Source organism: Mytilus edulis, chromosome 9, assembly GCF_963676685.1.
Source record: "Mytilus edulis chromosome 9, xbMytEdul2.2, whole genome shotgun sequence".
Lineage (NCBI taxonomy): Eukaryota > Metazoa > Mollusca > Bivalvia > Mytilida > Mytilidae > Mytilus > Mytilus edulis.
The window spans coordinates 61,720,171-61,792,259 of NC_092352.1; the positions used below are offsets into that span (position 1 = coordinate 61,720,171).

Genomic DNA, 72,089 nt, shown 5'->3' on the forward strand with positions numbered 1-72,089 from the left:
AACAACCCGACCATAGGGCTGACAACAGCCGAAGGCCACCAATGGGTCTTCAATGTAGCGAGAAACTCCCGCAAACTCCCGCACCCGTAGGTGTCCTTCAGCTGGCCCCTTCAAAATTTGTATACTAGTACAGTGATAATGGACGTCATACTAAACTCCGAATTATGTATACACAAGAAACTAAAATTAAAAATCATACAAGACTAACAAAGGCCAGATCACAGGCTCCTGACTTGGGACAGGCGCAAAATTGCAGCTAGGTTAAACATGTGTATGAGATCAGAATGCATCAAAAAGCAAAGTGCTCATGGTTTTGTAATACTCGACAAAAAAATGAGGTTTTTGAATGTTACTTTTTATTTCAAAACTAATAGGATATTTTAATTTAAAGTTTTAATAAGAATGTCGATTTTTTTTTTTGTGTATGGGTTATGCATATTTGAGCCCCCCCCCCCCCCCCCCCCTCATATTTTGCTAGTGTGTATTATATAGATAGGTCTATAGATATTTTTAATATTTATAAATGCTTTGTAAGGTGTTTGGGGGACCATCTTTAAAAGACTTTTTATTAAGTAGATGATATCTTTAGACCACTTTCGAGTTCATCCGTCACCGGAAAAAACTCGTCAATTATACGCGCTTTTATCACCGTCATTTGTGCGTTTTGGGGCGTCGTCACTTCCCTTCCAATGTTGAGCGAGTGGTTGGAAAACTATAATTCTATATTATACGAATTATTCGGCAAATTGAATTCTCAAAATTGACAATCAACACTGCTGTCATTAGGGAATTGTCAGTAAGTACCTACAGAGCAACCATTATTTCTAGTTTATCCTGCACAAAGACGATCACTAAGACGCTTGATGAACGTAAATAGTGCAGGGATACAGGCGACCCCCTCTATCTGGTAAATGACGTCATAAAGGCGTGCATAATTGACGAGTTTTTGCCGGTGACGGATGAACTCGAAAGTGGTCTATTAGATGATGCATGTATTGTATAAATGTTTTAAAGAAGACATGTTTGTTTCGAGATATTCTTATCAAAGTGTATTTTTATATTTTTTCTATTCTTTATTTATACAGAAAATCTTATTTAGAACGACAAAATAGCAAAACTCTATAGAAATCGCTATTTTGCTGGTGCCTTTTTAAAATGGTTCCTGCAAATAGATATTTTGAATGAGAGAGTAAATCCAGTGCATATTCAAACTAGAGGCTCTAAAGAGCCTGTGTCGCTCTCTTGGTCCATGTATAATGAAACTTTAAGAAACAATTATAATGTCAATATATGAACTGTGTAATTGATGGCTCAACTTATAATGTTATATATATTATAACATATTTTTTGTAACATAAGCATAATATTTTAATTGATAATTTTAAAGAGGAGGCATGCTGTCAAAAATAGTATTATAATTAATACTAATAATCTATGTTTTTGTTTTTCTTTCAATGCTACATGTTTGTAGTGTTTAATGACTATCGTTTTGTATTTAATATGCCACTGTCTGTTTGTTTGTTTTTGTTGTATATTTTAGTAACAATCCTATTGTTTGGATTTTATACTAATAAAATTCTTATTCTTATTCTTATTCTTATTCTTGGTCTATGTGCATATTAACTTGACAAAGGACACAGATTGATTCATGACAAAATAGTGTTTTGGTGATTGTGATGTGTTTGTAGATATTACTTTACTGAACACTCGTGCTGTTAAAAATATATCTATCTATTAAAGTATTATGCACTGTGCCCAGTAGTTAAAGAGAAAAACATTTTGTAAAAATTTACCAAAATTCACAAAATTTATGAAAACTGTTTAAATTGACTATAAAGGACAATAACTCCTTAAGGGGTCAACTGAACATTTTGGTCATGGAAACTTATTTCTAGATCTTACTTTGCTGAACATTTTGCTGTTTTAAGTTTATCTCTATCTATAATATTATTCAAGATAATAACCAAAAACGGCAAAATTTCCTTAAAATTCCCAATTCAGGGGCAGCAACCCATCAACCGGTTGTCCTATTCATCTGAAAATTTCAGGGCAGATAGATTTTGACTTGCTAAACAATATTATCCCTGTCATATTTGCTCTAAATGCTTTGGTTTCAGAGTTATAAGCCAAAATCTACATTGACCCCTATGTCCAATTTGCGAGATTCACTCATATACGCATATATAAGTACGATGCAGAAATTAAATCTCATTTAAAGTAAAACAAATCAATTTGGAAAATTTTCATCTTGCACTTCATTTTAAATATATTGAACTGATAAATGTGGCTTTAAGTTTATTATAATCATGATTCGAAGTTATTCGAAAATAATATGTACGTATCCTGGGACTATCATAATACTAATAGTCCCAGATGTATCTACAATCTGAATCAACATTATATAATCTTAATGGACACAAAAGACTTCAAGTCGTCCATTTGTTTGTGCATATATTAATTAGTTATTATATAAACTTTCTATCATTTTTTTAACGCTTAGTTTCATTGAAAACAAAAAGAAATCTGCATGATAATGATAAAAAAAAACAAAAAAAAAAACAGCTTACATGTCTCCCGTGCAAGGCTGCCAAACTTCTCTGAAGGAATTTTAACACAACACTTAATGCAGCCAATTTAAATAACTTTAGTACACATGACCCTATTCTTTTTATTATTCTTGGACGGATATAGACATGTCATATAAAAGAATTAATGACCCAGTCAAACAAAAACTATAATCTCATAACCATTTCGAAATAAACCCAAGTTTTGTCTTGCGTCAATTTACTTATGTTTGTGTTACGTCACGTCGCAACAAGAAATGTCTTTAGATCTATATGACGTATTAATTTCTTAAAATAACCAGTCTTATTGTTAAAGAAGTTTAAAACAATTTATTAAAGAGGGTATAGGGGGAAGTTATAACTTTAAGTAGGGGCCCAAAAAGAAGGATTTTAATTGAAAAATTCAATCACAATTAAGTTGGACTAAGAATGAAAAACTCAAACGTTTTTCTTATAGGCATGCACTTGTCTCTATTCAGTGGATTTCTCTCCTCAGTTTTGACATTTATTTGGTTCTGTAACTTTCCGTTTAAGACCAAGACGTATATTTTATTTTTCATGCCCCACCTACGATAGTAGAGGGGCATTATGTTTTCTGGAATGTGCGTCCGTTCGTCTGTTCGTTCGTCCGTTCCTTCGTCCGTATGTCCCACTTCAGGTTAAAGTTTTTGGTCAAGGTAGTTTTTGATGAAGTTAAAGTCTGAACGACTTGAAACTAAGTACACATATTCACTATGACATGATCTTTCTAATTTCAATGCCAAAAAAGATTTTTATCCCAATTTCACGGCTTAACCTTTCAGAATGTTGGGTTCCGATGCTCTTCAGCTCCGAATTTCATTAGCAATTGACATTTTTAACTCTTTTATTCCGAATGTCTCTGATTTCTTATGCTATTAACAAAGGACTTCTGCTACACTTTCATCAACAAACTTTTAAAATACATTATATAATATTTCAAATATGAAATGCATGTATAAATAGCATCCAGTATATGTGCTGTAAAAATATAGGGTATATTTGAACAAGGACGTATAACTAACATCCTATATACGTCCTTGATTTGAATTAGAATTAGTTATATATATTTGCCAAGGATTTACAACACTGTACAAATCCTTGTATTTACCAAGGTAGAATTTTTCTTCATATAAATAATAATTCCTATCAAAATACTTTTGATATCGCCCCTCAAAAGACATTGTAGGTTTTGAGTCCGCCTTTACCCAGCTGTTTGACCCTAAATCTGGTTCACTTGGACGCTTTAATTTAGACCGACTTGAAGAACTGTGTGGCAACATTTTCCAACAAAAGGTAATTTTCCCAAATCTCAGGAAATCAACAATTTTTCCTGCGTGTCTTATAGATTGATATTAATTCTGCTATCATTGCACATAAAAGGCACAATAAAAGAGCCTAAAGTCTTAGGCTACCAGTATACATTTCAGCGTGTTGCTAAGGACTCTCTACACCGAAGACAAGTGCTTCCAACTTATTTTTGTTAAGGTTTATAACCTCTTTTGTAGCAATACCAATTGGAAACTTCATGCAAAAGCAATATAGATTATAGTTTCATTGCATTCAATAAGAAAGGGGATTTTGTGGCGAATGAAACGAATTTAACAAAATCCAGACTTTCAAAAAGAAATTTTGTTATAAAATTTTTAACAGATTACTCAATCAATGCTTTTCTATCATCTAATGATCTATTTAATTTTCATACTTATATTTGTTTTAACCAATATCTTAATTTACAAACTTGGGATCTCCTGTAGTTGGTGATCACAATACTGGTATACTAGTATTGTGCTGACTCAATACTGGTATAAAAATTTTGTACCAGTATCATGAGTATTGTATTCCAGTATTGCTATTGCACACACATTTGTAAAATAATAAATGAAAATGTAAGTGTTTTATTTACATTGTAGGTTCTTAATGTGTGTCAGAAATTATTGACGAGTCGATCTGTTTCAAATTCTTACCAATCATCAGTGGTACAAACATAATATAACTTTTAAGTCAACATTAAACATTGAATTATTTGATAATTTTTATTTTTTAGAATTAGCAAGATGATGGCTTATCCCCCTCCAGGTGGTGGTGTAAGTATTTATATTAAGACAGTGCAGGGTTTTCACTATGACTAAGATGAGTGCAACTGCATGAGTACTGGACTCATGAAAGTCTGTCTGGACTCTCCAATTTTGTATAAACTGAACACACACATACATTTGTACAATGACATACAATGTATCATCATTTTATAGCAAAAGTTTAAAAGTAATCTGAATTTAATGTGATTTCATTGCTCTATAATGTCTGCAATAAAATATCTTTTTCTTACTGTTGGACTCACCATGGCTAAAAATGATGAGTTCCTGGACTCGCCTTGGAAAATCCTAAGTTAGAACCTTATAGTCAGTAATCAATGGTAATAAAGAATAGTGAATGATTTTATACTTGTAAATTGTAACCTGCAGTATACCCTACATCATGGCTACATGTACATGCCCTAAATGTGCATTTATTAAATTTACTAAAAATTACATTTTCTTAGATATTTGATTTCATGGTTTTGAGAACTATACATCACAATTATTATCCTCACATGCAATATACATATATAGTTTGTTAAACACTTGATGCAACTGTACCTCAAGGGTATTAGATCTTTATGTCATAAAAACCAAAACTTTTCATGCTTCAAACTTTATAGCATTAGGGTATCAAATTGTTTCAACATCATATTAAAACTAAACCTGTTAAATATTAAATAAATGAAACATTTTATCAATTACCAAAAAAACCCAACAAATTATAAATCCAATGATACTCTGTGTCTGACATTCTGCACCTTGGGCAAAAACTTTAATGCAATTGAACCACCTTAAACTTATGGTTCACCCGTGGCCACTCCAATGAACCAAGTAAAATGGTCTGATCAGAATACAGATAATTTGTCCAAGATTGATGTGGCCGCTGAAAGTTTTACTTTATGATTTATAAATATTTTGGCATATATAAATGTATCCTCTAGTTGTATTAATTTATTGCAGTGATTTACACTTTCAAATACTGGCAAGAACTTTACTTGTGTGATGCTGTAAATAGGCAAACAAAAAGTAAAATGAAGTATTGACATATTCTTGTAAGTAACGAATGTGATTTGTATTTTGAATATTTCAGGGTTATGGGTATGGAAATCAGTATCAACAGCCCTATGGTGGTGGTGGTGGTTATACATACAATAACTCAGCTTACAATGTCAACTACGGTAAGATTTTATAAGCTATTCATACACATATACCACATCCTGGACGTGTGAATTTAATTACTATAACCTGACTTTTTTTAGTTGACCACATGATTTTTGATAAAAAAAATCCAACAGTCTTGAGCTGTGACATCAAATGATATATATATTCTATTCAAATGAAAAAATGTGACACATGAAAGTCAAATTTTTAAGGGTGAAAACGAGAAACGAATTTTGGTGAAACATGGGAAATATTTTATCATAACAATGATAAGGATGATACAGGAATCGGACAAAACAGTTTTTGTGATTAAAAAAGTTAATGGAAGATTACTTCATTTCAATGAAACAAAAATTTATGTATCAACAACAACATACAAATTTTTTTAGAGAAATCTAGGATCTGGTTTTAGAAGATTCATTATTTAAAAATAGTTTTCTAAAGGCTTTTCAGCAATTTTTTAAGTGCTAAATCTAAAATTACTTCTCTACAAATACTGTTATAAATAAGTTTTGAGAAAATGAAAAATCTATGATAATTATAAAATTTTATTAATGCATTTTTTTAAGCAAAAACAAATTGTGTTAATCACAAGGAAAGATTGTTGATATTATATACATTTTTTATCGTAACACATAAATATATATATAGTATACAAGTCCAAATAACAATCTATTGTGGGTCTAAGTGTGAAGCGGGATTGCTGATTTTTTGTAAGCATGACAAGTGAAAATCAAATTATTGTGCCGTGAAAACCCGAATTGAATTCTAGCGTGACACACAAAATTACTAAAAAATGAGAATTGTTTAAGTACATAGTGTAAGCGGGATACAGGAATCTGACAAACCATTAAGTGGGATCTGGGTTCAGAACCCCCCAATGAGACCCCCTCTGTTGTGAGTACTGATTAAAATGTGTATATATATTTTGTAGCTCAGCCAGCAGCGCCAATGATGGGAATGATGGGTAATATGATGGGAGGTATGATGGGAGGTATGATGGGGGTAAGTTGTTATGCCCATTGATGGGCATTATCTTTTCTGGTCTGTGTGTCCATCCATTCATTCCTCAGTCTGTCCTGCTTCAGGTTAAAGTGTTTGGTCAAGGTCGTATTTGATGAAGTTGGAAGTCCAATCAATTTGAAACTCAGTACACAATTGTTCCCTATGATATGATCTTTCTAATTTTAAAGACAAATTAAAGATTTTGTTTACATTTTCACGGTCCTTTGAACATAGAAAATGATAGTGTGGAGGGGCATCTGTGTACTTTGGACACATTCTTGATTTTAATTATTGCAGAAGTATAATAAATATTAATACTGTGGATTCTTTGCTATTTGTCGAATAACATTTTTGTGGATCTTGTCAGTACAGGTGAACCATAAAATTAAATGTTCAATAAATGACAAATTTTCTATAGGCTTGTATCAAGACTTTGGCAGAACCAAGAAATTAAATATGTACGATTTCCTTAATCCTCAAAAATTGATACTAGTGAAAATAAATTAATCATTAGTAAGAAGATGGGGTATGTGTGCTAATGAATCAACTCCATCCAAGTCACAGTGTATAAAAAGTTAACAATTATAGGTCATAGTTTGGTCAAATGGCTCTTACCAAACAGCAAGCTACAAGGGGCCCCAAAATGACTAGTTTAAAACAATCTAAACAGGAAAATCAAAGGGTAATCTATATAAAAAAACATGAGAAAAGGGAAATACTTATGAACCACACCAACAAACTACAACCTGAACCACAGAACAAAAAGCTCCTGACTGAGGACAGGTGCATAAAATGATTTGTAAAATAATATTATTTCACAGTTTTAAAATTAAACCTTTTAAGAAAACTTAACATAGTCGCATGGTTTGTATTCTGTATTTCAGATGATGATGCAACAAGCGCCACCATCTCAACAGACAAATATTACATATAATATGATGTTTAGTAGTGATACTGCTTTCCAGGATTCTGCTGTAAGTATTGAAACTATTTATTTCAGCAAGAATTATCTCCCTTCGTGTACAAAATCTTTCTGATTTTAGTTGTCTCCCCTGATGTTAGTGATCATTATGAATTGCCTCCCTTATTGTTGCTTTTTAACTGTTGATTATACTCTTCTGGTTTGAGCTTTTCATCTTAGTTTGATAATTTCTATCTTTTCTTTTTATTCAGTTATCTTCCCTTTTATTTATAATTCAAAAATAAAGAGACCACAGCAGAAGGACAAGAATATAAATAAGTGTTCTTTCTTTATATTATGACATTCTTTATATTATGACAAATAACCTTTCATGTCTTAACTTAATGAGTATTTATTCCTCTGCTCTATGGTTGTATCATTAATGAAACATAATCCAAAATCGTCAATAATTAAGAATTAGCTCTGGATTTACCTATCTTGATCAGCTTTTAGCTCTGTCACCCCGAGTGCAACAATTAAAATTCCTTGATTCACGATGGGTTTTTTTCTTTTCATATTTAACAGTTTTAAGAGTTCAGGTCCTCAAGAGTTTTAAAAAGTCAATCACAGGGAGGGACTCATGAATTTTTCTGGCTATAAAATGTACCTGAGCTTATAAGATTTCCATTTTAATTCTCAGTAGTTGTTGATGGATTTCAGTGTTCTCCCTAGGGTATTTTAGCATCATGGTTATGTGATGCTATCTGATTGATTGATTGTTGGTTGCTTTATGTCCAGTGGTAAATTGATACTATCTGAAGTGGTTTTTGCCTCGCTTGACTGGAGTCGAAAAGCGAGACATAGGTATGCTGTTTCTGGAGATGACGGCAGCGGCGTCAACAATGTATTAGTTTTTGATAAGGTCTAGTTTATGGTGAACCACAAGTGGTAGGTCAATTATAATTTGTATGCATTTGAATAAGCATTAGCACATCTCATTTCCATGGAGACTATTAGGCCCCCTTGTCATGCTCTTATGACTTTGAAACTTTTGCTAAGTTTACAAGTATTAGTTTGAGATTAGGTCAGTTGTTGGGGAATAACTAGTGGAAGGTCAATAATATTTGGTATGCAGTTGTTTAAGCGTTTGAATATTTTCTTTTGATTTTAAAGCGTTGTAATATTTTTCAGGCTTCAGCTTTAGGAATGGAAGCTGAAGATATGGAGGTGTCTGATGACGATTATGAAGAAGAGGAAGAGGAGGAGGAGGAAGAGGTCAAGGAAAAAAAGAAGAAGTTCAAGAAGAAATGCAAGAGGCGCCAGGTATTTTATCTATCTTGCATATACAGGAATCAAAACAAATTGAATAATTTAATTGAAAAATGTGCAAACAGAAAGTGTATAATTTCCAGTTTACTTATTATTAAGTATTTAGAGGCAAATTTGAAAAAGCTTTGTTCTTTATCATTATTTCGTTACAATTCATTAAGAAGGACAAATTTGTATAATTTCAAGTTTAATAATGAAAATACAATTAAGGAAAAAGAATAACATTACAATTTTTTTTATTTTTCATATCTTAATGTGCATATCAAAATTGTAATTGGATTGTTTATTTTAAACGTACAGAAACTGGCCCAGAAAGTTGCTGAGAAATGTCAAGAAGATGATAGTTTCTTGGAAAAAGTACGCCAAAACTACATTGCTCGTCTAAGAACACATTTGTTAAAGGATGGTACAATTGATCCAACTGAAGGCACCATTAAATATTATGCTAAATACAAAGCTGATGATCCACTGGTACCCTTCATGGCTGAATATGATGGAACTGAATTAGTGGGAGAAAAATGGGATGCAGAATGGGACTGCATGTACCTGAAAGAAGCATGTGATGGCGCAGGTAGGTTTCTTAATTATGAATAGATAAATTTGATTTAAAAAATATTCATATTTAACGCCACATTTTTAAGTGCCAAGGTACGGTAGTTAAAAAAAAAATATTTTTATGAGTGCATGCTTTTGCCTTCTTCATACAAGAACTCAAATATTTATTATCTTTACATTTAAATATTTGTGCACTTTTGGTTGACATTTTTGGCTAATAGCTATTTATCTTTTTTTAATAATCTCCATAAAGGCAAGGAAATTCTTTGATTCTTAAAAATATTAAATCATATGATAAATGGTTAACCTTTGACTTGGCTTGCTATACCAAATCCGCCGTGCTTTTTTTAAAAGCTAAAAATATATGATTATACGCCCGGGACGGGACGTATTATGGTATACCTCTGTCCGTCCGTCCGTCCGTCGTCCACACTTCGGACAATAACTCAAAAACACTTTCACCAATTTCCAAGAAACTTTGGTGAATTGTTTATATCTATTGACGTAAGCTCCCTTTCGTTTTTTTTTAATTTCAGATTTTAAGTTTTGGATTTATGGGGCTTTATTCATAAAAAAGGGGGGATTTTCAACACTTCGGACAATAACTCAAAAAGGCTTTCACCAATGTCCATGAAACTTTGGTGAATTGTTTATATCTATTGACGTAAGCTCCCTTTCGTTTTTTTTTAATTTCAGATTTTAAGTTTTGGATTTATGGGGCTTTATTCATAAAAAAGGGGGGATTTTCAACACTTCAGACAATAACTCAAAAAGGCTTTCACCAATGTCCATGAAACTTTGGTGAATTGTTTATATCTATTGATGTAAGCTCCCTTTCGGTTTTTTTTAATTTCAGATTTTAAGTTTTGGATTTATGGGGCTTTATTAATAAAAAAAGGGGGATTTTTAACACATCGGACAATAACTCAAAAAGGCTTTCACCAATGTCCATGAAACTTTGGTGAATTGTTTATATCTATTGATGTAAGCTCCCTTTCAATTTTTATTAATTTCAGATTTTAAGTTTTGGATTTATGGGGCTTTATTCATAAAAAAAGGGGGATTTTTAACACTTCGGACAATAACTCAAAAAGGCTTTCACCAATGTCCATGAAACTTTGGTGAATTGTTTATATCTATTGATATAAGCTCCCTTTCAATTTTTATTAATTTCAGATTTTAAGTTTTGGATTTATGGGGCTTTATTCATAAAAAAAGGGGGATTTTTAACACTTCGGACAATAACTCAAAAAGGCTTTCACCAATGTCCATGAAACTTTGGTGAATTGTTTATATCTATTGATGTAAGCTCCCTTTCAATTTTTATTAATTTCAGATTTTAAGTTTTGGATTTATGGGGCTTTATTCATAAAAAAAGGGGGATTTTTAACACTTCGGACAATAACTCAAAAAGGCTTTCACCAATGTCCATGAAACTTTGGTGAATTGTTTATATCTATTGATGTAAGCTCCCTTTCAACTTTTATAAATTTCAGATTTTACATTTCCGTGTTATGAATTTTTATGCTTAAAAAAGGGGGGATTTTCCAATTTTGGGACAATACATTTAAAGCATAAAAGACAAGTTAATAGAGCAACGGGCGTATCATGCGCTAAAGCGCAGCCCTTTATTTTTTAATGCATTGGTTTTATTTAATTTTTTGTAAATTTGTAATGTCTGAATGTATTGGACCAACTCTTGATGGTGTTGCAATATATATGGGTAAATTTCTGTTTTTGGTTATTATAAATGGACAAAATAAAATTGAGAATGGAAATGGGGAATGTGTCAAAGAGACAACAGCCAAAGGTCACCAATAGGTCTTCAATGCAGCGAGAAACTCCCTTCTCAGAGGCGTTCTTCAGCTGGCCCCTAAACAAATATATATATACTAGTTCAGTGATAATGGACGTCATATTAAACTCTGAATCATACACAAGAAACTAAAATTAAAAACAAGTTGCTTTCTTTAAAAAAAGAAAAGCAATACATGAACCTAAGACCGCTGACAGCCGGATCACCAAAAGATTGTTGCTGAATTTGTGTTTGCTTTTGAATTGAAATAATTGACTGTGAATAGAAGAAGCCAGTTGAAAGTATACATTTCCGGCTTCTATTTGAATAGTTATTTCAAAGATCAACAATTTTATTTATTACTTGGGAATGTACATTATATAATGTTTCCGATTACTGTGGATTCATTTATTTTCGTGGGTATCAATTTTCGTGGATAGAGAAAAAAAGACATTTCGTGGTATACGTAAATTCGTGGATCGCTGATAACAAAAAAAAAATCAGATACGTAATTCGTGGATTTGTTTTTGATTTAGGAGATCATATAACCTCCTTGGTTTAATCAATAATAAAACAAACAAGAAAGAAGGAATTCATTGAAAAAGTTTTGAATTGTCAAAATCCTCGCTTGGTCATTTTAGGTTAAAGGGTTCATTATAAACTTATATTACAATAATGGACAGAGACAACTAATTATTTGTTTGTTTTACAATTTATAAATGCTTAATTGTCGGAATTCTATAAGGCAATCAAAACTTTATGATTGAAAGCTCATTTCCCTAATCAGGATATAATAAACAGTCATATAAGTAAAAGGTGTGAAAATAAATGTTCCTGTCATAAACAATATTACCTACGGGCAATATCCCCTGTACTTAATCCTATTGATTTTCAATCACTAGTAAACCAAACTATGACACGGTAATTAACAACTTATTTTCCATGAACAGTTTTAATCAATTTTAAAAATTAAATTATCACTGATATTCGATATATTTATTATTGATTTAATTAAACTACTTGTATTTTCTTTCAATAAAAAACACGTGTTATGTTACAATGTTTATCGCTAGTCAACACTATACTAAAACTGCATAACATAACCGGAAATAAACATCCGACTCCATACACATTTATCGGGATTATTCTTCGTTGAATTCTTAAATTCGTGGTTCGCTGTGACCCACGAAACCCACGAAAATTGGTATACCACGAATAAAAATGAATCCACAGTATAACTCTTTGGCAAATCCTAATTTCTACTAACCGGATGATTTATGCGATTTGCACAAACCTATCGCAATTTAAATTTATGCACTCGGTTTGCTTTATAATCTAGACTTCTGGATGCATTTATTTTATATATCATGTCTTTATATTGTTTTTCTCATGGTTGATATTGTATGCAGTGAAACTTATTTTTCAAAGAGACTTTTTTGGTCTCATAAAACATCTCAAATTTTAAGGATTACCTGATTTTACTTTAATCAATTCAAACATTATACAGGGAAACTTAGTTTTGCCGAAGAATTTCTTAATTCAGATGTTTTCTTATATATTTACACACTACGAAATAACCAATTTATATAAAAAGGTATGTAGATATAAAAAGATACCAGAATTGAAATGATGTTCGCAGGACAAGAGTTAAGTCTACAAGAAAAGCATCAGTGACGCTCGAATGAAAAAAGTTAAAAGGTTGAATACATGTACATTACACAAATAAGGAATCTATTCTTTGGCTAGACATTTACTTTTCTACATTGGCTAGAGGTATAGAGGGAGGGTTGAGATCTCATAAACATCTTTAACCCTGCCGCATTTTTGCGCATTTTATGTCCCAAGTCAGGAGCCTCTGGGGTTTGTTAGTCTTGTATTATTTTAATTTTAGTTTCTTGTGTACAATTTGGAAATTAGTATGGCATTCATTATCACTGAACTAGTATATATTTATTTAGGGGCCAGCTGAAGGACGCCTCCGGGTGCGGGAATTTCTCGTTACATTTGAAAACCTGTTGGTGACCTTCTGCTGTTGTTTTTCTATGGTCGGGTTGTTGTCTTTTTGATACATTCCCAATTTCCATTCTCAATTTTAATCCTTAGCTTTTCGAACAGGTCAAAGTTTATAATAAAACAGTGACTCAAAAAAGAAATAATAGAACAATGACTCAAAAAAGAAATAAAATAGAAACAACTCGAGGTCAGAATACCGTTAGTAATGATGGCCGTGCTTAAAGGTCACATGTGAAGCTCTTTCTGCCGTGTCCCGTATTTAGATAACAAAAACGAACATAAGCTTTCACGAGTGAATTTAATAGTATTGCATGCAAGTAGTATTTTAGCGCACGAAATAGTAAATAGAAAGCACTCATTGATACTCAGGAAAATTTAATAGTGTCTATGTGAATATATTACTATGCAAAATATAAGCAAAGGCTTCTAATACTAAAACAGTATAAAATAATCAACATTATGGTTGTAATTAAATTTTGTTGTGATTGTGATAGCTGCAAGGATTTAAAATCATGCTGTATGAATTGAAAACACAAAATTATTTTATTCACGACCGTTTAAAATTTGAATATTTAATAAATTTATCATACTTTTTGTTTTTATGGATATATAATAATACAAAAAAAATAAAAAATAATTACTCATAAAACCCAAATAACAAATTGTATGAAATAAATAACGTAGAAATATAAGGATTATTGTTTTTAAACATTTTTTTTTGTATGATGCCAGAATTTAATTTTTATGTTTCCTGTACAAATGAATATTTTAAAATACCAAAGCAGAGTATATTTGTCATATAAAATGCTTATTTCTTAATTGCAACTCTGAAAGCATTTTGATTTCAATCATTGTTATTTTCTTCAGAAACGTAAATACAGTATATATATATTTCTTTGATTTGGATTGAATAAAATAAATTTGATAAGAATATTATCTTTCTGTTTTCCGATCTAATATTAATCAAACCAGAATGTTCTCTCTCGTAAATCTAGTATGATGAAATACACAGTATCCCGTGGTTCAACCTTCAAACATAATTAGTTCACATGTTATCGAGACTACCACGTTATAATTGACCTAGATTTACACAGTGTACAGTGGTCGTTTTAAAACATTTAATTGCATCGTCAAGGGCCATCAAGGGACCACATCAAAGACTTGATAACACCTGTGAAGACCTGTATAAATAACCGAAACTTTGGAATGTTCCGAGAAATTTATTCTGACTTCTGGCCGAGAGATATCGAGTGGCCCATAGACACATCCAAAACTCACCAATATATAAGCATGAACCCCTCAGGGGGTTCATGCAATCATACAAGACTAACAAAGACTAGAGACTTCATTTAAATGGAGAAAACCTATTTAAGAGTTGAATATAAACTAATGAGGCTGGAAATTCAAGTTCTGAGTTGGTCAATTGAGAATGAAACAGTAGATCTTGCAACAATTACATTTATGCTGTACAAAGTTATTAATCCTTGACCTGATTAAAGAGTAAGAAAAAAATTTGCATTTTCTCGCTTCTTAGGAAAACGTGTTCCAAACTGCTTACAATACTGTACTCAGTTTGTCTGTTATGTTAATACAATACTCACAAGGTGATTCTGTGACCATGGTATACATTTGCTATCATAACTTTCTATGTATTGTTTAACTTCTTTGTTAGAACCATGCTGTGTATAAAGCATGAGTTACACTGGTCACTTCCTATCTGCATTCTATTTTACATTTATTGTACAAAAAGTTCTAAAATCAGTTTTTGGATTATTGTAAGCATGGGAAGATGTAGATTTGTAATTTCACTTTTCATCCAATTATTTCAGGAACCAATGAAGAAGCCATTATCTACATCTGTACTACAAGAAATAACGAACAAAGACAGATTCTGAAAAAGCAATTTAAGACAAATTTTGGAGAGGTAAAACTATTGATCAATACACATCCATGTTTTAACCTACAGTATTATTGTTGAATTTGAATTTGTAATGGTCTAGTGGTTGGACATAAATATTTGTAAATTGATATTTTTACTATGTAATGTATATGCATTTACATGTATTTCATTTAAAATAAAAAATTTTGGTTGAGGCCAACCTTAAAAATATGTTTGTTTGCAGTTTTCCGACTGTACCTTCAGACTGAAGGGTCGGTAGGTAGGAAAAATATTTTATTTTATCAGCAAAAATACAGTTTAAACAAGCAGTTACACTAAACCAAGTTTCTTGTGAAGAAAAAAAAAACATTTTAAAACAACAAACACTGGACATGCTGAAAACCAACATCAAATGAACAGGCATTTTCAGATAAAAAACTGTTTAACCAAAACTGAAACTTTAACATAGTGTCATTATCCAATTTACGACATAAAATATGGTATAATTATTAAATACTGGAACACTTATAAACAAGGAATGTCATTATGACTAGAACTGTTTTAAAGAAATATATTCAGACATGTATGCTTCTTGACTAGAATGTTTTCATGAGTAGAGTATTTTCATCAGAAAAATGTAGATATTAAAGATTTATAAGACAATGTATTAAAGAGTATTTTTAATAAAAAAAAAAATAACCATTGAATCTTCCTCAATTGAAAAAAAGGCAACTTGAAAAAAAGTATTAAGACATTCGACTATTTTCATATTTCTAACAATATTTAATTATATATGTGATAAGGTTATATTTTTCCAGGCTTTAATGAAAACCAAAGAAATCTAAAGTTTGGGGTGAAATTCATAGCACCCCATTAAAAGTAAATGGTCTGTACTGAAATGTTTTTAATGCATAAAAAAAATTGGCAGAATAGCTCCTCAGGTCATGTTTTAATTGAATTCACACAGGCCACACAGTTTAGGTATATTTAATATTGTAAGAAAGAGAATAATTGCAATGAGTGGGGCAGCCCCCCTTATCCTAAAGGAGCATACTCATTGCAATCGAAGATAGATTTAATATAGAGAGAGTATATTTATTTTTCAAGCTAACCATTCATTTTCTCTACATCGTTGTGTAGTTAGGGTTGCTTCTTATTGATTTGGCATGATCTATATCCATTAACATTTCAAATGAGCCCTTCCTCCGTACAGACGTGTTTACAGATATCCATGAAGATTTAAGTCACGGAGGAGTGGTTTCATCTTTGTCGTCTTCACAACGATTTGTAGAAAATATGCCATACTTCAAGCTGCTGTCGAATTACTTAACCACTGAAATTGGTTCCATAAAGTCAGGCTCCACAGATTCTGTACCCGATTTGTTTGAGACAGAATGGTTATCGTGTCAGTTATGAATATCCGCTGCATCATCGTCAATGATATCATCACACATCATTACATGTGCCTGAATCTGTATAAACAGTTTAGTAATAAACTTTTTTGTTTGTTATTTGTCTTAAAATTGACACGAGACGACAGCGTAAAGTACTCCTCCGTGACTTCATGGATACCTGTAAACAATTTCCATGTGCTTTATCATTAAATGGTCACATGAACGCTTGACGGGAAGCTAAGAAAAACCGAACTTGAAATGCGTAATTGACCCAGACTTTAAATCATTTCCGGAAAGGACCCAAAATTCCGGATCGCGTCAATAGAAGTATTAAAAAAAATTTCTTCAAATTTAAAGCAATAAAATTTTCACAGTCGGGAGGATTTTCAAGGGTCGGTCGGTAAACTGCAAACAAACAATATTTTAATTTAAGCCTGAAATTTAATCAATTTAATTCCTGATGATTTAATCACCAGTTTAATTTTATGCCCCATTTATTGGCATTATGTTTTCTGGTCTGTGCGTCCGTCCATCCCTGCGTCTCGCTTCAGGTTAACGTTTTGGTTAAAGTGTTTGGTCGGTAGTTTTTGATGAAGTTGAAGTCCAATCAACTTGAAACCTAGTACACATGTTCCCTTTGATATGATCTTTCCTATTTTAATGCCAAATTAAGGATTTCCCCCCATTTTCATGGTCCACTGAACATAGAAAATGAAAGTGCGGATGGGGCATCCGTGTACTGGGGACACATTCTTGTTTTTATTTATTTAATTTGAGAAAAATTCAAAATAATTGACAATGTTGACAATTTGTAAATAAAAAAAAATGAAGTGAAGACACAACTTCAAAAGTAAAAAAAAATTAATACTTTACATACACAATTCTGCCTTTTTCATTTTTCTTGTTTGTTAAAATCCAAAGACATATATATCATGGACAAAATGGAGATTTTATATGAAATATATTGGAAAATAATGTATTAATGAAGATGATAGATATAAGAAGATGTGGTATGAGTGCCAATGAGACAACTCTCCATCCATGTCACAATTTGTAAAAGTAAACCATGATGTATACCGATGTCCATACACAATAGTTAATTTAAAAAGCATTCTACTTATCTAATCTTAATTAAGGGTAATTTTCTGACAAACATCTATTATAAATAAATTTCATTTTTATGCCTCATTTATGGGCATTATGTTTTCTGGTCTGAGCGTCAGTCTGTTTGTTCATCCATCCGTCCTTCCGTCTGTCCGTCCGTCTGTCCCGCTTCAGGTTTAAGTTTTTGGTTGAGGTAGTTTTGATGAAGTTGAAGTCAAATCAACTTGAAACTTAGTAAACATGCTCCCTATGATATGATCTTTCTAATTTTATTACCAAATTAGAGTTTTATCCCATTTTAACAGTCCACTGAACATGGAAAATAATAGTGAGAGTAGGGCAGCCGTGTACTGGGGACACATTCTTGTTTTATAATTAATTATGAATTAATATACTTGATAATCATCAGAATTTTCTATCTTACATTTCAGGACCTTATGGAGACCTTGGACAGTGAGACAAGTTTTAAATTTAAAGAAGTGATCTTGGCATTGTTTGTACCACCAGCTTTGTTTGATGCTTTGAATATTAAAAAAGCAATCCAGGTAATTATAATGTCTGATTTAAGACTTTAGATTGATACATTGATACCAGTGGATTTTGGCATTTATCTAATTACAATAGTTAAAATTGAAAATTGAACTATTTAGATTGGGCAAATCAGATATTCCACAAGTAACTTGGTAAGAATGTGATTCTCTAATGATTGTTGAATGAATTTTCATTTTGTGATAAAAGAAAATTCCCCTGTAGTGCCTTCTACATTCCACAAAGTTTTCAATTTCATGAACACCTGTTAGCCTATTTTGCTTCATCCAGTGAGCTGGTGTAGGTTATGACCCTTAAATTCATCCAATCATCTTCTTAGGTCATCAGCAACCACACGTTGATTAAATTCTTTATATACTGATTGTTTCTGAAAGTGTTAAAATGCCAAGAATTAACGAAATCTTTATATTATACTTACATGATACATATGGTCCGAGACCACAATTGTCGTCCCTTGATTTTCGTTGTTCACGAATATAGTCCCTAGTGTTGACAGTGGGTTACTTGCCATTAATTTTTATACCCCTTCCAAATTTATTTCTCCATGTTTAATGCCTCAAATTGCAAGTAGGGGGGTGAAATTACACTGTAAAAAAATTTGGGTCCAGAATTTTAAAGGAAAGTAGCAAGGTTGGCAAAAAAGTGGTCAAGACTAGTATTGACCATGCCAGTGGTAAATACCGGTAATTACCGGGAAATACTGACAAATACTGGCAAATACTGGTCGAGTGAAATTTTGAGTGGTCATTACTATAAAAACCAATCTTTACCTGGTCACTTATAATTACTATTAATAATTAAATACAGAAAGTGTTCAAATCATTTTCAATGCTTTCAATTCTTTTTCTATTGTAAGTTCAAACAAACAGCCTCACTGATCTATATTGATTAATGTGTAGTAAAAGATAAAAACTTTTTGTCCCTGCTTCAAAATTTCTATTTCCAGCATGAAGAAGGTTTTTATCACACAGTTAAATAGACAGGAAATAATTTATTGTTTAAGGGAGTCTTCATATATCACTTTTATTACTTTCAACACATGTACTGACAACTTTTATTGGGGGCTGTTGTTTTAGTAATTAAAATTTCACACCTAGCAATGCCAGGTGATAGGTAAAAAGACACATGTAACTTTTTTACCTGTGGTTTTATTTACCTTTAATTTTAATTACCTGTAAAATCATACATTTTGAATAAAAAATATATTGATTTATAAATGTTGAAATAATATGTACATTTTTATATATATCTTAAGTATACAATATCATAATTTGAATAACTAAATTTTAAATCAGTAGGAATAAGTGTTATAAATGAATAAAAAAAATATCAAATTGATTAATTTTATAAGCTGACACATGCATAAAAATTAAAGTTAAAGTATATTTAACTTTTTATCAAGTTTTTACTTCAATTAATAGTAAAAACAACCATGAAAATGTCAATTGACCAGTATTTGCCAGTATTGACCACTTGGAGAGTATTGTCGGGGGTGGTAAATACCGGTAAATACCACTGGTAAGTGGTAAATACCGGGGGTGGTATTTACCGCCCAACCTTGGAAAGTAGTGATTTGGTCCAGGTGAAAAAGGTTGAAAATTAACACTGCGGAAGCTGTCAAAAGATTTCAAGATGCCCTAAACATAAAATTGTCCATATTTTGAGTTAGAGCCGATGAAGTTTTCTATAATTTTGATATAATTTGTCCCAAAAGTAGTACAACACACTGTAAAAGTTTCTTTGAGAAAGCGCTGATGGGATTTTTTTTATTTTCATTTAAATTCTAAAAGAAATGCACTACGAAATAATTGTGGTCTCGGACCATATATTCTGTTTAATATAATCACAATTTTCAATGAAAAATTTCAAGTTTGTAGCTTGCACTTCAACATTCTTTTTTTTATAGAAGTAACCAGATCTTTGAACCAATCAAATTTATTGAGGAACATTAACCTACATACTTCACCTTGAAATTTTGGATTTCAATTTCACTAAATTGTTCATAGAAAGCATATTGGTTGTGTGAGGACTTTGACAGTCACTTCCTTCCAGTTCCACTTCTATTTCAAAGGCAAAACTGAGCAGTTGGGATTTTGAATTGTTTGTTCTTTTGGTATAGCCAAAACCTCACATACATTGCTTGTCATATTTAAAATATAACATAAGGGACATCCATTTAACTCAAAAGGCAAGAATAAACTGACAATGCTATGGCTAAAAAAGAAAAAGACACAAGTCACCCAACAGACAAACAATAGTACTAAAAAAAACAACAATTAAAAACTAAAGACTGAGTAGTACCAACCCCATCAAAAACTGGGGATACTCTCAGGTGCCCTTGAAGTGTAAACTCATGCAACAACAAACTACGTGGAAATATGGGAAAACCGAGTTTTATCCCAGTCTAACAGATGCAAAGTATAAAGATGTTCCTACCTAACCAGACAAAGTGATGTATAAACTAGATGTATAATATTTTCATTTTATACCCTTAATATATCTTTGAAAAAGTGCAAACATATTTTAAATTGTTTGAACTGTATCCAAATTCTTACTGTAGTTTGTGAATTTTTATTATGTAGCATATGTTATATCAATAATACTTTATTTGTTTTTTAGGGACTTGGAACTGATGAATCTGCATTAATTGAGATTTTACTGTCCAGGACAAATGCACAGATTGAGGAAATAAAAGCTGTCTATGGAGGTATAGTTCTGTTTTCTTTCTAGGGGGTCTCATTTGAGGGAGGGGGGGGGTCTGATCCCAGATCCCGCTTATTGTTTTGTCAAATTCCTGTATCCTGCATTCCTTTGCCATAATAGAGTATGTAATTTCCCATGTCCCGCCAGACTTGGTTTCCTGTTTTCAAGCTTAGTTAATTTTTTGACTTTCACATGTTATGCTTAAAACACAATGCCAAATCCCCTAGTCATGCTTAGACTTATTTTCTGTAGGTAACACTTCTGAGGTTTATTATTAATTACTTATAATCACCATGAAATCATCCCCATATTTGTTGAAAATTTTGAACAAAATACTGACATAAAATTTGTATGAAGCACAGGATTTTATTGCTGTTACTAATGTCACTATATTTCATTTTTATATGAATATTAGTTTTTTCTTTTGTTATAAAAATCTGTTGAACTTGAATGTGAGAAAGCACCAAAAAGTTATCATTATTTGAATAATTTTTTTTAAATATTTTTTATAGATATTAACCCAGATGATTGTGCTACTGACAAGGACTTGGAGTGTAACATTGAGGATGATACCAGTGGAGATCTTAAAAGAATTCTCATATCTTCTGCACAGGTAGGAATCACTAATTTTGTTTTGAGATAGTTTTAAGGGTGAAAATTTCAGGGGCACCCTTGTAGATTTTTAAAAAGAGCAGGCTAATGCTGCTACAAGGCAGCACTTGCACCCCCAAAGTGGAAAGGGATTAATATAAGTTGTGATAACTTGTTTCCCAATCCACTATAAAAAAAATATATTTAAACTAAGGTTTCTTAGACAAGGGCAGTATAGTATTAATCATTACCTGAAACCAAAATGGTGAATTAATGAAAGAGGGTCATCATTGTCAGTGATGGATTAATTGTGAGTAACTCAGGGAGGAAAACAATTTTTTTACAATTTTATGCCAAAAAAAGTATGAAATTTTCCCATCATATGCAATGTATGTCCTGCCTAAAACTGCTTTTAAACTTCTACTTTGACCACTGAAAAGTGCTGAAAGAACACTCATTTTTGTCGAGCCTTCGACTTTAGTCGAAAAAGCGAGACTAAGCGATCCTACAATCCGTCGGCGGCTGCGGCGTCCACAAATATTCACTCTGTGGTTAAAGTTTTTAAAATTTAAATAACTTTCTTAAACTATCCTGGATTTCTACCAAACTTGGACAGAAGCTTATTTATGATCATAAGATAGTATCCAGAAGTAAATTTTGTGAAAATAAAATTCTATTTTTTCCGTATTTTACTTATAAATGCACTTAGTTTTTCGGCGGCTAACATAACATCACTCTGTGGTTGTAGTTTTTAAAATTTAAATAACTTTCTTAAACTATCCTTGGTTTGTACCAAACTTGGACAGAAGCTTGTTTATGATCATAAGATAGTATCCAGAAGTAAATTTTGTAAAATGACAAATCCATTTTTTCCATATTTTACTTTAAATGGACTTTTTTTCTGCCAGGAAACAACACATTCACTCTGTGGTTAAATTTTTAAAAATTTTGATAACTTTCTTATACTATTTTTTATTTGTACCAAACTAAGACAGAAGCTTGTTTATGATCAAAAGCTAGTATCTAGAAGGAAATTTTGTTAATATTTTGTACCTGTGTATCTGTATTTTACTTATAAATGGACTTAGTTTTTCTTCCAGTTAACATTACATCCAGTCTGCAGTTAAAGTTTTTAAAACATTTATTAGATTCATAAACTATCCAGGATTTTTTACCAAACTTGGACAGAAGCTTCCTACAATCCAAATATGGTATCAAGCAGAATATTTTTATTGATTTTTTCCCTCATTTTTGTTGATCCTGCAATTTACAGCAAAAGTAGGCGAGACACTGGGTTCCGCGGAACCCTTACGCATTTTTTTTTTTTTTTTTAAACTATTAAGAATAAAGTAATCTATGTCAAAATAGAGTCTGTTGTAAACTGCAAGACAATATCAGTAAATTTTCATTTGAATTATGAAAAAAATAATTGATACCATTAACATATTTTAGGGTGGTCGTGCAGAGCTGGACCCAGAAAAGCTTGATGAAGCTGTTGTACCAGTTATGTTTCATGATGAGGAAACAGATGAAGATAAACCAACTGGTTCCTTCACCATTGACATGGAAAAGCTTGTTGACATGAAGAGAGCTAAGCAGGATGCCAACAATTTGTTTGAAGCAGGAGAGGACTGTTTTGGAACTGATGAAGACACTTTCATCAGGATCTTTGCCTGCAGGGAGACCTACCAGCTTAGAGCAATTTATGCTGAATATGTGAAGGTATGTCTTGGATAGGAAACAAAAGAAGATTCAGTTTATTAAAAACTATTATTTGCCCTAGGCAAAGGAGGGAACTCGTGTGCTTAGGAAGAGTTCGCTGTTCTTGCTCCACTATTGGCACCTATTGTATACAGCTTTTCGCTATTTTTGAAATCTGTCCTGCTTGACCCAAGAATCTTTCCCAGCTCGAACTTTTGACATCATACAACAATCACTTTTCCATTCAATGTGATGTCAGATATTTTCTATCATGACGTCAATATTTTACGGGAACTTTTATAATGTCCGGTAATGTCAGAAAAATAGCTATAAGGTGTATTTGCCCATGATAAGTAACAATTAGTGATAAGTCTTTTCCATTGAATTTCTTATAACCAATGCACCTCATGCACTATAAACTTGCAAAATCTGAATTCAGCTTTTTGATATAATATGGAAATTTTAATATTTATTTTGCATAAATAAGATTAAAAAAATATGAAGTAGGTAAACACTTACTCTTATTAATATTATGTATTCACAGCTACATACAATAATGTGTCAATGATTTATTTTGTAGTTGACACAAAGAGATGTTGAAAACACTATTGACAGAGAATTCTCCAGTGATTCAGAGAAAGCCTTGCTCACATTGGGTAGGTGTCACATTCTACATACTCTGGATTCAGTTATTTTCATGGGTGCAAACTTTCATGGATCAGGAAAGATTTTTTGTAGATTATTAATTTTATTGGTTTTGACAGTCTACAAACAATATAAAGATAAGAAGGTATGGTATTATTGCCAATGAGACAACTTTCCAAAAGAATAATAAGAAATTTGTGTTTAGTTGAAATCATGAACTTGTGGTTTACATACACATGCTAAATCATCTAAAATTCTTTGCCTAACAAATAAAGAAGAATCCACATAAACTGCATTGAAAACAGATATTCTAAGTGTACTTTTTTTTATTTCTTTTTACCTCCTTTTTAGCTCAAGTGAGCTTTTCTCATCACTTGGCATCCGGCGCCGTTAACATTTACAAAAATCTTGTCTTCTGAAACTACTGGGCCAAATTAAACCAAACTTGGCCAGATTAATCATCATTGGGTTATCAAGTTTAAAAAATGTGTCCGGTGACCCGGTCAACTAACCAAGATGGCCACCATGGCTAAAAATAGAACATAGGGGTAAAATGCAGTTTTTGGCTTATAAATCAAAAACCAAAGCATTTAGAGCAAATCTGTTAGGAGTAAAATTGTTACACAGGTCAAGATCTATCTGCCCTGAAATTTTCAGATGAATCGGACAACTCATTGTTAGGTTGCTGCCCCTGAATTGGTTATTGTTAATGAAATTTTGCTGTTTTTTGTTATTATCTTGAATATTATTATAGATAGAGATAAACTGTAAACAGCAATAATGTTCAGCAAAGTAAGATTTACAAATAAGTCCATTGTCCAAAATGGTCAGTTGACCCCTTTAGAAGTTATTATCCTTTATAGTCAATTTTTAACCATTTTTAGCTCATCTTGCCAGAAGGGCCAAGTGAGCTTTTCTCATCACTTTGCATCTGGCGTCCGTTGTCTTTCGTCGTTGTTAACTTTTACAAAAATTTTCTCCTCTGAAACTACTGGGCCAAATTAATCATCGTTGGGGTATCTAGTTTAAAAATTATGTCCGTTTACACGGCCAACCAACCAAGATGGCTGCCATGGCTAAAAATAGAACATAGGGGTAAAATGCAGTTTTTGGCTTATATCTCAAAAACCAAAGCATTTAGAGCAAATCTGACAGGGGTTAAATTGTTTATCAGGTCAAGATCTATCTGCCTTGAAATTTTCAGTTGAATAGGACAACCTGTTGTTAGGTTGCTGCCCCTGAATTTGTAATTTTAAGGAAATTTTGCTGTTTTTTGTAATTTGTAATTATCTTGAATATTATTATAGATAGAGATAAACTGTAAACAGCAATAATGTAAGACCTAAAAATAAGTCAACAAGACCAAAACGGTCAATTGACCCCCTAAGGAGTTATTGCTCTTTACAGTCAATTTTTAACAATTTTCATAAAATATGTAAATTTTTACTAACATTTTCCACTGAAACTACTGGGCCAAGTTCATTATAGATAGAGATAATTGTAAGCAGCAAGAATGTTCAGTAAACTAAGATTTACAAACACATCACCATCACCAAAACACAATTTTGTCATGAATCCATCTGTGTCCTTTGTTTAATATTCACATAGACAAAGGTGCGCGACACAGGCTCTTAAGAGCCTCTAGTTTTCTTATTTTATACATAAGACAGAAATGCATCTTGGACTCTTTAATTTAGCCTCTGTTATAAAATGAGTTCTTTATCTAGATGAGAGAAGAAAAAATACTGTTTTAATAGAAAATACATATGAAAATATCTCAAGGTCAGGTCACTACAGACAGACACAAACAGAAAAGAATGTCATAACTTAACCAATGTTTAGGTAGCAGACACAAATATTTCTAATTTTATGTTACAATTTAACAAAGGATGGTGAAATATTAGAAATCTTTTAGGCATTAACATGATTATGGAATGTTAAAATTCATGTAATTTAATTTTCAGTCATGTCTATAAAATGTAGACCAAAGTACTTTGCTGAGAGATTGACCTGGACAATGAAGGGACTTGGTACTAAGGACAGTGATTTGATTAGAATTATTGTCAGCAGAGCTGAGGTATATATAGTATATATAGCAAATATGAGGGTCTGGATGGGGTATACAGAATAGAGAATATAATATAAAAAAGAAGATGAGGTATGATTGCCCATGAGACAACTGTCCACAAGAGACCAAAATGACACAGGCCATAACTACAGAAAAAATAGGCCCAAAAAATAAAGAAAAGAGAAAAATGGACTAAAAATAGACAAAAAAGAGCAACAAAATAAAGAATTTAACAAAATGGATGAAAAAATAAAGAATACAGAAAAATGTGCCAAAGTTAAAGAATGTAGAAAAAATAGGTAAAAAAATAAAGAAGAGAGAAAAATGGCTTAAAAAAACAAAGAATACAAAATAAAAAGATCCCCCCCCCCCCCCTTACCTATTAGATTAATTTGACTTATTTTTATGTCCCATTTGGTCATATAGCTTTTCACTTGTCTTGTTACAGTACTTATACACCCTGGTTTTCATCATTTGCCTTAGACGTTCATGATGAAGTGATATACGGCAGTGTTCTCCCCAAAAATTTTGGATAGCATCACATTTTGCGTAAAAAAAAATAACTCTATTTATTTTAATGTCATTTGTCGCGTCGCGTTAATGCTGTATTTCCTTTATATAAATAGATCTTTATATGTTTTAGTTTATATTGTTCAATTCATAACTGAGAATACAATTAAACTATAACCACAAAAACAGTTGTTTCAGTTTTATGTTTTCTTTATTCATTTATAGTTACAGAATTATTTTTTTTCTTTTGTGCCAAACAAAAATAAATATGTGGTTTCAGTTACCCAACAATAAATCAAATGAATGTATAAAACTCAATATCTAGTACACAAAATTAACTATTTTTTATATTATATTAAGTAAAGATAAAGTAGCAAAAAAAATCAATTTAAAAACTTTTTTATCATGTTTATGAAATTCATTGTTTCATGGCTCTCAATGAATTAGTCCCAGTTGTTTCTTATCTTTACATCAAAATGATATGTATTTTTAACAAAGTTATCTAACAAATAGTCTGTTAATGCGTAGTTTTCTCTCTTGGTATATTTTTTCTGTCTACTGTCCATCTGTTGTCATTATCGTGAAAATGCGGATTTTTGTCATATCTGGTCCGGTTCCTATCCGTAGTTTACACAAAAATGTGCAATGGCGGCCGTAGAAAAATTTACGAAAATGAGTCCGAGAATAAACATTGTTTGAAAAGAGATTGTGAATGAATAAGACGCTTTTAATGCATTAAATGGATTAAACATAAACTTAAGCCAATTATGATAACTTTTTAAAGAAGTATTAAACTTATTTTAGCTCTAAACCAAAATTCTCGCTCTCGTATTACCGGAAGAGAAAAAAAGTAATTTTTGGAGAGTTGCACAAATAAAGGATCTTTAAAAAAATTTAAAAAATCGTTTCAATCTTTGAAATTTCGTAATACAAAACATAGATTTCGAATTGTTTTGTGATTGCATTTTTCCATGTCGAAATTGGTGATTGCAGACACGTGGTTTAGTCACAAGTGTCAGCTTGGGATATTCGCATCCAAACAGTTAACACCCTGAGGGCAATTAACACCTAGCTATTTAATCTCTTAATTGCCTTTAGTGTCCGACTTAAAGGGATTACAATTAAAGGTGATATAATTTTTATGATCATAATCGATAATAGATGAAAGTTCAAAATTGAGGACAAGTAAAATAGCATCTTCAAGATAATTATAGCGTCGCGGGAATTATTATAGCATCACGGTGAAAAAATATAGAGTCGCGGTACCGCGACGCTAAAACGGCCTGGGGAGAACACTGTATACGGAAAAGCATGTCGCAGGCATAGAATTTACAATGTGTTATTTTGAATTTTGAATAATTACATTAGATGTATGTTTTATTATAATATGTTATTCTGATAGGCTACACTGCAATCTCACGTTATTCCTTAAGAAACTGATCATTCATGATGACACAAGGTCCCACAATAAAGTGCACAGGTAAATTAAATAAAAACTTGATAAAAATCGTGTTTTTATGAACCTAGCTAAAAAATGTAATAAGATGTATTGAATGATTCTTTTTGTAACTTCATAGGGTTGTAAAAGCGTTGACCCTGCACACACATTATTAGAATGAAACGCAAATAAAATGTACTTCCGTCAACGCTTTTACACCCCAATGAAGTTACAAAAAGAAGCATTCAATTCTTGTAAATATAAAAAAACTTATTTTGAAAAGTCTTTTTTTTTGGCCAATTAACATTATGTGATATATTTCCAGATTGACATGGTTCAAATTAAAGAGACTTTCCTGGCACAAAACAAAAAGACATTATGGAAGTGGATTGAAGAAGATTGCTCTGGAGATTACAGAGAAATGTTGCAAAGGATTGTGGGAAGAGATTAAAGCTTTTTCAAGAGCCTAAATGAGGAGATTGAAGCTTTTTAATGACATTGATTTTTCAACTTAACTTTTCTATACTGTTCTGTTTAGTGTTTTGCATAATAACAAAAATGTGCAATTTATATAAAGCAAGTGTTTTGTTTTTTTAAAATCGATGTAACTGGAAATTTGGTACTTGAGGTCTTCATTTTCTTATTGTTTTTTCTTCTTTTAAGGTGTGTTGTTTTGTCTACTTATTATATAATTTATTTATACATATTGTACATTCATGTATTCATGATTTAATATTGTTTTTGTTAGATCTTATTTTATTTTACATCTTCCAACTGTGATATAAACATTTTACATGAAAAATCTAAGTTACAAGTTTTATTTGATTATTTCTAACAAGATTCCAATAGACTATTTTTCATAAAATTGCCTTTTTTTCACTGTTACAAGATATAGAATAAATTTTACAAGATGAATTCTACAAACAGATTATTTGATTATACTTTGACCTATAATGATTTACAGTTACAAAATGTGACTTGAATGGAGAGTTGTCTCATTGGCACTCATATCACATCTTATTATATAACTCAGTTCTCTCCTTTTGACTTGTGACCTTGCTTTTGACTTGAAGCTTACACAACATTGATTATACCACATGCAGTATTGTCTTATCCTCACTATCTCATATCATTAATTACCTCATGAAATATTGACAATCATTTGTAATAGATTTTTTTTTCTATGGCTGTAAGTCCTAAGTCAGTCATAAGAAAGCAAAATATTTCACAGCATTCCAGTTTAGTTTGTTTTGTTAATTTGGTTAAGCATGAATGATAAATTGAAAGGGGCAGTAATCTTTTTTGTTAGGATTTTTTATTATTGTAACCCGCTGATGTAAAGGATTTTAACTTAAGGGACAAAAATTGTAAGACTTTTGAATAAATGAGTTATTGTAAAAAAAAAAAAATGGCTGCTATTTATCTGGACGAAAAGATTTAAAAAAAAAAAAGGTTAAACAATTAAGAAATGACATAAAGTATATATGGTAGATGCGCTATTAATGAATGTTTATTTTCAGAATTTCTAGTATGATGCTTTAAGATTGATAGGTTGTTCAACTGAAAATTATGAAAATATTATGTTTATTCTAATAAATTGAATGCTGTAATGTGTGTGTTTAATGGTGAATTAAGACAATCAAACTGCTCTAACAAACATAAGCAAATCTCGCATAAACATAAAGATCAATTCAATAATAAGAGCCTTTCTTTATCACAACAGATTAACACCAGTCTTCATAGTCAAGGCATCCCAGAAAAAAATTAAAATAGCCTTGCCAGACATCATAATTATTTGGACAAGCTTCACAAACATCAAACAAGTTTCCCAAAATATATCAACAGTTTAACTTCAAGAATACAGTGTTCTGGAGTTGTCATGTTTTAAATCGTAAAGTTTGACTAATTATTATTCTCAACTTGATGAAGAAATATGTAAGGCAATATTCATTCACTTTTGAATCATGAATATTCAAGTACAATCATTTTTATTCATTTAAGGCTTTTATCAAAACTCTTACTGCACTTCCTAACAACAATAAAAACAAATAGGACCCTACATTAAAAGTATGCATTTTCCTAAAGTCAACAGACAAGAGTCATTCACTCACTCAGGATTTATCACAAATTTTGTCCATTCTATATCTTGAGCACGGACTTGGGGTTCATTACAAGTAAAATTAAAAATAAAAAAGTATAATCAAATTCTGTAAACTTATTTCAAACAAATGTGTGCACATAGACATAATAATCAAACAGAAAGGGCTTGGGCCAATGCAAACCAGGGTACAAACTAACATGTGTTTAAAAAAGCAACTGCAAGTGATTTATACACTAAAAAACAGGTTTATTTAAGCAGAAACAGTATATGATCGTGCTCTAGTACCCTAAAAAAACCACCACCACCAGACTTTGCTCCTGGTACAATTTCTATTTATTTTAAATTTAGAAATGTATGTGTGCATTCAAGATTGCGAAAGTTGAGCAAATAAAATGTGAGATTAGTAAATAATAAATTCATGCAAAAACTTCTGAATTGACAGAAAATGAGAATGAAAATGTTTCCTCTTCTAAATTTTACTAGAGTTATCTCCCATCTATTACAAGTCATTTTGTCTTCAAAATTATACTTGCACACAGAAATTGTGAATGATTGTTTCTGAAACGAATTCAATTTAATTTATTTGATAAACATATTTCAAAGTTTCACATGTTGGCAGAATAATTTTTACAAACATTTTCACAACAAAAACATTTTATTTTAATTTCTTTTTATAGTTTATTTACATACTTACAATGAACTTTCACTTTCACTTTCAGTTGCTATTAATAACGTTACTTACCATTGTAACATTGTGACGTTTAAAATTTTAACAACCCGATTTTGTACTTCAGCATGATTTTATGTATTGTTTTTATTCTGATGACGGTGCCCTAGGCACCGAAACATGTCAATCAATAAATTTCTGCAGCAGTCCCTAAAGTGTTGTTGTTAAGACTCTCTACATTTTATGTTTTTTATGATAACGACCCTGCATACCCTCGGGTATGTTGGTTCACTTTCGTTTGTAATTGATTATATTTCAAATTAGTCTCCAGTTATTTTCTTAAAAACAACAAACACTTTAGATGCATAAAAAGGGAAAAAAAATAAAGTTGGTTTTGATATTGAAACATTTTGAATTTCTCAGTTTTATGTCCATTTCACTCTTATTATATTTCATATTAAAAATCCTGAGATTTCATTTGCAAGGTTCTCAGAAACAAGTGCAAGTAACTATTGTTCCATGTTGTATACATTATTACCTCCAGACCAGAGTACTGTAACAATTTATACTGACAAGGCCTTTAATAAACAAATATCCATAGACAATCAATCATAAATACATCAACTTTCATTCATAAGGATTGCCACTTTTCTTTCGGGTTGAAAGTAGTTCTCTTCATTTACTCTGGCTTCCTCCACCATGAAAAACTGGCCACCATGATGTAGCCAAGGTTGCTGAAAGCGGTGTTGAATACAAACAATTAAAGGAAAATATGTTGATCAGTATTATTTGTAGTGTTGAACAATGGTCAGTTATTTGTTCGGTAAGTGTTGCTCAATTTTACAGTATTCATGCAGTGTGGTCTTTTTTGTTTGTTAATTTACATCAAATTTTAAGTTCTGTGTTTCGGGAACCTTCTATCTAATATTTTAATATTTAGACAAAATCAATCAAAAATTTCTTCCATTTTGTCAGAAGAAATTGTGATATTGTATGGACATCATTTTCTTTATTTTAATGGTTGTTTTGCTGTTAAATTAATGTATATTGTCTACCTTTCATCTTTTATTTATCAAAATTTAGTTTTGACTATTAGACAAAATCTTGTATATTATAATCTAGAACGACCTTTCGTTGTAAGTGAATGATTTTTAAATTAATCATTTTTATTACATTTTCTTCCTTTTAATCAATATATTGGTAAAACATTTGAAAGGATAAACATAAAAACATATGAAAGGATAAACATAAAAACTTTGTGATTTAAAGAGCTGCTATTGATTGATAAAGTCAAACATCCCATCTTGTGTATTTTAAACATCTTGAGACTTACCCTTTTTATTTATCTTCTACCTGTAGGCATTCACCTTGAATGAACAAGACAAATCTGGGTTGTTTACATACTTACATAACAGCCCATCTTTTTTTCACCTGGTTTCCAGCGTAAGCAACGACTAAAAGGTAATTAGCTTAAAACAGTGACATTACTTATATAAATAAATGACAGCTGATGATGAGAGATATTTGTTGGTAAATAAAGTAATTTGTCAATACCAAGAATTTTCTAAATAGTAGAAATAATGAAATCTTCATCATTTATATGGGTTGCTAAGGACTCGTGTTGAAGATACAGACTTGATGTAAGCTTACCTAATTAATTTCTATGTATTTTGCATTAAGAAAACTGAATTTAAACTATAATGCCAACCAACTGAATGCACAATTATTATTAAATAAATGAAATTAAAGAGAATGATTTTGTTCAATAAAGATAACAAATTAAATGTGTTCTTGTATCAAAGTCAATTGTCATAGTGATGTTTACAAATATTTAAAGTGCTAAATATTTGTGTAAAGTAGGTGATTTTCTTTACATGTAGACTATAAATATTGAATTGAATTTAGATTATTTTCTTTTATTTTTTGTTCAATAGGGTAGTCTAAGCTAGGAGCCAAAAGAGAAGGTTAATCTGTGTCAATACAAAATATTGTTTAAATATGATACAAAATTTTAAATGTTTTAATTTATGTGGATAAACTTAAAGTTCACCATAATATCAAATTAAACAAAAAATTACTTGAGTTAAACTAAAATGCCTTTATAATCATAGACTGGTTTAATTTACAATGTTAAAAATTGTTCTGCATTTAAACTTTGTTTAAACCTGGGTTACTCTGTTTTTTTTTTTTTCAATTTTAGGAATTTATTTTAGTTAAATTACTGAAAATATTAATATGAATTTAACATTTTTCTTAATTTGGATTATCATTAAATTTATAAACTTATTTCAATCTGAATAAATTAAAGTCCAGCCTTAAGATACTCTGAAATTAAACTAAAAACAACAGTTTTCTGAACATTATATTGTACAATGTAACCAAAGATCATCAGGAGAATGAAAAATGCTGTTTATTATATATAGATTCCTACACTGTAACAAGTGTATTACTATATTTCTACACTCGAGACAGTTGAATTTTATTATTTAAAGCGCGAGGCTTGCCGAGCATTTTAAATAATTAAATTTAACTGTCGAGAGTGGAGAAATATCGTAATACACGAGTTATAGTGTCGGAATCTGTTTCTCTGATGACTTTCAGAAACTTGTGTTCTCTATATGCGACGTCATCAGGCAAGGTCGCCTTTTTTCATGACGTCACAATAGGAAAATTGAGAAGAAAACAAAACATTTTGACATCATAATCAAATTTAGACTAATCATTTGTCGAGAACAGATTTTTCACTAGTGAGGAGAAATATTTTTCTCACACCAGTCAGGAAATGTGAAAATAGCACAAAAATTAGAGAAGTATGTTTCTAATTTCGAATATATATATATAAAATTTTATTTTCATTCGCTTGATAAATTCAATACATCTCCCACATACTTTAAGTTGACTAGTTCAGCTCTCAATTCTATGTCTTTTTTGTAGTCTAGCTGAATTTGAGTAGAACATTAGTTTGGTGCTAAGGTATTTTTATTGTGCAAACTGTATTGCATATCAATGTGTTTTAAACATGTATGTGATTTTATATTTCATTTCTACCTTTCAGAAACAAATTCAAAATGATGGCCTATCCTCCACCAGGGGTAAGTTCTTACTGATAAATTAGAATCTTGCAGGCCCGTAGCCAGGAATTTCCAAAGGGGGGTTATTTGGCCTCAAAAGCTCGATTTTAACAGTCACTATTCGAACAGAACATTGACTTTAACAGTCATTATTTGTTTTCAACCCCCGAACCCCCCTGGCTATGATATGTCTTGGTATAGTTGAAAAAGTGATAGAAATATACATAGAGTCTGCAAGTTGAGACAAATATAAATCAAGATTCAATTTTTATTATCATATTACTAATTTTTAGTAAAAATATTTTTCTTGCATTTGAGAATAAAATTTGCTGACACGATTTTATACTCATAGACTTCCTTTATGATTGGGTAAGATATCAATGTCAGTGCATGATTGAGACAATAACCAAACAATATATGTATGACAAATATAAAATACAGTAATGTTTTTATTTAAATATTTTCATGAAAATTTAAAAAAAATATATAAAGAGATAATTGTTTTTATTCTTTTACTTTTACCAGTAATGTAAATTGATGGATTTTTTAGTATATAAGCTCAGACTATGATTTTTCCAAAATCAACATTTATATATATATTGAGTTCTAAATATAATGTACAAGGACCAGTAATTTCAAACATTCTATGTTATGTTTTAGGGTTATAATCCCTATGCTTACCAGAATCCATACCAACAGAACCCATACTGTGGAGGTTATACATATTCAAACTCTGCTTACAACGTTAATTATGGTATGTTGTTTTATGTATGTTTTTTTTTGTGTGTATATAAGCACCTAGGAGCACCTTGATGTCTTATATATGGTATTTTTATACACCCGCTTTAAAAAAAGTGGGGGTATACTGTTTTACCTCTGTCTGTAAATCTCTCAGTCCATCAATCCATCTTTCAGTCAATCCATCTGTCCGTCCATCAATCCCATGAATTTTTTTCGTCAAATATTTCTCAGGAAGTACATAACAAAGATTTCTGGGTTAATATAAGTCAGCTATACCGTGTGATGGATTTTCAGATTCATAACTCAACACTTACATCATTTTACACATGACATCTGAGACTTACAGCTATACTGTAATATGTGTTATCAGATCGATTCATCACTCAAATATTTCCTTTTTATGGTCAAATATTTTGGCGGGGGTATCATCAGTGAGCAGTTACTTAGCTCGCAGTTTCACTTGTTTAAATTGGGTTGCTGTCTAATCAGTGTATACCCGACATCTTCATTTTAGCTCACAAGGTTTAAAGGGCCATGTAAGCTTTTACCATCAATCAGGTTCCAGTCTACTGCTAAATGGATTGACTGCATCATCTGTAGGTTTTAAACTATATTGTCTAGTTTGAGCATGTTGAGATATTTTCCGTGTTTGATGTTTAAAAATTCAGGACATAAAAGGGCAAAACTACAGTTTTTAGCTCACCTGGCCTAAAAGGCCATGTGAGCTTTTCTCATCACTTGGCATCCGTCGTCGTCCTTCGTCGTGGTCGTCCGTCATCGTTAACTTTTACAAAAATCTTCTCCTCTGAAACTACTGGGCAAAATTATTCCAAACTTGGCCACAATCATCATTAGGGTATTTAGTTTAAAAAATTTGTTCGGTGACCCGGCCAATCAACCAAGATGGCCGCCATAGCTAAAAATAGAACATAGGTGTAAAATGCAGTTTTTGGCTTAAAACTCAAAAACCAAAGCATTTAGAGCAAATCTGACAATGATTAAAATTCTTTATCAGGTAAAGATCTATCTGCCCTGAAATTTTCAGATGAATCGGACAACCTGTTGTTTGGTTGCTGCCCCTGAATTGGTAATTTTAAGGAAATATTGCCATTTTTGGTTATTATCTTGAATATTTATATAGATAAAGATAAACTGTAAACAGCAATAATGTTCAGCAAAATAAGATCTACAAATAAGACAACATGACCAAAATTGTCAATTGACCCCTTAAGGAGTTATTGCCCTTTATAGTCAAATTTTAACATTTTTCAAAAATTTTGGTAAATTTAAAAAAAATATTTTCCACTGTAATTACTGGGCAAGAATGTTCAGTACAGTAAGATCTACATACCAAAACACAATTTTGTCGTGAATTTATCTGTGTCCATTGTTTAATATGCACAAAGACCAAGGTGAGCGACACAGGCTCTTGAGAGCCTCTAGTTGGCTTATATCTCTAAAACTGAAATAATGAGAAAAAAACTGACAGGGTAACAATGGTCAGTATCACAAGTCCTATCTACCTTGAAAATTTGGAACAATCTGTTCATGCTGTTCACGATCACCTGTTATGTAGTTTTTGTTTTGAATTGCTCTTTTTTTACTTGCTTGGCATTTCCTTACTGCTTTTTTTCTCTAAATATTCAAAAAGGCAAAACAATAAAAGTAGAAATTGAAAAAAGTTATCAGCATGACATGATGTGTTCACCCTGTTTAATAATTGAAGAAAAATCTAAGCACTATTTTTGGAGTTATTGCCACTGAATTATATTCTGTTTCAGTTTATCTGTTAAATACTGGATACAGGATCCTGGTTTAAAGTGTAAATTTTAAAAATGATTAACATAACAATATCTGTATTAAACTTAAAATTCTAAAAAATCTATCAAACTCTTCTTCCATTCTTCAGTTTTAATTCCAGTAATATATATTTTTTCCCTGGCAATTTTATATTTCATCACATTTGTTTGCTGTTATTTTAGAAAACTACAGAAGCTTAATTTATAATGTAAACTATTGTAGCTGTAGTTAAGTGTTTATTATAATTTAAAAGTCCTAATTATTGAGCTGGCAATTTTTAATTGTTTTACATTGTCATTTCGGGGCCTTTTATAGCTGACTATGCGGTATGGGCTTTGCTCATTGTTGAAGGCCGAACAGTGACCTATGGTTGTTAATGTCTGTTTCATTTTGGTGTCTTGTGGAGAGTTGTCTCATTGGCAATCATACCACATTTTCTTTTTTTATATAGGTATGCGCCCTGTTGATTTTTTTTTAACTCCTACTTAGAAAAATAAAAATAAAAATAAATAAGCAACATCACAATGAAATGATAATGAATCAAAATGTATTGTCCCAAATCAATGTTTTTTTATAAATTGTTTTATTTTATTTTTCAGGTCAGCAACAACAAGCATACAACCAATATTATTCTCAAGTAAGTGTTCAAATTAAGGAAAAGAGTAAATTCAATTTCAAAATAGTTGGTAGATTTATGAAATTATCAGAATATCAGTCATCTTTGTTGTTTATTAACTCACAACTGTAATGCTATTGACAATGCCCTCATGTTGAAAAGTAAAATAACAAAAATACTGAACTCCCAAAAAATTCAAAATGTTCTGTCATGTTCAACATAAACATCATATAAGTTTTGTGGTATTATTAATATATTGTAATTTGTATTTTGATTTGTTACTATATTATATTCATACAACAATTGATATATATATATATTTAATTTTGGATGTAACGTGTCTTCTGATTGGCTGACGTTATTTTGTTATCAGCCCATCGACATAATTTTGTCAAGTGATCGTGACGTCATCAATGTTTTTGTCAAGCCTGCAACTTTTGTTGCAGAAAGCTGGACATAGGGATAGTGATCCGACGGCGGCGGCAGCGGTGTTAGCTCACTCCTTAAAAGCTATATATTTTAGAAGGTAGAAGACCTGGATGCTTCATGGTTCAGTGACCACTTGAAAAAAAGTTCAGATTTTTTGTAATGTTAAATTCTCTCTTACTGTAAGTAATAGGATAACTATATTTTGTATGTGCGTACCTTGCAAGGTCCTCATGCCCGTCAGACAGTTTTCACTTGACCTCGACCTTATTTCATGGATCAGTGAACAAGGTTAAGTTTTGGTGGTCAAGTCCATATCTCAGATACTATAAGCAATAGGTATAGTATATTCGGTGTATGGAAGGACTGTAAGGTGTACATGTCCAACTGGCAGGTGTCATCTGACCTTGACCTCATTTTCATAGTTCAGTGGTTATAGTTTAGTTTTTGTGTTTTGGTCTGTTTTTCTCATACTTTATGCAATAGGTTTACTATATTTGTTGTATGGAATGATTATAAGGTGTACATGTCTAGCGGGCAGATGTCATCTGACCTTGACCTCATTTTCATGGTTCAGTGGTTATAGTTAAGTTTTTGTGTTTTGGTCTGTTTTTCTCATACTTTATGCAATAGGTTTACTATATTTGTTGTATGGAATGATTGTAAGGTGTACATGTCTAGCGGGCAGATGTCATCTGACCTTTACCTCATTTTCATGGTTCAGTGATCAAAGTTAAGTTTTTGAGTTTTGGTCTTTTATTTAATACTATATATGTCATAGGTGAACTATATTTGATGTATGGAAATATTTTATGATCTATATGTCAGTCGTGCAGGTTTTATTTGACCTTGACCTGGCCTGGTTTTCATGGTTCATTGATCAGTGTTAAGTTTTTGTGTTTTGGTCTATTTTCTTAAACTATAATCAATAGGTCAACTATATTTATTGTATGGAAGCATTGTTAGCTGTACATGTCTGCCTGGCATATGGTTCAACTGACCCTGACCTCAATTTCATGGTTCATATTAAGTTTATGTGACACTGTCGTAATAAAGCTTTATATTCCCTTCCCTAGATTTTCCATCAAAACGTGATGGAATTTCGAGATGGAAAATATGCCATCAAGTTGATGGAGTATTGGAACAACTTTCCATCAACTTTCCATCAGTGATGGAAAAAAATTGATGGAAGATGTTTGATGGAATTTTTTCATATTGATGGAAAATTGATGGCATATTTTCCATCTGATGGATAATTAAGGGCATATTTTCCATCTGATGGATAATTGAAGTATGTTTTTCAATCTGATGGAATTTGAAAATCTTTCCATATATGGCATTTTCTGTGATGTCATAAAACAATATTTGTTCTCTTTCATCTATAGGTAGTCCAGTTACATGTGTGTATCTTTTAGTTCAGTGTCCCATTGGAATCTCTGTCCTTAAAGTTGAATTAGTTGATGGCAAATTCTGCAAAATAAAAATAAAAGAATCTTAAGCATATTATAAACATGATAAATTAGAATAAGTTAACATTGTAAAGACATAAAGTAAGGTTATAAGTTACTTGTCATTTGTGGATATATAAATGTATAATTGTCAGTCATACCACAGATCTCTAATTTTATAGCAAAATTATTTTATTGGAATTAAGTACTAAATAATTTAATAAAACAAATAATGTTTTAAAATGATACAAAATATGATTCCTGTCGTACACAATTGTATGATATGTATATTCACATTTTTTGTGTCATTTGGTCTTTTGTTGATAGTTGTCTCACTGGCAATTATACCATGTATACCACATCTTCTTGATTAATAATTTCTATAAATCTATGGTCTAGTTTTTTTCTCTTGACTCAGAAAAGCTAATAAAACATTTTAAATGTCACTTAACTTTGAACTAAAAGAGCATGCACATATATTCAAAATGGTGGAAATTCTAATACATTGTACTTACCAAAAGATTTAATCCAGAACATGTGTACACACTAATCTTCCTAAATCCAAGAGACAATTATGTCATCAGAAGAATACATCTGCACTATTCAATCCCAGTCAATAGAATTAATAAGAACCTTTTGATCTAAATCCATTGTAAAATCCATAATTTGTTAACGACAGAAGACATCTTTGCTTCTTGTCTGCATGTTCATGAATGTTCAAATTTAAATTTGTTAATAAACTCTGTGTTCATTTATGATGTCACATCCTGTACACAAAGGTTAAAGGAAAACAGATTGGCACCTGACACTTGTGATGGAAAATTTTTCTAAGTCCAAATACCATCCCTCTTTCCATCAAAGAAAATGTTTAAGTCCAATTTCCATCAAAATTCTTTCATTTCCATCCTATTTACCATCAGATGGAATAAATGCCATCATATTTTCCATCAGGGGTAAAAATGCCATCCAATTTTCCATCGAAGGGTGAAAATGCCATCCAATTTTCCATCAGGGGTTAAAGATTCCATCAAATTTTCCATCAAAAGAATGATGATGGAAAAAATATTTCTAATTTCCATCATCCTTTGATGGATATTTTTGGTTTAGGATGGAATTCCATCAAGTACCATCAAATTTCCATCAATTGTCCATCAAGTGTTGATGGAAAATGAAGAAATTGATGGAAGATCTAGGGAAGGGTTAAATTAAGGAGTATCAACATAATATCAATGATTAGTAAAGAAGGCGAGACATTTCAGTGTGTGCACTCTTGTCTACGGTTTAAAATGGATTTAGATTCAAATTATAAGAAATGACTGTAGTATTTTTTCTGTCTATTCGAAATAACATAAAAAATATGGTGCACACTGTTAAATAATACCTGCTACGCGCTTTATTCAGTGTGCACCAAATTTCTTATGTTATTTCTTCATAGACAGAAAAAACATGACAGTCATTCCTTAAATATATTATAGTATGTATGACTGTATGTTAGTTTTTTTGTTCAATTATAGTCACAAACATGTTTAATTTGTTTATGACAAGAAAGATTATTATAATTTTTGATTTTGAAATCAAATATTATTCTAACTATAGTGCCTAACAAGATTTTGTGAGGTAGACGAAATTGACTTTAAAACGATCGTATTGACTTTTGATGTGCAGAAATAGGCAGATCGGACATATTTTGACTTTAGTTACTTACTTCTTAAGTTTGGGATTAATTGTAATCAACATATTCCAATGAGACTGAAAAATGCTTTTTTTTATTATGATAAATAATAATTTTACCTGCCGTAGTCGTGCGTAAAATATATTTCGGTATTTCTCTTACGAAAATGACTTGTTTAATGGAACAAAACGTATTATTTGTAAACTTTCTCTTTACTCTTCACAATAGGCTTTTAAAAAATAACCTTTACAACTGTATATTCCGAAAATTTTGTGAAAATCGAATAAGTGGCAATTCTTACCTTTCATACCTTAACTTTCATTGATAAAACATAATATTGACTCGTCCAGTGTCCAGTTTGAAGGTCATTTCAGTTACCGGTCACATTCATGCACGTTCTGATTAATCAATAGTCATGTATGAAAAGCATAAACAGGTTTGAAGGTAAACTAATAACAACTTAATCCAATCAAATTGCCTACGATTCAATAACAATGACCAGTCCACATCATAAAAATGTATAGGGGTAAACTGGGTAGGGAGAAAATGTCAGATATATTAAGTTCATTATTTTGCAATAACGAGTAAAAATTTGTTAACCAATAGATTTGTTATAATTTCATAATCATGTCGTTATGTATTGGTATATTTTTGGATCTTTCATTAGCGTATTTAAGGCTGTAGAAAGTTTGGCCTTCAAAAGTCAACATAATCACTGACTTTATAAAGAAAATTCGCCTTTTTAAAACATTGAATATTTCACAAATAATACGCGACAACAAAGCAAAATCATTTCTTAAAACACTGCAAAAAAAATAATTCTGATTGATGCAGTAGTATTGTCATAAATTGCACTGGAGTGAACAGTGGTACATCAAACGTCGAATTCCCTCACACAATGTTATCACACACTATAATGAATGAAATGAGTTATCTGATTATTCACCAAGTTTAAGATTTATCAATTGGTTTATCAACTGTTAAATTAGAGGATGCTGATAAAATTGATGAAAAGCTGCACCCCCATCACCAGAATTTCGACATGGTTGACATAAAAGCAGCACATAATCACATAAACAAGAAAGACTGCTAACTTGTAAAATTCTATGAAAGTGACAAGCAACAAGGAATCAGTTTTTATGATGCTTTGATTTAAAACAAAATATGACAATGTGCTTGTTTTCTCATTTATTTTAGCCACAGATGCAGCAAGCACCACCATCACAACAAACAAATATTGTGTATAACATGATGTTTAACAGTGATGCAGCTTTTCAGCAAGCTGGTGTAAGTTTATTTAATAAATTGCTGTAAATTCAGAAATTATTGCGATGTTTTTATTATTGTGAAAAATGCGACAGGTTATAATCGTAATCATTGGAACTCACATTTTGATTTTTATGCCCCACCTACGATAGTAGAGGGGCATTATGTTTTCTGGTCTGTGCCTCCGTTCGTTCGTCCGTTCGTTCGTTCGTCCGTTCGTTCGTTCGTTCGTTCGTTCGTTTGTCCCACTTCCCTTACCAAAAAGTGCTAACATGTTGCATATAAGTTGCACATAAGATGCTCACGTTAGAAACTAACATGATTGCACACGTGTTTTTTAACATGCAAATTAGGTGAGCATTTTGTGAGCAAAAAAATTGCACATATGAAACTAACCTAATTTGCATGTTAAAAACCTCACGTGCAACTGCTCATATGAGCTTTTGTTTCACATGTGCATTTTATTAGATTGCTCATATGAGCAGTTGCTCACATCAGTTGCTCACATGTTGCACACATGAATATTATAGTTGACCAAAACAAAATGGCTGCTTTAAAAAAGGAATATTTTTCAAATTTAAATGAAAATCTTAAATAATTCAGTTGAAAATAAAATAACTGACACATCATGTTAAGAGTTATTCTTTAATTATATTGTCAGTTAAATAAATTATGATTTTCATATCATTTTTTTTTTTTTTTTTTTATTGAAACAATAATCATGATCATGACTAAAAACATAACATTACATTATAAAACTAATAGAGGGACTTGCAAGTTTAGTACACAATGAATGTCTTTGATTAATAAGTACTGTATTTCAAAAAGTTTAAGAAGGAAAAATCTTTATACATGTAGTACTTATTTTGAAGCAACTTGTATATATATTCCAATAAAGGACTTAAAATTGTAATATATTTCAAAATAGAAATGATAACTTACAAATAATTAACCACAGCCACACTGGTTTTATCAGATTTCAACAATGCCTTTCTTCAAATAGCACAATATAAGGACTTAACATTTTCCATATCCATCTACCTCCATTTATTGCATGCTTTTCATGAATTTGAATTTACAGGAAGTACATGACTGGGCATGTCATTTTGAAAAAGCTCATATGAGCAATGATGTAGGTTAGTTTTGAATGGTTAGAAGAATGGAAAAACTTTTCAAAGTACAAAACTAACATAAAACTAACATGGATGATAAAAGCTCACCTGAGGTTTGAATTGCACATGTGAGCATTATGTTAGATTTTTGTGGGCACATATGAACTACCAAACTGCACATATGAGCAACCTGATTTGCATACAATTCTTACTTGCATCTCATGTGCTTCACATGTGAAACGTATGTGCTTTTGTTAGCAATTTCTGTACGGGCCCAGGTTAAAGTTTTTGGTCAAGGTAGTTTTTGATGAAGCTGAAGTCCAATCAACTTGAAACTTAGTACACGGGTTGCTTATGATACGATCTTTCTATTTTAAAGCCAAATTAGACTTTTGACCCCAATTTCACGGTCCACTGAACATAGAAAGGAAAGTGCTAGTTTTAGGTTAAAGTTTTTGGTCAAGGTAGTTTTTGATGAAGCTGAAGTCCAATCAACTTGAAACTTAGTACACTTGTTGCTTATGATATGATCTTTATAATTTTAAAGCCAAATTAGACTTTTGACCCCAATTTTATGGTCCACTGAACATAGAAATGAAAGTGCGAGTTTCAGGTTAAAGTTTTTGGTCAAGGTAGTTTTCGATAAAGCTGAAGTCCAATCAACTTGAAACTTAGTACACTTGTTGCTTATGATAAGTTCTTTCTAATTTTAAACCCAAATTAGACTTTTGACCCCAATTTCACGGTCCACTGAACATAGAAATGAAAGTGCAAGTTTCAGGTTAAAGTTTTTGGTCAAGGTTACAGTTTTTGATGAAGCTGAAGTCCAATCAACTTGAAACTTAGTACACTTGTTGCTTATAATATGATCTTTCTAATTTTAATGTCAAATTAGACTTTTGACCCCAATTTCTTGGTCTACTGAACATAGAAAATGAAAGTGAGAGATTCAGGTTAAAGTTTTTGGTCAAGGTAGTTTTTGATGAAGTTGAAGACCAAACAACTTGAAACTTAGTACACATGTTCCATATGATATGATCTTTCTAAATTTATTGCAAATTTAGATTTTTTTCCAATTTCACGGTCCATTGGACCAGGGTTGGCAAAAACCTGGGTTTTATGAGTATTGCCCAGCCCAGTGGGAAATACTGGGAAAACCCGGGTTTTACTGGGTTTTAATGGGTAATACTGGGCAATACTGGGTAATATAAAATACTGGCCTGAATTTTAAAGAGGATTCAGTGATCAAACTCAATTGCAATACATTTAAGATGTTTATAAACACATTTTGATTTATAAATTAGTTTACTTGTTTGAGAGTGATAACACAAGTGTATATACATTTGAAAAAGTACCATTCTTGCAACTATGAGACAAGTAAACATGTAGGCACACATTACACAAATATTAATGGAAAAGGCCTTTATCAATAATTCTCTTCTGAAAGTCTATTAAATCACCCTCTTGTCTAGATTGGTCAAACTGTTAAAATAAATTCAAAGAATTCATTTTTCAAATGTATATATCTTACATTAAGAATTAACAAGAAAATGTAAGAATAATTACTTTTGCATAATTTATGTGTACATCATTAATTAATAAGTAATTTTCAGATTAGGACATTGATATGTTTATATAACAATATTCAGCCTTTTCATTTCTATAAGGGTTAATGACTTGACCCTGTAGGGTGTTTATTTAGCAATATGATTGTATAGACATTTAAATTTATAATTCACATAAACACTGCTATAAAATGCATTTTTTAAAAGTTTGGATAGTTGAAACAATACATGTATTCTGCCTACATACAACATGTACAAGTAGTGGAGAAAAGAATGAAATTAAATTTTCAATCTTCTAGAAACATGACTCTCAATGGTTATCTGTATAAAATGTATATACATGCATGTACATTGTATTTAGCTATAATACTATGAAACTACAATAAGACTCCACTATTTTGTGTTAAAATAAGCTTAAAAAGTCTTATTGCCCAGTATTACCCAGTATTACCCATTTCTGGGAGTATTGCCCAGCCCGGGAAAACCCGGGAATTCCCACCTGGGTTTTCCCGGGCGGGTAATACTTTGCCAACCCTGCATTGGACATGAAAACTGATAGTGCGAGTGGGGCATCTGTGTACTTAGGACACATTCTTGTTTGACAAATATTTAAGTTACAAAAAAATTAATTTAAACAAACTTCGTCCCCATTCACAGGTATATAGTGCCTGCCTCATATTAAATGCACACAATAATTTTGAATTTACAGTATATTGATGTTTTTTAATATGGAACCCCTTTCAGGATTTTAAAAAGATAACTGATTTTTTTAAATGTTGTATGATTTATAGTGTTCAAGTTATTTTTCTTTAAAATCTTAACACCTTATGATAACCAAGAACATCATAAAACAATAATGTAACAATTCAACTATTGGTCACCATATATATGCGCTACACCAATGAGCAAAAGCTATACCTCTTAAAGGATAAGTTTATCTGTACCAGTGTAGATCAGGTGTACAGGGGTTTGTGTTCTCTGTTGACAGGGTTATTTCTATGGTTTTCTTGTTTCTATCTATAGGCTGAATGTTTAGGAATGGATTTAGATGATGTTGAGGTCTCTGATGTAGAGGACGAGGAAGAGGAAGAAGATGAGGATGAAGAGGTCAAGGAAACTAGGAAGAAGTTCAAGAAGAAGTGCAAAAAAAGACAGGTACTTAAGTGTAAATTCATAAATTATTTTTTGAGGTTTTTATTAATGCAAATAAGGGAGCTACCATTTGACTCTTATTTGGGGGGGGGGGGGGGGGGGGGGGGGGCTAGGATGAAAAATTTTGTCCTGCATTTTGTTTAGCTGTAATCTCTGTCCTGCCTTTTTATTTTTCACTCTAATCGGTCCTGCTTTTTTTTTTTTTAGTTTATCCTGACTTTTTTTTACCTTAATTGTCGTCCTGACTTTTTTTTTTGCAAGTGTCACATCCTGCCTTTTTTTTTACTCAAAACTCCTGTCCTGCCTATTTTTTTAAATTCCCCCCCCCCGCCCCAATAAAATCAAATGGTAGCTCCCTAATGTGACTGAGCAAGTATTGCAATAATAAGAACTTACGTTATGATATCTAATCATAGTATCTGTATTTATCTTGTCGTCCTTAAATGTCAAAAAATACTGAAATGAAACTGTTGCATCAGATCAGTTGTTAAAGCTGAAAATCAGTTAAAGAAACATAATATAAAAAAAGAAAATGTGGTATGAATGCCATGGAGACAACTCCACAAGAGACCAACATGACAGAAATTAGCAACTATAGGTCACTGTTTGGCCTTCAACAATGAGCAAAGCCCATACTGCATAGTCAGCTATAAAAGGCCCCAAAATGACAATGTAAAACAATTAAAAATTGCCAGCTCAATAATTAGGACTTTTAAATTATAAACACTTAACTACAGCTAATTCAAATTCAATTCAAACGAGAAAACTAAAGGCCTAATTTATGTTAAAAATTAACAAAAAACAATTATGTAACATATAAACAAAAGACAACTACTGAATTACAGGCTCCTTAGTTGCGACAGGCACATACATGGAGAATGTGGTGGGGTTAAACATTGTTAAAGGGATCCTAACCCTCATCTAACCTGGGACAGGTGTATAACAGTACAACATAAGAATGAACTACAAAAATCAGATGAAAAAGGCTTAACTCATCAGATGGATAAAAATACAAGTGAACGTGGATAAGACTGTATTCATAGTTAAAAGAGTCGAAGTTCAACTATAGAGTTTATTATCTTAACAATTGTCAAATAGGACATTTAATAAAAATTGACAGTTTTTTTACAATGTTTTTACTGAATTTGACAGAAAATTGCACAGAAAGTAGCAGAAAAATGTGCTGAAGAAGATGATTTCCTAGAAAGAGTTCGTGCATCATACATAGGACGCTTGGCTGGTCATTTAGCCAAGGATGGTACTATTGACCCTACAGAAGGAACTGTTAAACCGTATAAGACATATGATGCAGAAGACCCAGTTGTAGCATTCATTAATGAAAAAGAAGGATTAGATATAACAGGCAATGATTGGGACGCTGAGAGAGATTGCATGTATTTTGATGAAGCTATGCAAGGATTAGGTAACGTTTAGAATTTTCATTTCTTGTAAAAATTGAGAATGGTAATGGGAAATATGTTAAAGGCCAACAATGGGTCTTCAACACAGCGAGAAATTTCTGCACCTGAGGAGGTGGTCCTCAGCTGGTCTCTTAATAAATTTAAATTGTGTACTAGTCCAGTGAAATGAACATCACACTAAACTTCAAAACATATAAATGAACTAAAATTACAAAAGCATACAAGACTAACAAAGGCCAGAGGCTCCTGACTTGGGACATGCAGGCACAAAAATGTGGCAAGGTTAAACATATTTTGTGAGATCTCACCCCTCTCCCTATACCTCTAGCCAATGTAGAATAAAGAAACACATAGCAATACATACAGTAAAACTCAGTTGGTTTCATGTGCAAATATAGAGTATTTGATGATCAACACATTTTGCCTTTTCATTTTTTTTTTCTAAAGTCAAACTATATTTTATTTTTATTTTACACAAATATATTTATATTTCTAGGAACTAATGAGGAAGCTATTATACATATCTGTGCAACAAGAAGTAATAGTCAACGTCAGGAGTTAAAGAAAATGTTTAAAACAGCATTTGGAAAGGTATATCTAACACCTTATTCTTAAGTTTTAAAAATCAATCATCTAATTATAAAATTTGAGATTTTTTTTATTAATAAAAAAGAAATGATTATTAAATATAATAATTGTATATTTTTTGTTAAATGGCTTTCACTTTTTTGTGGAGACTTGAGATTTCTTTCCAAGCATTACACAGTACTGTTGAAGAATTTCTTATCTATTCTATAATTTGTAAAATTTCATGCAAAATGTATTTGAATAGATCAGTTGTTTACACAGGTGTAAATTGAGCTTCCTCTATAATGCTCTACTTTCCTTATTATAGAAGTGGTGTAAAACTGCAGAGAAGAGCCTACTGAAAAAGCTCCGAGCATCCTCCGAGCATGCTCAGAGCTTCCTAGTAAGAATAAATCTATGATCCCTAAAGAGACACAAAAATAACAAGTGTAAAACCATTCAAACAGGAAAACCTTCTGTTTAATCTATATAAAAAGTGTAAATAAAAGATAAAGGTATATTTTTGGTTTCACTTACATTACAAACAATATTTGAATACCTGAACGTTTGATTACTTGAACTCCAGCTAGCACTTTTATTTGTAGGATTTAATTGAAACTTTGGATGGTGAAGTGAGTGGTGATTTCAGTGAAGTTTTATTTGCCCTGTTTGAACCACCAGCTTTGTATGATGCCTTGAACATTAAGAAGGCAATACAGGTAAGTTATTCTGTTCCTGTTACTTTAAAGAATACTTAATTGATGCATTCATATATGGGTAGATTCATTTTAAGCATTAAATTGAGAATGGAAATGGGGAATATGTCAAAGAGACAGTTACAACCGGACCTTAGAACAGACAACAGCGGAAGGTCACCAACAGGTCTTCAATTCAGCGAGAAACTCCTGCACCCAGAGGCATCCTTCAGCTGGCCCCTAAACAAAAATATACTAGTTCAGTGATAATGGACATCATACTTAACTCTGCATTATACACAAGAAACTAAAATTAAAAATCATACAAGACTAACAAAGGCCAGAGGCTCCTGACTTGGGACAGGCGCAAAAATGTGGCAGGGTTACTTTATTGATGTATTCATATATGGGTAGATCCATTTTAAGCAATGTATATTTACATTATTATGTAAAATCATTAAAATTTGCATAGATTGTTTCGCAAAAATAAGTTATTGTTTAAGTGGGGTTGTATACCTATTGAGCTGCATGAAATTATTTCAATCTATTCCCAATTTCAGAATCAAAAGAACTATATACATTTAGATATTTCCTTTGTCAAATCATAGATCATTAGTAGAAGTTCTTTTTTAGGAAGATGTTAGCCAATCACAATGTTTTGATTTGACTGTGACTTCAAAATATTACCTAGAATTAACAAGATTTTGAAACAGTTAATCAAAAACAATAGATAACTGTGTATTCTTTAAGTATTCAAGTCAAGAAACCAGTAGAATAAATCTTAAAACTTGAAAATTTAACTGTTGGGGCTGTATACACTTATAGGGGAAATGCATATATATTTTTTTTTCAGGGACTTGGAACTGATGAGTCTGTTTTGATTGAGATTTTACTGACCAGGACAAATGCACAGATTGAGGAAATGAAATCTGTTTATGGATGTAAGTCAAACATTTTTCCAGGATTTACCATAATTATTGAACAGTAAGATAGACTGCAATAACCTGACTTAAACACAAAACTTAAGAAAAGACATATTAAACAACAACAACAAAAAATGGTCCAAATAGGCTGACTAAATCGTTCAGACAAATGTGGTGGAGTTAAATTTGTTCTATGTGTCAAAAAATCTTTGTACATATATAGCTTGTTGTTCGGTGTGAGCCAAGGCTCCATATCAAAGGCCGTACATTGACCTATAATGGTTTACTTTTATAAATTGTTATTTGGATGGAGAGTTGTCTCATTGGCACTCACATCACATCTTCCTATATTTACATATGTCATAAAAATAAAACACACGATAAGAAAACCTGAATTTGCCCAGTTTAAAGAATAAGCCATAAAGAATAAGTCTATAAAAATTGTAAATGAATTCACCACTCTGGTCTATTGAAATTTATCTAATGATTTTTTTTTTAAATGTTTGAATTGCAGCTATAAACCCTGATGACTGTGCCACAGATAAGGACTTAGAGTGCAACATAGAGGATGATACAAGTGGAGACTTAAAAAGAATTCTCATTTCTGCAGCACAGGTAAAAAATATAGAGTAGTCTCCCCTTTAACAAGTTAAACACAAAATATGAATATCCTTTTGATATTTAAGATTTAAATTATTTTAGTTAACAAAAGTATAAATAGATATATCTTAATTCACATAATCATGTTGAAATTGACATATTTAACCTGACATGGCCGTTTTTTTTTTCTTCAAATTAATACTTTTTGGACTGTCAATAGATACGAGCCAATGTCTTACCTCTAAAAAATATTTTACAGATAATAACAAATTTGTAAAATAAATATTGTATCACAATATATCTTTTTGGATAAAACCTTACCTCAAATTCAAATGTTGGAATCAACACAAAGTTACTTTGTCAGTTTTTGCAGTTTTGTACTAATAGTACACCAAAAAGTGCTAACATGTTGCACATAAGTTGCACATAAGATGCTCACGTTAGAAACTAACATGATTGCACACGAGTTTTTTAACATTCAAATTAGGTGAGCATTTTGTGAGCAAAAAAAATGCACATATGAAACTAACCTAATTTGCATGTTAAAAACCTCACGTGCAACTGCTCATATGAGCTTTTGTTTCACATGTGCATTTTATTAGATTGCTCATATGAGCAGTTGCTCATATGTTGCACACGTGATATTATAGTTGACCAAAACAAAATGGCTGCTTTAAAAAAGGAATATTTTTCAAATTTAAATGAAAATCTTAAATAATTCAGTTGAAAATAAAATAACTGATACATCATGTTAAAAGAGTTATTCTTTAATTATTGTCAGTTAATTATGATTTTCATATCATTTTTTTTTTTTTTTTTTATTTAAACAATAATCATGATCATTACTAAAAACATAACATTACATTATAAAACTAATAGAGGGACTTGCAAGTTTAGTATACAATGAATGTCTTTGATTAATAAGTACTGTATTTCAAAAAGTTTTAAAAGGAAAAATCTTTATACATGTAGTACTTATTTTGAAGCAACCTGTATATATATTCCCATAAAGGACTTAAAATTGTAATATATTTCAAAATCTGACACAAAAATGAAAATAATGAAATAGAAATGATAACTTACAAATAATTAACCACAGCCACACTGGTTTTATCAGATTTCAACAATGCCTTTCTTCAAATAGCACAATATAGGACTTAACATTTTCCATATCCATCTACCTCCATTTATTGCATGCTTTTCATGAATTTGAATTTACAGGAAGTACATGACTGGGCATGTCATTTTGAAAAAGCTCATATGAGCAATGATGTAGGTTAGTTTTGAATGGTTAGAAGAATGGAAAAACTTTTCAAAGTACAAAACTAACATAAAACTAACATGGATGATAAAAGCTCACCTGAGGTTTGAATTGCACATGTGAGCATTATGTTAGATTTTTGTGGGCACATATGAACTACCAAACTGCACATATGAGCAACCTGATTTGCATACAATTCTTACTTGCATCTCATGTGCTTCACATGTGAAACTTATGTGCTTTTGTTAGCAATTTCTGTAAGGGATATATATCAATGAAGTTTGGAAAAGTTTAGTCCCTATATTTTATAATTTATTTGACTATCATTGACAACACACCTAATTCTAAAAAATAAATTAAAAAGATACATGTATATGAAGTAGATGTCTTTGGGAATATATCTAGATGACACAATATTAAACCAAAAGACATTTAAACGTCAATACAAAGTCTTTATAGTGGCATCCTGATGTCTTTTTGTTAAAGCTGTTTGGGACTGGAGCTTCAGCCATGGAATAACATTAAAATTAACATAGTGTACCAAAGTTAAGCTCCGCCTTCTTACCTCAGATGTTGTCTTTCATTTTTAGTTATCAAAGTATTATTAAATATGAAATTGCAGATAATAGACCTTGGTTTTTTTTCCTTAACACTTTTTAAAAAAATTATTTCATTTATTTTTTTAAGACATCAATAGGAAAAAATCAGTATATGACAACAGCTATTGCAAGCTAAACCTTCGAATGATGGCTATCAATTAAGTTTCCATGGTAACAATTTAGGAGTGATTTGAGACACATGAGTTTTCAAGCATAGATTTTGAGTGTTTTAAAACTGGAAAAGATTGTATTGTTTGTATTGTTATATGAAAATTATTGATGTGGTAATATTTATGCCCTTAATTGGGTCCAATAATTGGAAATGAAATATCTTCTTCTTCCATTGTAGGGTAACAGAGCTGAAGTCAAAGAAGAGAAGTTAAATGATGCTGTAGTACCAGTCATGTTTCATGATGAGGAAACAGATGAAGATTTACCTACTGGTGCCTTCACCATTGACATGGAGAAACTGATTGATCCTGATAGAGCTCAGGCAGATGCTGAAGTCCTGTTTAATGCAGGGGTTGATAGGTTTGGTACAGATGAGGATGATTTTATCAGAATATTTGCTCTTAGGGATACCTATCAACTGAGGGAAACTTACAATAGATATGTAAAGGTATTTACCAACAGATATGATTTTATCAGAATATTTGCACTTAGGAATACCTATCAACTGAGGGAAACTTACAATAGAAATGTTAAGGTATTTACCAATAGATATGATTTTATCAGAATATTTGCACTTAGGGATACCTATCAACTGAGGGAAACTTACAATAGATATGTTAAGGTATTTACCAACAGATATGATTTTATCAGAATATTTGCACTTAGGAATACCTTTCAACTGAGGGAAACTTACAATAGAAATGTTAAGGTATTTACCAATAGATATGATTTTATCAGAATATTTGCACTTAGGGATACCTATCAACTGAGGGAAACTTACAATAGATATGTTAAGGTATTTACCAATAGATATGATTTTATCAGAATATTTGCTCTTAGGGATGCCTATCAACTGAGGGAAACTTACAATAGATATGTTAAGGTATTTACCAATAGATATGATTTTATCAGAATATTTGCTCTTAGGGATACCTATCAACTGAGGGAAACTTACAATAGATATGTTAAGGTATTTACCTATAGATATGATTTTATCAGAATATTTGCACTTAGGAATACCTTTCAACTGAGGGAAACTTACAATAGAAATGTTAAGGTATTTACCAATAGATATGATTTTATCAGAATATTTGCACTTAGGGATACCTATCAACTGAGGGAAACTTACAATAGATATGTTAAGGTATTTACCTATAGATATGATTTTATCAGAATATTTGCTCTTAGGGATGCCTATCAACTGAGGGAAACTTACAATAGATATGTTAAGGTATTTACCTATAGATATGATTTTATCAGAATATTTGCACTTAGGAATACCTTTCAACTGAGGGAAACTTACAATAGAAATGTTAAGGTATTTACCAATAGATATGATTTTATCAGAATATTTGCACTTAGGGATACCTATCAACTGAGGGAAACTTACAATAGATATGTTTAGGTATTTACCTATAGATATGATTTTATCAGAATATTTGCACTTAGGGATACCTATCAACTGAGGGAAACTTACAATAGAAATGTTAAGGTATTTACCAATAGATATGATTTTATCAGAATATTTGCACTTAGGGATACCTATCAACTGAGGGAAACTTACAATAGATATGTTTAGGTATTTACCTATAGATATGATTTTATCAGAATATTTGCACTTAGGGATACCTATCAACTGAGGGAAACTTACAATAGATATGTTAAGGTATTTACCAATAGATATGATTTTATCCGAATATTTGCTCTTAGGGATGCCTATCAACTGAGGGAAACTTACAATAGATATGTTAAGGTATTTACCAATAGATATGATTTTTCCCGAATATTTGCTCTTAGGGATGCCTATCAACTGAGGGAAACTTACAATAGATATGTTAAGGTATTTTACAAGAGTTATAAATCATAGGTATATAAAAAAATATTTAAATACTTTTTTATGCTTGGAAAATAAGGAGAGGGAGGATAGTTAACTATACATATAGTTTTAATTTTGCAAGTATAACATTAATAGTCATTCACATTTGATAAAGAAACCAATTATTTAATCAGATAATTGGAAATTGCTGTATTTATTCATATTTTTTTACAATTTTTTTTTTCAAAATGTTTTACTGAATATATGATGTTTTATTTAAAATGATATCTGATTCTTATAAATATAGAATACTTTTAGAACAATTTGTTCAATATTCTGACCAGTTGAACAATTTGGTTTAATAAAACAAATTGCAATTTGGTCAAAATTTTGAATGAGTTGCAATTGGTCAAGTCACTGTAAGTATCATTTAATATTTAAAGATTTTGCTAATGCCAATTTACCATTTTAACAACAAAATGAAACAAAACAGTTATTTAAAAAAAAAAATAGCATGTACTATAACGTATAGCATATTTTTCTCTCGATTTCAGCTGACACAATGTGACATTGAAAATTCAGTGGAGGGGGAATTTTCTAGCCACTCACAGATGGCACTGATTACTTTGAGTAAGTTAATAGGAATTAAAATTTCCAGTCAAGTCGATCACTTTTAAAAAAAACAATTTTATATAGATTAGACCGTTGGTTTTCCCATTTGAATGGTTTTACACTAGTAATTTGGGGCCCTTTATAGCTTGTTGTTCTGTGTGAGCCAAGGCTCTATGTTGAAGGCTGTGCATTGACCTTTAATGGTTTACTTTTACTTTAAACAATATTTATTCAGATAAATCAACATTAAACGATATTATACAATGAAATAATATTAAGGATTCAGGTTTACTTTTATAAATTGTTATTTGGATGGAGAGTTGTCTCATTGGCACTCACACCACATCTTCCTAGATCTAATCATAATTATACACGTTATGGATACAAAATTAATGTTAGTATATTCTTCTAAAACATGATGACAAATGGACATGTTGAAAACAAGTGGGAGTATCTTCTTTTAAAAAAAAAAACCAAACAAACTTGGTGTTTTTGATTTAGTGTTAAGTTTTAAAAGGATGAGTATTATCTGTCTGTATTCTATCTGCTTTGATTTTTTAATGCCTTCTTGACCATTATGGCCATATGATGACTTATAGTTGTTAAGGTCTATTTCATTTAGTCTTTGGTAGAGAGTTGTCTCATTGACAATTATACCCCAACTTATTTTTATATGAGGTACCATTTTATTGACAATTTGAGAGCTTATGACAGATTGTCAGTAAAAAATCTACATATGTTACTGAAATTTCATGATATAGTAGATAAAAGAAAGTATGAGTGTCCATAAGACAAAATTTCTATCCAAGTCACAATTTGTTAAAGTAAACCATTCAGGAGGGGGGATGAGGGGATTGGGGGGGGGGGGTTTGGAGGGGTCCTGATCCCGAAATCCCAGACTTAAAAACATGAAATCCAGAGGTCCCAAATTAAAAAAAAAAGAAATCCCAGATCCCGAAAGGGTCAATCCAAAAATCCCGAGCTTAAAGACACTCGATGCTGACGTCCAGAAAAAGCTTGTGTCCCCCCTCATTCAGGCCATAAGAGTGATAAGACTATACTTTTTCAAAGAATGATTTTCATTGTACTTTATACAAATAGTTAAATAGTTCAGAACAAAAAGCATTCCATGTACATTTCTTGAAGTATTCATTGATTAGAGGTTAAAGATGAATATATTTTTTCTTGAAATAAAAAAATCTTGAATCTCTTAAAATTTGTAAGACTCTTTTGCAAGTATGTATATGAAGCTGTTAAGTACTATTGGAATTCTTATAAAGCTTAAAATAAACAATTCACATTCAGTAGATTTTCCTTAATATTTATTTAAGTTTTGTCTAAATGATTTTAGTAGACTCAACAAAAATTAAAATGATATAATTGAAGAAATTGGAGTACCTTTTAACACTTGCAAGAGAGGAAGTTAATAACATATGAATTATGTTAGTAAGACATATTTTGAGTTTCTGTGTGTATAATTTTAGTTAAGAGCATAAAATGCAGGCCAAAATACTTCGCTGAAAGACTAACATGGACCATGGAAGGGTTAGGGACCAAGGACAAAGATCTTATCAGGATTATAGTGGGCAGATCTGAGGTAATCATTTTCGCTTTCTTATTGATTTTTTTCTCCTTTGTTTTAACAATATTGAAATTTCTTTTTCTGTTTTTTAACAATATTGAAATTTCTTTTTCTGTTTTTTAACAATATTCAAATTTCTTTTTCTGTTCTTTAACAAAATTGAAATTTCTTTTTTCTTTTTTCCACAATATTCAAATTGAGTTTTGCATGAAAAGCAGAATGAGTAATGGATTTTTTGTTTGTTTTTAATTCACTTTAACTGTATAATTGATTGGATTCTAGTTCTATACGTTAGCCTCATTTTGATAAAGCACATTTCTAGCATCCTAGTCATAATTAAGTTGTCAAATAGGAAAAAAATTAGGAAGGGAAATATCAAACAAATTTTTGATTTTCAGATTGATATGGTGCAGATAAAAGAAATTTTCCTTGAAAAGAACAAGCAAACTCTATGGAACTGGATTAAAGATGACTGTTCGGGAGATTATAAGGCTTTGTTACAAAGGATTGTAGGAAAAAATTAATAGAAGGAACCAAGAGCAGACGTTTTTACAATGGGACATTATTTTTTTGTTTGTATTACCGATACTTAATGCATTTTAACACATGTATTTTACAAGGTGCAACTCAGTGTATTTTTTTATTATCAATAGTTAATGTTTTGTAACACATCTATTTTACTAAGTGCAACTCAGTGTAATTTAAGGGGGTAGACAGGGTACCTATTTAAAGACCAGGAGAACAAAGATGACAGAAAGAGGGGGGAATAAAAATAATGGTACCAAAAAGTTGGGGAAATTAAATTCCCTGTCCATATCCTCTGTTAAATTCTGTTTACATGTTGACACATCACTTTTTTGGTTGAAAGTGTTAAGAAACTTTTGGTTTATTTTAATATTAACTCCACTTTGCGAATACCTTAAAGAAATGTTTCCTCAAGCCAATGTTATGGCTCAGTGTCATCAGTTCAAGAAATCTTGAAAATACTTTTTAGGAATTCAGAATAAAATATGTCCACAAATAAAGTTAATTACATAGTAAAAAAGTAATGATAATCATGTGTAGTGTAGTATTATCAGAAGACATTTTTAGATGTGTTTTTATTTACTCTTTATCTGTGATATTGTATGTTTTAACTATGTCATATTTTATGGAATTTTATTTCTATGTTTTATTTTAATATATAGAGTCATTTTGTTCAAAAATATATATAAAGTATTTATGAAAGGCACTTTTTGTTCTCATGTCATGAAAGTTGTAACTTACTTTTATTGCTGTCTTTAGTTTAGTTTATAGAATAAGGAAACCAATTATCTGTATGTAGTTTTATTGTGGAAATAAATATATAATAAATTTTAGGAAAAAGATCAAACAGACAGCTGATTCTAGGTCAAAAATTTTAAAACAAATCTGAGATTTGAGAATCATGAAAATATATTATAATAAAAAAAATCAAGAAAATGGTAAAAACATATAGAACTTAAAATAACAATCTCAGATGAGAGATTACTCAGTTATTACAAAATTTTCAAGATTAAGAGAAGTGAATGAATAACAATGAGTGAATTTAATAATGAAAATTCTTTAGATGTATCCAAATTGATTCTCAAAATATATAAAACACTTTTTGTCAGGACCAAAGGGGTTAGCTCTTCCTTTATCCCCATAAAATGTATCAATTTCAAGAACATTTATTTGATTTTTGACTGGTGAGCTTGTAATAGCTTTTTTCCTGTGGACCTCTCTGAGTTCCACTTTTTGTTGTTTGAAAATCCTGGATAAACCACTGAATATGAATTTCAATGTGCCTTTCATGGGTGCCATATTATTTCTAATGGAAGAGCCTGATTTTTTATAGAGTTAAAACAATCTTTATGAATTGCAATATTTTAGATTAACAGTATGCTGATAATATTTGGAATTTTTATTTTTATATATTAATTTGTGCTATATTTTACATAATTTTTATTATTTACTTCAGTTGTGATAGATATTGTATTCACAGTGCCATTATATGTATATATGCTTTTTTGATTGGCAAATTGCAATCAAATTGTGTTTGCTACTATATAACTTTATGAAAGAGAAGTTTCATGTCAACATAGGATAAATAGGCAATGGACTTGTCAGATTAATTATGGTGCATGGTTGCATTTATACTGACCTCAAGGGATCTTGCAAGAAAAAAGTGATTGGATATCTATGCAGAAATATTTATTTTACAACATCTGCCAAATGCATTCATATGTTTCCATGGTTTTTTTCCTTCAAGAAAACATAATGTTGTAATTCTATATCTTTGCTAAATTTTCAAGGTAGAAAATGGATAATAAATAGAGGAAGGAATTGTCAATTTCACTCAAATTATTACTTAAAAGTTAGAATGAAATCCACCTCAGGATGGATCTTGATTTATATATTTAACATAAAAAATCTCAGAATTTGAAATGGGAGTGGAAAACACATGAGTTCATGAATGTGCATGCATAGCACATGAGTTAAATTTCATGTTGTTTTGTCAACAGTTGTAAATTTTGCAATATGTACATTTGGGTTACTTATTCTTTTTATTACATTGGCTTTTGATGTTAATAAAGTAACAAAAAATGCACAGAAATTTATCTTTTTTTCTGTGTGATTATTGTAATTCATGTCACAGTACAAGTCAATTTGAATGGTATATTTTGAAACCTAAACAGCAGTGTAAAGCATTTTGAAAGCATTTTTCCCTAAACCATTCTTATGTTTTTTTGAGGTCATAATAAATGCAATTTAAAAAATATATTATCGTCTAACATCAAAAATATGTTTCTAAGAATACAATACATGTTTAACAAATTCCTGTCTTGATATTTTATTGTTTTAAGTCAATAGCTTGAATCTCAGCTTTGTTGATAATGTTTATTTAAAGAATTTTAATCTTCTTATGATGTTAAAGGTTAAATAATGGCAGTAATATTAGACTTTATACTTTAATTCAGCAATGTTCTTTTACAATGAAACCAAGCATTCTGGGACTTCTTTTTTTACTTGTTTTTAGTACACATTATGAGAACAGCGATTGAATTTTTCAAGAATCATGCATCCTAGTATATTTGTATTACAAATTTTCTTGATGATTTACGCATTTTCACTGGATTACTCAAATTCTTGAGGAAATACAAGTGCATGTAAATGCATGCAATAATTAATATTAATTTTTCAGTTTTGAATACATTTAATTTTCATTTTTTTTTTATCAAGCCTCTAAATGATTAAAAGCACAGCTATAACTGAGTTCATTGTTTTTAATTATTATACCCCACCTTAGTAGGGGGCTAGGGGCATTATGTTTTTCGGTCACGGTTTGTTTGTCAAACTCTTCTTTAGTCTGTTGGTTCATCCGTCCATCTGTTCACTTTAAGGTTAAAGTTTTTGGTCAAGGTAGTTTTTGATGAAGTTGAAGTCGAATCAACTTGATGTTCCCTATGATATGTTTTTTTCTAATCTAAATGCCGAATTAGTGTTTTGGCCCTTATTTCACGGTCCACTGAACATAGAAAATGATAGTGTGAGTGAGGCATCCATGTACTATGGACACATTCTTGTCCTTAACTTGTTGCTAAGGTCTAATGAGTTGGTTTACACATGTTACATACACAATGATACATTGTTTATAGTAAGGAAATAGATGGTAAATTAAGGTTCTTTACTTAGAAAGGGGTGAAAAGGCAAAGGGGGAGTGAAAAGCCATAATTAAAAAACGACAATACTACACAACAAAATGACAAAAAAAATTGACAGACACACAACACTCCAAAATTTAAATAAAAAAAATAAAATTAACAAAAACACATAACACCTAGAAAAAAATTGAATTGGAAAGTCTTTTATTACTTGTATATGGCAAAATCAAAAGCTCAAACATATCAAAACACCTTAAAATCAGACATTTAAGGTAGGTGCTTTGGTACAATATTCACTCTTCCAAGGTAATAAGTCACATTCAATGATGTCAACAGGACAAGTCATTGAGGACTTGGTTGTGTTTATGCCAAGTGAAACATACTAAGTATGGTGGTCATACATTTATGTGGTACATGTTAATCAAAATAGTCAACCAAATTTTGATGTCAGTAAACCTTTTTAATAAATTACTTCAATTTTCCCATTAAGATCAATTAATTAAATATCTCCCTCCACAATAACCCTCTCTCAATGACAGTTAAATTGAAATCTTTTGTACATGTAGTCCTGTGTTAAAATCTTACCGTATTGTTAGATCTTGGGTGAATGATTAAACACAACTATATATGAGTCAAGGATATTAGATAATGCATTATCATCTCTGCTTATCCTATATCAAAAGGAAATTGGGTTGTCATTTTTGATATTGCAAGAAAGATTTTAGAATTGCACCCGACAGGTTAACCTTTTTTTTTTAAACAAGTTTTAGCACTATAAAACCAGGTTCAATCCACCATTTTCTACATTTGTACAAAGTCAGAAATATGACAGTTTGATGTGTTTTATCATTTGATTTTGTCATTTGATTGGTGACTTTCTGTTTTGAATTTTCCTTGGGAGTTCAGTATTTTTGTGATTTTACTTTTTATTAAGTCTGGCCCGTTAAGCCTTGATGATTAGCAAGTATGGTTTACTTAGCACCAGTCAACTATCCTCACAAAGCTAACAAAATTTGGTATTAAACTCAAAGTTAAGCTATAACTTTGGACCATTGCATATATTAATTTTCAAAGAAACTTCAATTACCTGCTTGACAACACATTTGTTACATCAGGAGGATTTGTTTTTCAACAAACATTTTGCCTTCCCATGGGAACCAACTCTTCTTTGCCGACTTATTCCTTTATTATATGTTGTTGCCTTCATACAGGAAATTCTTATGAAAAAAGAAAAGAAGTTAGCAGTATTCTTAAATTTCATTTATCACTACTATATAAATGATTGTCTCTCATTAAATAATTCAAATTTGGTGACTGGTGAACGTATCTATCTTATCAAATCTGAAATAAGGGATGCATCAGATACAGTTAAGTCTGTATCATATCTTGACTTTCATTTAGAAATTGTCAAATGGTCAAACTTTACGACATAACCGAAGATTACCGTGAGTTTCCATATTGTGAACTTTCCATTTTTCAGTATGTGTACAAAATGTAGCAACATTCCAACATTGCTTGCATATGGTGTAAATATCTCCTAGGTGATACGATATTCCAGGGCTTGTATTTCCTATCATGATTTTCTTGATAGTGGGTTGCTGCTCACATGGAAGCTATTAAACCAATAGTTCCAAGTTAGTGGTGAAGTTGAACTCAACCCTTCGTAAATTTGACTGATCCTATCACGAGTTTGCCGCAAAACGGTTACTGTTATCAAATGATCATCAAATATCTGACAAATGACAAAGGATATTTTCGAATAGTAGTATAAACTACAATGTTGTCCCTTTTCCTCCAAATTTGACATACCGAATGATACTTACCACAATGTTGCACTAACATGAGAAACATGACGGGTGCCAAATGAGTAGCAGGATCTACTTAACCATGTTAACCTTCCAGAACACATGATATAACCACTAATAGTTTTGGTGGGTTCATATTCCTCAGTATTTAGTTTTCTATGTCTCGTACTGTTGTTTGACCATTGGTCTTAATTTTTAGCCATGGCATTGTCAGTTTATTTTCTACTACGGGTGTGCATGTCCCTTTTGTATCTTTAACTCTCTATTATAAATTTTGATGAAGAAACATCTGAAGATGGTTTTTTACCAAATGATTTTTTTTAGCTCACCTTCCAGCTTGTTGGATTTGCCATCTAAGATCTGTCAGTTGTTGGTCATATTCAACATCATAAATTGAGTGGGATAATCTCAGAATGCCCTAGCTAGGTAAATTTTTTGGACAAAATTATCAAATTTCAGTACCTAAAAAAATCTTCCTTATTTTATTAAATGATGTATGATTTGCCATCATGTGGCATTCATCATTCATTGTTTCAAGATATTAGTGGTCCATTATCTATTAGCTTTTAAAAAGTTTCATCTGAAACTACCAGGTCAACTCCAACCAGAAACTGACCACAGAAATCTTTATAGTATACTAAGTATTACAAGTTAAAACATCTTGTTCAATGTGCCAACAAAAATTGCTCTGAATTTTTCTCATTTGGTTCCATTAATATATCATCCAGAACTAGAAATTAAAGAAAACAGACACGGCCACTCCCGCCACATTTTTAGACTTATACCTGGAATTTGACATAAGCGGTCACCTCAGTACCAGAATCTATTAAGAGACGATTTTAATTTAGAATGATCAATTGTCACCACAAGTTAGTAGCATACTTAACATGCATATGGGATATATATTGAGGACCAACTAATTATGTATGCAAGAGCTTGCAGTTCCTACTAAGACTTTATAAAACATCACCAGTGTTGAACAGAAAGTTGATTAACCTTACAAAGTTATGTCAAAGAACATGTCGTCCTTTTTCTAAAATTGTTCATTGGAAGATACCAAGACTTCGTTAATAAATATTCATCGAAAGTCATTGATTGCATTTTTTCTTAAAAAATATATTTCCAATTTACAAAATAGGAAATATTACTATATTGTGTTATTGTGTTACGGTAAATTTTTGTATTTTTTCTTATATTTTTCTTATGTACCCTTTTTATATATGCCATTAGGATTTTCTTTGTTGGCATTTTTGTTTGTTTGGTCGTAATTAAGATTATAACACAATATAAAAAGAAGATGTGGTATGATTGCCAATGAGACAACTCTCCACAATGTTTACTGCTGTGCTCCTGTTTTTTTACATGTTTACCTGTTATATTTTGTTCACACATTGTTGTCAATATAAGGAGTTTTATGAGGCTGTCATGCAAGTTAGAGGTTAAGTTAGTTATAAAACCAGGTATAATTTCAGAAAGTTATAGGAATATGACAGTCGTTTTTCATTCGTATGATGTGTTTGATTGCGTGACCTGTCCTATTAAGTTAGGAATTTGATGTCCAATAGTTGTCGTTTGTTGATGTGGTTCATAAGTTTTTCGTTTCTCGTTTCCCGTTTTTTTTATATAGAATAGACCGTTGGTTTTCCCGTTTGAATGGTTTTACACTTGAAATTTTTTGGTACCCTATATAACTTGCTGTTCGATGTGAGCCAATTAGGCTCCGTGTTGAAGGCTGTACTTTGACCTATAATGGTTTACTTTTATACCATAAATCATGTATTGGGGACAAATCAATTTGTCCATGGGATATAAATTTGTTCTTGTAATCCTCGGGAAATCGTGGTACCTCCTTTCCTGTCAGACTTCTAATTTCTGGATAGAATAAATTCCATTAATAAACCTTTTTTTTATAATATGTCATGTATCTGAGACTACTATAACATGTATAACGCAGTGGCGGATTCAGAGGGGGGCGTAGAGGGCGTACGCCTCCCTTTGCTCGGACTTTTTTTTCGTGAACTTTGCCCTTTTCCGTGTATTTAATTTTTATGCGACTATTATTTCTTTACTTATAAAGATAATTTATGGTATTTACTGATTATGTCAAAGTCATGTGATTCGCTATAATGATGGAGTTGACCAGTGCGTCAAAAAAACGTCACTTAGTCATTTTGAAATTCAAATTACAGTATAACATTGCTTCGGTTGAGGCCTGATGATGACAACCATGATACCTCCAAAGCGAATTAGGATTGAGAAAGAACGTTGCGACTTCTATTTCCCAATTTCAACCAAATAGAAACCCTCTCATGAAGAAAAAAAAAATCCACAGCAATATTATTTATCTACGTAAACATGTTTAACCCCAATCGTCCCAGCCTGTTCAAGTTGAAATAACTTGATAGCTGAATAATGATCCCCAGTCAGTATAAACTCTAGATAGATTTAAAGTCGAAGGTACGAACCATTTGATTTGAGGAGGCAGTCTAAGGTATTTCAGAGAGAAAAAATACGACTCTGATTTTTGCATTAAATAAATATTCTGGCCGTATCTGGATTGAAAACAATAATCTTGTCCACTTTTGTGCTATTAGATTCTAAACGAAAATTTCCAACAGAATTTTTTAGCATTAAATGAACATGATGTTTAAAAAACGGGCGTATCTTTTTTAGGCCGGGGTTTGCATGTCTGACGCGGCGGAATGTCTGTTTCGCCGAACTGATATATTGAATACTTTTTTTTCAAGACCAGACTGCAACCTGACTGCTGAGTGTGGCCTTTATGTCGCCATTTGTCGACCGTCATTCATAAATTCAGTCGTTGTCATTTCAGACTCATTCGTAGCCTTTGGTTGATTTGGAACTTTAAAAAGGTGACAGAAAATTAATGAAATACTATAAAAAATTTGCACAAATATGATGGATATTTTATCCTAACAGATTTGTGACGTCTTTCGTACTCTTACATGTGCCAAATCGCAACGACTTTTTCTGTGAGTTTTCTTCCTGTGACCTTTTTACTGTATTTTTTTCCGTTTGTCTATTACTTGTTGGTTAAGATATAAAACAGCTGTTTAATGTTACAAAGATTCCCTTTTCCCTTTTAAGGCTTTACACTAAAAAAAAATTCCACATTGTATTTTTAATTTTTTTTTAAATGAATTTTACCATGTACAAGATTCCGCATTTTCGCGGTTACTCCTGATTTGTTCCTACATTTACATTACTTTTATTTTCCGTTTGTCTTTTCTGGGAAAATACTGGATCAACTTGGGTCAGTCTTCAGAGTTCAGTCTGTCTTGGTTTGATATTTGAATACTGCTTTTACATAGCGGAGCAATTATGATTGTCATTGAAAGAAATGCATCCCGTATCATTTGTGTCTTATAATAAGGGTTGACTTGCCTTTACACAGGTCAGGAATAACTAGTCCAAATGGCAAATAATTATGATGTAATTTCTTGTAAGGTATTTTTTTTCTGGGACCCGTTTTAAATAGCCTTGCAAGTTGTCATAGTTAAATATGGACTAAGGAATAAAATTAATACATCTTATGGCTATTTGTCTGTCATTACCATGATTTCCGGGTATCACAAAAGTTCCTGTAAATATAATAAAAAAATTTAACGTCAAATTAGAAAATATCTGATGCCACAATGGAAAAGTGATTGTTGTATGACGTCAAAAGTTCAAGCCAGACAGATTTTCAGGTCAAGCCGGACGGATTTAATAACGACAGATTTCCAAACAGCAATAAAGTGTATTGGTGGATTTTACCTCAAGCCTCAATTCAGGTATAATCCACCATACAGTAATTGAGGTATAATGCAGATTTTCAGTCTGCACCAAAAACTTTTCATCTACTAGTCCGGACACTAAATACCAAAACTTGTCCCTATATGACTATAGAAAATTTTGAAAATTTTCACCAGTCCGAATTAATATTTACCATGTTTAGGCCGTAGTTTTTTTATTTTTAGTTTTACGAACCCTCCTACCCTAATTTTTGCCAAATAGGAAAAAAAATAAAATTAAAAATGTTGATTTTTAATTTTTTTTTCTCCTCCGACCCAGTGTTTTTCATGCAAAAAAAAATAAATTTTATTTCATAACTGCATGAAAGAATCTAAATTTATGCTCTTGGTGATTTAGTAAGTTGTTGCACATTGATTTTCAATTCAAACCTTGTCAAGAAAAAAAAAATAGTTGTTACACTAGTAGAAAATCTCCTGGTGAAATAAAAAAAAAAAAATTTGATATTGACGGTTGGTATTAAAAAAAAAATCAGCAGCAGCAGCAGTTTTTTTGTTTTTTTTTTCGTCCTCCTACCCATTGGTTTTGTCAAAAAATTTCGTAAAACTAAAAATATAATAACTATGGCCTTACCATGTTTACTAGTCTCCAGCATCGGGGTAGTGGCTAAACAGTGCAAACTGAATTTTATCCCAAAATTTTTCAAGAAATAATGGGATATCATTTTACATTTTTCAATAACATGCTTTGATGTACAGTAGCTGTCGTTTGTTTATGTAATTTATACGTGTTTCTCGTTTTTTATATAGATTAGACCGTTAGTTTTCCTGTTTGAATGCTTTTACACTACTACTTTTGGGGCCCTTTATAGCTTTTGTTTGGTGTGTTGAGGCCGTATATTGAGATCTCTGACGAATCACAATATGGATATTTTGATGAATCAAGATAAAATATCAACCAATACATTCCACCAGTAGCCAAAAACCACCGTTTGACGCCTGACAGTAAAGAGAATTCCTACCCTCTTAATATTGTATAGGAAACTTTAATTCTGAGATAATTGCATGCCTGTTCTTTAAACCACAAAATCTAAGTTGACCATGTATATGCAAACATGAGACATGTGTGACTAGATATAGGAAGATGTGGTGTGAGTGCCAATGAGTCAACTCTCCATCCAAACAACAATTAAAAAAGTAAAACCATTATAGGTCAATATACGGCCTTCAACACGGAGCCTTGGCTCACACAGAACAACAAGCTATAAAGGGCCTAAAATTACTAGTGTAAAACCATTCAAACGGGAAAACCAACGGTGTAATCTATATAAAAAAAACGAGAAACTAGAAACAAGTATAAATTACATAAACAAACGGCAACCACTGTACATCAGATTCCTGACTTAGGACAGGTGCAAACATTTGCAGCAGGATTAAAGGTTTTAATGGTACCAAACCTTCTCCCTTTTTCTGAAACAATAGAATAACATCACAACATAGAAAAACACACGATAAAATATCAATTGACAGGCTTAACTCAATCAAAAAACGTAGATTAATAGCCCATTTAATAAACATATATTTAAAAATTTTGGTATTCAGTTGAATTTTGTCTTCAAATGACTCAGATTAACTTCTGATGTCAAGCAACTATCACTTTTTAATCATGGCAACAAATGTTTTAAATTGTGATGTCAAATTTGGAACTTGTGTTATACCCTTATCTTAAGTAATGACAAACAATTTGCATACAAGTGTAACTTAACCACGCCTTGAAAGGCTATTTTATATTTTGCTTTGATGCAGCAGGAAGGCCTCAAACTGGCTCAACGCAAAAATTGAAAATAGCCTCCAAGATGTCATAATTATTTGGAGTAACATGCAGAAGAGTTACCTTGTATCATTACTGGAGTTTTGGAAATGTTCAGACTGAGTTTGTCTTCAAGATTTGTATCAACACTGTATGACTGGATTGCAATCTAGATTGATCAATTTCAACCACTTGAAGTCTACCGTTTTTTCTGAAATCTATTTAAACTTGCAGGGTTGACAGTATTGAATCTCACATGTATGCTGTGTACTGAAATACCATTTCAAGAGATTGTTCACGGTGCAACCACACATATCTTATTTTCAAATTCAATAATAAGAGCTTATCCTATATATTATAATGTACATGTATGTTAATGCCCTATTAATCAATGACATTTTCTTTTCTCATAGGAATGGAAGGTAGCTATAATTTCAATCAGAAGGAGAGAGGAATTGCCTTACTCATCCATAATGAATGTTTCTTGCAGTCCTCTGGATATCAGAATAGACGTGGTGATGATAGGGATTATAGAAGGATGAAGAAAATCTTTAAGAGAATGGGCTTCAAAGTGTGCTCCTTCAGAGATCGAACTGCAAAAGAAATGTTGCAAATAGCTGATGAAGGTTTGTAAGGCTAGAATGAACAATCACAGTCTACATGGTCTAACAACAAAATCATGGTATATTGATAAACTGTCCCATGGAGGTAGTGCGTTGAATCCCTGATTAGGTCAAGTTAGCAATACACAGTTAGAAGTTTAGTTTCGCATTATGGCCCCTGTGAATTTTTTAAATATGAAAGTTTTTGTACAATAAAATTGATTTTTAGATAATTGAAGAATAATATAGCCTTCTTAGTGGGTTTATATGAACATTTAGATTGATTTTAACATGTTTTATAGGCCATTTCAATGATTGACAGTCCGTATTTTCCTATCCGTACCGTTCATAGGTCCATAAATTATTGTAGTGTTTATCAACAAAGATTTTGCGCTCGATCTTTTCAATTCAATTTTATGGAAAAACGAGCAGGAAGACATATGATTTTTTTTGGACCACTTGATAGATATAAACCTATGGATTCAGGAAAGGTATCACTGTAATTCATTGAAATTTTCCTTTAGACCAAATTTTGGAGACTTGTGTGACATGTTCACCCCCCTTTTTTGCTATATTTTGTATCTAAGAAATGCAGATTGTTGCCATGGTTACACCCAAAAGGGATTATATTTCACCCTTATGACCATTAGAAATCAAATCTATGGAAGATTCTCTTTCTACAAGTATATCCATGTATAACACACATATAAAGCCTTCTTTGTTAGACAGGGGGAGAAAGAGGGTGTTTAAAAATTATGAGTGTCAATTTTAAGTTTTTTTCCTAACTGTGTATTGCTACCTTATGGCATTTTACAAAGCAAATTATTGCCTTTTTTTTAGACAAACATACCACAAAACTATTGATATTTAGGTTATAGATACAATTTTAAGGGAGAAACAACCTTTAGTATGACAATATATGTTAGTTTTGTTGTTTATTGTCCTTAGCAACCAATATAGACATTTTGACACAAAGACTTGGTTCCGTTATTAATTGATACTTTATTGGCTACCCCTTGGAAAAGAAGATTGCACGTTATGTAGAAACCTTAGAAGGGAACGCTTTATATTTTTTCATGCGACTAAATCAAATTTATTATTTTAGCAAGTATAAAGTCACAATTTAGCATGAATTAAGCCCAATTTTTTCCCCGCTGTTATAAATAAATTCAGTATTGACTAAATTTTAACCAAGGCCTTGGTATGGTAATACACAACAAAATTGACATTCTAGAGCTTTAAAATAGCTTTAACTTGTAAAAGTTGTCTACTGTTAAGGTTATTTTAGGTTTTTAAACAAGGAAAGACAGGCTTAGAAGGTATAGTTTTAGAAAATTGACTAAAAAAGGAGAAAATGTACTTTGACATGGCATGTTTCATAAAATCACTTTTTTGTTGCATTTCAGTGTCAACTGCTAACCTTCATAAAATATTTATTTTTGAACCGATTTTCAAAACAAGCAGGCGAAAATGCTCGTTTTAACTAGTAGAAAACAGAAATCCATTTAAAGTGGAATTGGGGAAAAAAATGTTAATCCTTAAGGTAGCAATACACAGTTAGAAGTTTAGTTTCGCATTATGGCCCCTGTGAATTTTTTAAATATGAAAGTTTTTGTACAATAAAATTGATTTTTAGATAATTGAAGAATAATATAGCCTTCTTAGTGGGTTTATATGAACATTTAGATTGATTTTAACATGTTTTATAGGCCATTTCAATGATTGACAGTCCGTATTTTCCTATCCGTACCGTTCATAGGTCCATAAATTATTGTAGTGTTTATCAACAAAGATTTTGCGCTCGATCTTTTCAATTCAATTTTATGGAAAAACGAGCAGGAAGACATATGATTTTTTTTGGACCACTTGATAGATATAAACCTATGGATTCAGGAAAGGTATCACTGTAATTCATTGAAATTTTCCTTTAGACCAAATTTTGGAGACTTTTGTGACATGTTCACCCCCCTTTTTTGCTATATTTTGTATCTAAGAAATGCAGATTGTTGCCATGGTTACACCCAAAAGGGATTATATTTCACCCTTATGACCATTAGAAATCAAATCTATGGAAGATTCTCTTTCTACAAGTATATCCATGTATAACACACATATAAAGCCTTCTTTGTTAGACAGGGGGAGAAAGAGGGTGTTTAAAAATTATGAGTGTCAATTTTAAGTTTTTTTCCTAACTGTGTATTGCTACCCAAACCAAAGACTGCCTGGAAAATTTCTATTTGCTACTTCTCTGCTAAACAAGCCTGCTTAATATATAAGAACAGAAACTGGTCAGCTTGACATGCAAGCTTGATGTCAGAATAATGTGCAATGTTATGTCTTACTGAGATGTTTTTCCTTGTGATCCTTTCAACCAGAACATTTTCATTAAAGATCTCTTCAGTCTTATTAGATTTTTTGGTACATCATGTTTCTATTTAGTTGGTCAAACAAGAAAATCAACAGTGTATCCTTCCAAAATGATGACAAAGGCAGCTTTAATAAGATCATTTGAAACATATGTATTCATGATCTGTCATCATCACATTCTTTGAATGATAAAAAAACAAACCCTGATGCAGTGGCCTGGTGATGTTTATGTTTGTTTTTATGACACTGTGTGTGACGGGAGGGGGCATTAAATGTAACCTTCCCATCCGTACATTACAAAATCAGTTTCCATTCTGCCTCAACCAAACGTTATGAAACTTATACACAATGCTTATTACAATGTACTACCACATAAAACAGATCAAGTTCAAATTTTGGTGGCATCACTTGTACAATTCTAAATTTCCTTTATAATGTTATAATGTTATAAGGTACCATCTTTGTATCCATTTATTTATACATGATCAAGAAATGAGGGGTATAACTATAAGCCGATAAGTCATCAACTCATCAAAACACAAAATACAAGATTTGATCTTTGAATAATGAACAAATGTTTAAAATATGTCATGTATGTCAAATAAAGACCTATATTTTTATTTGGAAAATTAAGAAAATATTATTTTTTAGTGGCTAGAATGGAGCAAGAACACAGGGAATCTGATTGCTTTGTTTGTGTTGTGGCATCACATGGCGTGGAAGCACAGAAGGACACTGGCGTCCACAGTTCATCGCATGACAGGGAACATATGATTGTGGGGGTTGATGGGAAAGAAATGAGTACAAGTGATTTTGTGGAAAAGTTTGATGGAGAAAACTGTGAAGGTTTACAAGGCAAACCCAAATTTTTCTTTATTCAGGTTTTTTTCCTATTTATTAACTAGATTATTTGTACTGAAACCACTATGACCAAATCTAACTAATGTGGATACATTTGACATGTTTAATTTTGTTAGTATTTTTCATTCATATTTGATGCAGTTTTGAATCATTCTGAAATGGTCAGTTGACCCCTTTAGGAGTTATTGCCCTTTATAGTAAATTTTTAACCATTTTTCGTAAATCTTAGTAATCTATTACAAAAATCTTCTCCTCTGAAACTACATGGCCAAATTAATCCAAACTTGGCCACAATCATCTTTGGGGTATCTAGTTTAAAAAATGTGTGGCGTGACCCGGCCAACCAACCAAGATGGCCGCCATGGCTAAAAATAGAACATAGGGGTGAAATGTAGTTTTTGGCTTATAACTCTGAAACCAAAGCATTTAGAGCAAATCTGACATGGGGTAAAATTGTTCATCAAGTGAAAATCTATCAGCCCTGAAACTTTCAAATGAATAGGACAACCGGTTATCGGGTTGCTGCCCCGAAATAAGTAATTTGAAGGAAATTTTGCAGATTTTGGTTATTATCCTGAATATTATTATAGAAAGAGATAAACTGTAAACAGCAATAATGTTCAGCAAAGTAAGATCTACAAATAAGTCAACATGACCAAAATTATCAGTTGAACCCTTTAGGAGTTATTGCCCTTTATAGTCCATTTTGACCAATTTTTCGTAAATTTTTGTAATCTTTTACAAAAATCTTCTCCTTTGAAACTCCTGGGCCAAATTTAACCAAACTTGGCCACAATCATTATTGGGGTATTTAGTTTAAAAATTGTGTGGCCTGACCTGTCCGACCAACCAAGATGGCTGCCATGGCTAATAATAGAACATAGAGGGGAAATGTAGATTTTGGCTTATATCTCTGACACCAAAGCATTTAGAGCAAATCAATCTGATTGAGTAAAATTGTTTATCAGGTCAAGATCTTTCTGCCCTGAAATTTTCAGACAAATCAGACAACCTGTTGTTGGATTGCTGCCCCCGAATTAGTAAGTTTAAGGAAATTTTGCAGATTTTGGTTATTATCTTGAATATTATTATAGATAGAGATAAACTGTAAACAGCAATAATGTTCAGCAAAATAAGATCTACAAATAAGTCAACATGACCAAAATTTTCAATTGACCCCTTAAGGAGTTATTGCCCTTTATAGTCAATTGTTAACAACATGTTTTTAGGAAATATTTTCCACTGTAATTACTGGGCCAAGTTCATTATAGAGAGTAATATTTGTAGCAACAAGAATGTTCAGTAAAGAAAGATCTACAAACACATCACCATCACAAAA

General features: G+C 31.4%; 3 protein-coding genes across 3 annotated transcripts in view; all 3 read left to right on the forward strand.

Annotated features, from left to right (window-relative positions):
- Nucleotides 1–3,764: 3,764 nt before the first annotated feature.
- LOC139488746 (annexin-B12-like) lies at nucleotides 3,765–29,614 on the forward strand. Its single transcript, XM_071274573.1, has 15 exons — nucleotides 3,765–3,878; nucleotides 4,630–4,669; nucleotides 5,754–5,841; nucleotides 6,759–6,829; nucleotides 7,714–7,803; nucleotides 8,922–9,053; nucleotides 9,360–9,630; nucleotides 15,252–15,346; nucleotides 18,231–18,344; nucleotides 20,968–21,055; nucleotides 21,564–21,664; nucleotides 23,095–23,364; nucleotides 23,924–23,999; nucleotides 25,953–26,065; nucleotides 28,330–29,614. Exons 2-15 carry the CDS (start codon nucleotides 4,640–4,642, stop codon nucleotides 28,453–28,455), a joined length of 1,665 nt encoding a protein of 554 aa, XP_071130674.1. The 5' UTR covers nucleotides 3,765–3,878; nucleotides 4,630–4,639; the 3' UTR covers nucleotides 28,456–29,614.
- A 2,495-nt stretch (nucleotides 29,615–32,109) lies between these two features.
- LOC139488747 (annexin A13-like) lies at nucleotides 32,110–59,164 on the forward strand. Its single transcript, XM_071274574.1, has 15 exons — nucleotides 32,110–32,233; nucleotides 33,828–33,864; nucleotides 34,504–34,597; nucleotides 36,984–37,021; nucleotides 41,744–41,833; nucleotides 45,513–45,644; nucleotides 46,794–47,064; nucleotides 47,559–47,653; nucleotides 48,235–48,348; nucleotides 49,178–49,265; nucleotides 49,762–49,862; nucleotides 52,057–52,326; nucleotides 54,249–54,324; nucleotides 55,791–55,903; nucleotides 56,287–59,164. The coding sequence occupies exons 2-15, from the start codon at nucleotides 33,841–33,843 to the stop codon at nucleotides 56,410–56,412; spliced, it is 1,632 nt and encodes a 543-aa protein (XP_071130675.1). The 5' UTR covers nucleotides 32,110–32,233; nucleotides 33,828–33,840; the 3' UTR covers nucleotides 56,413–59,164.
- A 5,432-nt stretch (nucleotides 59,165–64,596) lies between these two features.
- Nucleotides 64,597–72,089, forward strand: part of LOC139490097 (uncharacterized) — a 15,530-nt gene continuing 8,037 nt past the window's right edge. Inside the window, exons 1-3 of the mRNA XM_071276948.1 lie at nucleotides 64,597–64,632; nucleotides 67,334–67,546; nucleotides 70,541–70,770. Coding sequence (XP_071133049.1) covers nucleotides 67,336–67,546; nucleotides 70,541–70,770 — 441 coding nt within the window. The 5' untranslated portion in view covers nucleotides 64,597–64,632; nucleotides 67,334–67,335. The remainder of the gene's footprint in view (nucleotides 64,633–67,333; nucleotides 67,547–70,540; nucleotides 70,771–72,089) is intronic.

What these genes read in the sequence shown, in the direction of transcription:
- LOC139488747 (XM_071274574.1), top strand. Translation starts at nt 33,841, where the DNA reads ATGATGGCCTATCCTCCACCAGGG. An exon ending in TGGCCTATCCTCCACCAGGG is followed by an intron (nt 33,865 to 34,503) that starts GTAAGTTCTTAC and finishes GTTATGTTTTAG; the next exon opens with GGTTATAATCCCTATGCTTA. An exon ending in ACAACCAATATTATTCTCAA is followed by an intron (nt 37,022 to 41,743) that starts GTAAGTGTTCAA and finishes CATTTATTTTAG; the next exon opens with CCACAGATGCAGCAAGCACC.
- LOC139488746 (XM_071274573.1), top strand. Translation starts at nt 4,640, where the DNA reads ATGATGGCTTATCCCCCTCCAGGTGGTGGT. An exon ending in AGCTTACAATGTCAACTACG is followed by an intron (nt 5,842 to 6,758) that starts GTAAGATTTTAT and finishes TATATTTTGTAG; the next exon opens with CTCAGCCAGCAGCGCCAATG. An exon ending in AGAAATGCAAGAGGCGCCAG is followed by an intron (nt 9,054 to 9,359) that starts GTATTTTATCTA and finishes TTAAACGTACAG; the next exon opens with AAACTGGCCCAGAAAGTTGC.